Below are 67,054 nucleotides of genomic sequence, written 5' to 3'. Positions count from 1 at the left end.
TTACGCCTGAAGCATAGTATACATATTGGTTCCAAAGACAAAAATCCTCTTATACGAAAAGGAGCATAAATTAATAATGGTCAAGAGGAATAAGAGTTTTGGATGATCTCTAGAAGATACATTAACATGACTGAAAGAAAATTCAGGTACCTGAGACAATGAAAAGAGATCTCAATAAGTTATGTCATGTATGAAATAAAATGGAACCCATAAGCAAATCGACGTCGTAGATATTTATGCATGCAAAGTAGCAGTTGATATGATAAATGAGAAAGAGGATCATGAAATAAAGTCTATTGAAAAGTGTACAAACAGAAATTATTGGCTAAATCATAAAGAAGTAATAGACAAAGATACAAACTCTTGTGAAAGAGAGATGTATTTGGACCTGTAGTCCATACACTAGAAGGTGTAAAATAAATGGGATAGAAATGTGGTTGCACCAAAGTAAGATCAATATGAAATTGATTGTGAAGAGACATAGTCACATATGGTAGATGCAACTACTTTCAAGTTTCTTACTAGTCTCGCAATAAAGGAAGAACTTGAACTATACAACCCATTGGAAACTAATAATCCCTAAGAGATATAATCATTGAAGGATTGATGATATCAAAATCATGTTCCCAGGAACTCTAGCTATTCGATCGAAATATGTTTTACGGGATATGTGAAATATTAGAAGTTAATCAGTACATCCATTTGTATTTATCAAGAGATTATGAATCAATAGAATCATTGATTTGAATAAAATCCAAACTCTTGAAGAGTTATAACAAATTGTTTGTTTGGAAGAAAGATCTTGAAAAGACTACATTATTATGTGTTACAAACTAGACATCTAGAATAAGAGATGTTATCTTAAAAGATTCTTAAATATTTTAAGATGATCATATATATGACTGGTCCTGAAGTACCATATTTAAACAGGCTATATTTTACATATGATAAGACTGCAATGACTTGCAGCAGAGACCATAGCCGTGGACATGTGTATGACTGGGATCAGCACGCCCTAAGTGACATATAAGATGATCACAGAGAAAGACAAAGAGAACCATTAAGGCTAATGCCAAAGACCATACAATCAAAGGTTCCATTCCAGTCCAATCATCCATGAGAGATGAATAATATGCCAACCCAAAACATGATATGGTTTTGAGGTATCAACTATCATTATTCATAGTTTAAAGATATAGCAAATGGTAAAAGTGGTCATGAGACGCCATCAAAGAAAAGTTGGACTGCGATGTTTAAGTAATAAGATTACACTGTGTGGCTGCAATGTAAGCACGAGCCCTTATGATTATATCAGTGGATAAAAAGGAACCATAATGGTCCAAGAAAGTGATCAGAAGAATGTCTGGTCGAATCCAAATGGATATGGCATTGCTAAAGGCTTTACATAAGTACCATTAAGGCTTATGCACATCCGACCAAAAGTACACTGTATTGATATGATTGGCGCCTTGATATGGCAAGCCATACTAAGTCGGATAGTCTTATGGATATGTTTAGACCATAAGGTATTGGAACTAAAACCATACACGTCCCTTGCCATAAGTTATTTAAGCAAGTTAGTATTCTCTTTCATAACTGAAAGATGTAATTTCATATGACAAGAAAGAAAGTCATAATAATAATTTTTATAGTTATGAATGAATAACTCGTATGTACGAGGCGAATGTCCAGAAGACTGTATGTAAGATGTTTGGCTTAAAGTCTAAATACACCAAGAAATTATTAGCTATATCAAATGAGAATTGTGGACCAGAAGTCCATAGATCTTGAATACTCTAATAGAAAGAGATTATTATGATATTCTAATTTCAAAGAAAATTTATTTGATTGGAATGCATATCCTGAAGATATTGCTTTCAGTGGAAGAAATATGAAAATGTGTATGGTTGTACTCTTTTTCCTTATCATGGTTTTTATCCTATTAGGTTTTCCCATGAAAAAGTTTTAATGAGGCAACAAAGAACACACAAATGATACACACCAGAAAGGAGTATTTGAAACTCTAATGCTGATTTAAAGTTTTTGAAAGCAAGAGAATCAAAGAAAATGATCAAGTCATAGGAGCACTCAAGCACTGCAAAAGAACGGTGATATTCGTGTCCTACAAATTGGCTGATTTATTCATCAAGGCGGTACTCTCAGCAACTTTCGAGAAGTTAGTTCACCTGATCAGATTACATCATCTCAAAGATCTCGACGAATGTACACATGAGGGGAAGTCATTACGCGCTGCACTCTTTTTTCCTTAACCATGGTTTTTCCCATTGGGTTTTCCTGATGAGGTTTTTAACGAGGTAGCATCTACGGCATTTTGAAAGCACTTCGACATATTGGACATCAAAGGGAAGTGTTATAAATATTGTAGTGATGTCCATATGGAAAGTCCTAGATATACTTGTTTTCCACTCCAAGTTAAGCTTTGTCTCCAAGCTATTGTATCCTATATAAGGAGATCATTATTCATGGAATAAGACACACTAATTCATCTCTTCTCTTCTCTAATTCTCTTCTTACTTACAACATGTTGCACCTATTCATTTTTGATTCAACCTATTATATACAACCAAATATTAATAATTAACCCTACTATATTAATCAACATTTATGTCCGATTAGAATTGGTCAACATATCCATCTAAATATACGTGTTGATTATTATTTACTACATTACCTAAGACATTCCTCAATAAACTACACTCAATTATTAATCATGAGTCTGATAGTATATATTTTTAATGTTTTAATGAACCACCATGGAAGATGTATTCATGTTTCACATAAACTCACGAATGTTTATGTGAGTTTTGAAGATTATATTTGCAATACTATGGTAGTCGTCATCATCTTGCAGTTTCCGCTCCATGTTTTTACAAACACATAATAAGTGTCATGTGGTGGAACATAGCAATTATATCTGATTGTTAATGAGCGGTTACGAGTCAGTAGTCTGTTTCAAAAACAATTCTTATCAGTTCAATTGAAAACGGACCATATGCGGGACAGATGGAGCCGAAGAAGACAAAGAAGGAGAAATGGAAAAAGAAAATCAGAAGCAAATCCTCACTGTTTATTAATGAAATCTTTCAAAAAAAAAAAATTAATTTCAAAATTTAAGGAAATTTTAGATTTGAGATTACAATACAATCTAAAAAACATAACAAATAGCTATTTCTATGGAATGAATCTACATATTAAAAGAGAAGTAGTTTAAATAAATCTACCTATACAAGTCATTTTGGACCCTTTCCTTTTTTAAATTTTTGGTATAACCCTTTATATCTAATTAAACGTTACATGATTAATGAACCTGTATATAGTCCCGATTTTTACTCTAACAATATTATTACGATTGCAAATGAATCCTACCCCAACCAAATAAACTAAATCAGCCATCCACTATTTCTAAAAACAACCTATTATAAAAATATTGATACTTTATGTCACAATATCGACATAAACAAAAAAAAAGTTAATATTTCAATAAAGTTTGCTTTTCAAATATATAGCAATATAATATGTCACAATAGTTAAAAGTTTTGTACATATCTCTTTGTTTTTGTACCACAGTATGGTTTTAGAAGTATATACTTTTCGTAAATCATAATATCGATATTGTGACATAAAGTAGATGTTTCAATGACACAAACAATACTGAGATTTGGTTTTATCAAGAAGCATGCAAAAACGTGTTGCATATAATATCAAGAAGCATGCAACAGCTCGTGAAGTGCCTCAGCATTTTTCACATCATTTGAAGAACTTCATCTTTAAGACCATCTCGAAATAAACCTTTCCTTTTATCTTATAAACCACCTCGGACTTGGCCTTCCTCCACTTTCACATTCTATTCAAAGAGTGTTTCTTAAAAAACAAATAGAATCTCAAACTAAACCATCTCCAACTCGCCCTTCCTCTACTTTTACATTCTACTCAACAAAGACACACCATTAGAGATGGAATCAGATTCATCTGTGAACAATTACAACATGAACAACATGAACAACACCAGTGATACCTCAAACTACGACGATTACTCAAACGAGGATCCCGCCAGCTATTTTAGAAACATTAGCATGCGATATTTTGCTGCGGATCCACTCGAAATGCTCACTAAGCACGCTAAGTTCAAGGAACTGTGCTTGGAGAATGGCAATCCTGAGGCCACTATATCGCAGGCTTACTTCAATACTTCGTCCGCGAAGACAAACACAAAGGCCTCTATCATCTACGGCAATCGTCCATTGGGAACAATGAAAACGGTACGTATCTTTACGGTTCGTTAATGCTTGCTTTAGGTCACTATCCTAAGGGTAAAAAGTATTTGGATAAACTCCAATGGAAAGAAAAAATCTCAACCTCCGATCATTGTTGGGAAAGAATCAAAAACTCACTACGTGATATACGTATTGAAAGAATCAATCTTCAACCCTTTAAAAATTCCTTTTTTATAATTGTTATAAGCTACTTAAGATTAGAATTTTAAATTCCCAATTAACATTATATCCAATTTAAATTACTAATTTATAAAATTAGATAGAACATTATTAAAATAGTATATATACCTAAAAATAAAACATTTGTAACAGACTCCTTTTAAAAGATTTATAACATTTGTATCAGACTAATTTTAAAAAAGCAAAATTTAATTATGTACAACAAACACATTTTTAAAAGGTTAATAATATACTTACAAATAAAATTAAGAATTTTTCTTATTTTAAAAAACTGATGGTATTATTCTTCAAACGTACAAAACAATAAGTCTTATGCAATTGACATATATATTGGTTTATCAAAAAAATTATATACCAAAAATAAAAATTATATTTTTTCGAATTTGGTTAGTAACGGTCTGTTCGACTTTAACATAATTTACTGGATTCATTTCATTAGATCATTCTTTTACTAACTGGATTTCTCGATTCGTTTCATTCTAATTCGGATATGAAACATTTATGATTCGGATATGAAAACTCGATGAAAACATTTTACCAAACTGAAATGATTATAATAGAATGCTGATCAAAATTCTGATTTTGGCTTAACGATCAACCAAAAAAATACCAGCGATTCTTAAGCGCGGATCAAATTCTAGTCTATACTATTAAAGAAAACATTCTAAAAATCTAATATTAGGATAAAATATCAGACAAATTTAATATTTTACATAAAAGAATATTCGGCTAATTCAGTTTGTAATTAATATTTTAAGATAGTTGGTTGTTAAAAATTAAATACAATTAATATATGTAGGTTTATAATTTGTATTTTCAAAATTTGGGTCCCATTCAGTTTTCAGTTTGAATCCGGTTTTGGTTTTTTATTCCAAAGATAATTGATATGTTCGGCTATTTATGAAATTCGTTTCAATTTTGAATTTGGTATTTCGGTTTGGCATGGTTCAATTATTCGGTTCGGGATATAGATGTTATACACTATCTTATATATAAATTCATATAAATATTTATATAGTTTCGAAAATAAACCGGCATTTTCGAAACGTGGGTCAAAATCTAGTATACTATTAAAATAGAAGTAATGACTTCTTTTATATGAGATATTTTTAGACCATCTTTAAAAAAATTACTTAAGAATTTTTTTGTATTTACATAATAGTATCCTAACAATATATCTAATATCCTTATTTATTCCTACAAATACTCTTCATTTGTGTTTCATATGATTGAATGGCTCGATAAAATATCGGTCAAACACAAACATACAATTTTATCCTAAAAATAATGGATGTTAACCCCTTTATCAAGTAATGATATATTCTTGTGTAATTTTTTTTATTTTGACCACCTTTTAGAAAAAAAATAAATGAAAGTTTGTATAAATATTTAAAGTATTTAAATTTATTCTAAAAAATAATAAGTTAAATAAGTAATAGACAATATAAGAAACTTCAATAAAACAGAGATAATGAAAAATAAATCTTATATATTAAAATAGAAGCCACCATTTCATTTTATGTGTGATTTTTTTTTTAATTTGGATCAATTTTATAAAATTTATTAAGTTTTGCATATGTTATGATATCTTTTCATATCTTATTTTTATTAGAAATTTAAATAAATATTTGAAAGAAGATTCTAACAAAATCTTTTTGAAATTTTCTTAAAATATATTTCGAAAATTAGTTATTTGAAATTTTAATTATCATCAAATATGATTAAAAATCTAATTCATTTTTAAGCAATAAAAATTAAAAATCTGTAAAATACTTTTATCAGTATCCAAAAATTTGTTTTCTCTATTATGTAGGTCCAACTTAATTCAATTTTCACATATATTTCAAATTTATAAATAAAAAAATAAAAAATACTAATTTATAAATCACACAAACATTATTATAAAATTAGATATATATAACATCTAATTTCATTAAATTATTGATAAATTTTATTATAATCAACAACATTTATTTAAGAATATTATTATGCTAAAATATATGTTTATTTATTATTTAAATGAAAAATAAATTTATTTATTTTATAATCCAAATTTATTAAATTAGCATAATTATTATAAAACTAAATATTGGTTGACAAACAAAATAATAATATATAAATATTTAAATATATGATTAATATTAAAAATATATACCCATAATAATGTAAAAAAAATAAAAATAAAAATATATATATATAAATAGATAAAATTAAAATCCCGCTCGGTTGAGCGGGTCAAAATCTAGTACATATTTAAAAGGACGAAAACAAAGATAATACAATACAATTTTTGGTTTAATAATTTAAATGAAGTGGGATTTTTATAAATTCGACTTAGTATAAGTTACTGAGACAAAAAATTTAAATCATACAAACAATTAGACTAAAACATTTATGTATAGCCAAAAACTTAAAATACAAGTATATATTTAATAAAATATCTAAATTAATATTAAATTATGTGAGTTCCCATATATATCACACAAAGTTAAGGCTTTAATTAGTGTTAATAGTTTAATGAGATATACTACCGGTGATTTGAAACAATAAATCAAATAACTATGTACGAAGTGTAAAATTGTTGCGTTTAAAAATATTGTATGAAATAGTTAGTAATATGATAAATAGTAAAATAATATACCCTTAAACATGTTAAACAAATATTTATATGAATAAAAAGATAATAATCACCCGCACGATTGTGCGGATCAAGATCTAGTTTTATAATTAAACTAGAAAACAAAGGAATACTCCTAGATATAGAGAAAAATAGCAATTGATTCGATCAATTTCGGTAGGAATACACTAGTGCTACAGTGTATTTTTAAATTCGTTAAGATTTTTATACGGACTTTCCCGATCTCAAATTGTGTTAGTGCAATCTAGATGTTGTTGAATCATAGACTGGAAATCAATTTGAGATACTGTGTAGCCATAGATTAGAGCTTAACATGAATGGTTACATACAAATCAGGTTTCAGACATGTTAACATGAATGTTTACATACAAATCAGGTTTCACACATCAAATTTAACATTTGCCTAATACAATTTTAGTTGGTTCAGCTGTTTCCTTGGTGAAGTGAAACTAATACACATGTATATATAGAATTTATACACAAACATGTTAAATATGGATCTATACTATCTTGATAGGAAAAACGTTTACAATATACTAAAGAACACTAAACCAGGTGAAATGAGAAGGTGAATCTAACGTAACCTCCCTAGAAAAATAAAAGATAACACACCTTGCTCCAGACTACGATGTTTTTGATATATCATCAGAAAAATTATTTACACATCAAAAGAAAACAAGCAAATCAATCAAATAAACACACACACACTTCTATTAAATCCTAGACAAAGATCAACCACTACTGCTAAAACCACCACCTTTCATCATCTGAAGAAACTCTTTGTAATTAACTCTTCCATCACCATCAGAGTCCACTTGCATAATCATCTTCTTGCAGCCTTCTAGGGTTTTACCTTGTTTGAGTCCCAAGGAAGCCAAAACAGATTTCAACTCCTCCACAGTGATAAACCCATCTCCGTCCTGGTCAAACACGTTAAACGCTTCCTTCATGTCCTCTTCTTCGGTTTCTCCATCGTTGTGATGCTCATCAACAATGGATCTGTACAGAGACTCGAACTCGTCTATGTCAACGCATCCATCGTGGTTCTTATCGATGTTGTGGATCATTTGAGTGAGATCTTTGTCTGGTATGTAGATTCCTAGATTCTCTAGTGAGTTGTTGAGCTCTTGTTTAGTGATACGACCGTCTCCGTTCTTGTCGAACGTCTGGAAAACCCGTTTTAGCTCGGACGGGTCTATCTTTCTTGTTGATGCGGAGGACGGTGACGGTGACGGAGAGGGTAACATGGACGCTGACGGTGGTGAGTTCTTGTGGAGTGTTTTGTCGAACCAAGAGAGAGGGAAGAGAGTTCGCAGTTTCTTTGGTAATAAAGAGAGAAGAAAAGAGTTTAATAGACTGTAGAGAAGGAATATTCTCACCATAACTTTAGAACCAAACTCTTCTTTTCTCCATGATCTGATGAAAACAGATCTGAGAAACAAAGAGCTTTGGAGGTAGAGAAAGAAACTTGGAAACTGTTGTTTTATAGAGGAGGGAGAGAGTGTGTGTTCCATAAATTATGATTAAATGATTATATATTTCAGACAATTAAATATATACGCGTAGGAATTTTTTTTCTTATATATGACGGTTGAAGCTATTTTTAACCAACATAAACATTACCCTTTAGCTTTTAACTTTCTTTTTGGTAAAGCGAAGTAGGACGATTTGTGAATCAAACAACGCGACTGATAGATAGATTAGTCTAAACATGACTTCTCAAACATATTTAGAAAAATTGTTTGAAACGTTAAAGACTTGTACTGTCTAATTCAATTCAAACTTTTGCCACCCCGTTCAATCTAAGGTTACATGTATATATACATACCATTATACACCAAAATCATATCTAAATAACATTTTACAATACTTTGAGCATTACTATTACTTTGAACAGCTATAACGTTATTGCAAAAAAAAAAATACATATGCATATATAATATATAAATACATATATATACACATATATGTATATTAAGAACTTCAATTGGTAGAACTCTCCATTGAAGGTACTCTAAAATCGCTATTTACAGAATATTTTAGTGTATCAACTAGACTTAGTATCAATCGTTATAAACGAATGTTATTACTCTTTTATGAAAAACATATTGATCTAGTAAAATAATGAGGTTACCCATTCTTTAAATATTATTTTTCTGTATCATTTTAATTGGTTAAAGATTTCAATTTTGTTTCAAAATAAGTGATTTTCATTTTTAGACAAAAATTAATGTCAATTAAATTTTTTAACTAGTTACAATATAGTGTATCTTTTATATCATTCTTTTATTGGTTAAACTAGTTTTATTTAATGCTATTTTTATATAACCAAGATAAATTACATAAAATTTTGCATTTTTTATTTTTGTGATAAAACCTTAAAATCCAATTAAAATGATACGGAGAGAGGTGTAAATAAGTAAAGAGGTTGCATAAAACGCGTGAGGAAGGTAGGGTGTGTAGTTAAACACATATACCCATCGCTTTTCATAAATTAAGAAGGAAGTAATGTCAAAAACGCGTTGTTATAATTGTTGATGTTTGGTTTCTGTCCCCATTTGTTTGGTTATTCTAACTTATTTTATGTAGCAAAATGTGCCGGTCTTCATTGTATCGTAGTCTTTACATCATCCTTTTTATCTTACTAAGTAAAAGACCAGACTTGGAGACAACAATAAAATACTAACAAGACGATTCTTTTATTTGTTTAAATTATCTTTATGATTCTCTCATATTATGTAAATTATCAAAACAAACCAAGGTTTTAGTCGCTACATCACTTGATTTTGTTTCTCTCACTTACATCAAGAACTAACCCAAAAATTTTAGTCATAGACTCATAGTAATACAATTACAGTCTAGTATAAGAAATGTGAAAAGACTAACAGGAAATTTTGTTTTGGTCATCGATACTATATTGGATACGTTCACATACATAAAGGTTTAATTTTACCACTGGAAACAAAAAAAAAATCAGAATATACTAAGATAATAAAAAAAAGAAATATATATATATATACATACATAGGACTGGAGTGGTCTGCTGCAGTTTATAACGGCTGCAAACCAGCTGCAAATGCATAAATTTCTCAACAAGGTATGTGTTTCAGCTGGCAATACACAGCATATGGAAGGAAAGGAATGGAAGGCCACATGGCGAAGTACTAGAGAGCTCTTCAACTACTGTCAATATGTTAGACACTAGACAGGGTGGTGCAAAACATAATTTCTTCGATCTGACTGAGGGAGAATAGGAAATATGATGGGTGTTTCCAAGTGTTGTTAGAAACAAGATGAGTATCATAAGGCTATGTTTCTGAAAAAGTTGTAAAAACAGTATTTTCTTTTTGAATCAGTTTAACATTCTTTCAAAAAGAAATATCTATATATATATATAGATAACTTTAATGTTAAACACAGACTATCTTGGTGTCTTGTACCATATCCATATTACTGGATCTAATTTAAGAATATTTCATATTGTTGAGCCAGACATTTCTCTGGGACCATCAAAACAAGTGTGTTTGGGAACTTTTAACGGGTCTCGGAATCAAAAGAAGACACTGGGGACCAAAAAACGCGCCAAGAATGACGTCAGTTCGTTAATGATCGTTGGATCTCCTCAATCTGTAGAAAATGTCGTCATTCATTGGTTGAGCACCTTCCACGTGGCCCCACTTGCTCAACTACCGATTATTAGTGTTTTAGTCATTGAAAGTATTAATTTATTAGTTGTATTGCCCGCACATGCTGGCGTAATCATATTATGAATACTTATTATCACATCTATCTATATTATTAAAATTGAAGTACCTTTTGGTACTGTTTAGAAACATATATAGCAGCTCACATCAAAATTATTTAGAAACATGGACAGTAGTATTTTAGTACTTTTTTTTATCTACATATTTAGCCATTACAATAAATTAAATAATTTATTTTGATTTTTTTTCTAACTACAGATTCTACCACTGCATTTAAAATCAATTTTAATTAATTAATTAAAATTCCAAATTTTATTTAACCAATTCAATATTCATATATTTACCATTATTAATATTGTACGGATATTAACTAAATGGCATGTATTAATGGGAGATAACTTTTTCATGGGATTAATTAAATCGCAAAATATAAAATATATATACATGAATTTTTTTATAAAACCAGCGATTTATGAGTTTACATTGAACACAAATTAAATCAAATATCCACACGGGTTGCAGGTCAAATCTAGTGCTTTATTAATTCAAATACCATCATGAATTTTATAACTGAAAATTATCATATAATATTTTAGATAACAACACAATATGTGGTTTTATTTTCAAAAGTTAAAACATACATCAAGTTTCTGTTAATATGTAGCTATAGTCAAATCTATCATCACCAATATATGTAAAAAATATCATTTGATGTCTAATAAATTCATTATATAAGTAACATGTGGATATTAATTTGTGTAGGCAATTTTGCCGTGCACGCGGACATAAAAATTTATAGTTAATTATAATACATGTATTACTAATTAAAAGATTACAATGATAAAATTTTATTATGTTTTCATTTTAACATATTTACGTATTATATAAATTTTTGTGTGCACTATATTCATTATACTTAAATAAATCTTAAAAATCACTTAATGTCCTCTTTTCAATTATATAAAATTAAGTATTGACTTGATTAATATTCAATTATGTTTTTTCTGTTTTTATTTAAAGATTTTTTTCAGATAACAACACAATATATTTTATTGAATTATCTTTTTATTTTAAAATATATTTTAGATTTTAGATAATTATTATCATTATTAAAAGACTACAATTATAATTTTTTATTATATTTTCATTTGAACATATTTACGTATTATAAATTTTTTGTGTGCACTATATATTATATATAAATAAATCTTAAAATCACTTAATGTCTTCTTTTCAATTATATAAAATTAAGAATTGACTTGATTAATATTCATTATATATTTTCTGTTTTAATTTAAAGATTTTTTTCAGATAACAACACAATATACTAAAAATTATCTTTTTATTTTAAAATATAGTTTTAGATTTTAGATAATTATTATCATTATTAATGTTAATTTATTATATAATAAAAATAAAATTTGTATTTATTTTGTGGTTAATTTATATAATATAGTCATTAAAGATATAAATGATATTAACCACATTAACCTTTTTATTTTAAAATATATTTTGAGATTTTGGATAATTTTTATCATTATTAATTTTCATCAATCATCTTATCAGAAATTAAAATTCGTTTTTATTTTTTTGTTAATATATATATTTTATTCATTAAGAGTAATATCGATATTAACCGCTCTAACTTTTAACGTGAGAGCTCCGTTGCGAAAAATCACTTCGCAAATAATAATATAGATCTATAGGATCTAAATAACATTTTAGTAAAAAAAGAGCTACTAGAATTCGCATAAAGATCCACGCTTGAAGATACTCTTTGTGCCATACTGCAGATCTCTTGTGAGTATTTTCTCCATTAATTCGCATAATTCCGTCTTCTCTGGGAATCGAAACCCAAACTTTCTGGTGTAGAAACATTAATAAACCCTTAATCAAACATTGGACCAAGGAGGCTTCCACGCATCTCCAAACTGTTATACACGGTTTTACTTTTTAGCTTATACCATATTAAATTAATTCATACTCGCTCAAAAAGAAACAGTTACATTAGTGACAAATTGGAGAGAATATAGAATTGCGAAGAAGTATAACCGACTTTCATCCAAAATAAGTTACAATATGGTTAGCTTATATAGTGAATGATAAACCTAATTTCCTAATCTAATATGAAATAATATATTAACAAAAATTAATTTCATATTATCCTTAATCTTTCCAGATTAGTTTTGATCTTCATGTTTCCATAATCTTAATATGGTCGATCTTCTCGATTTTTTAATACCCTTATGCAAGCTCATATGTGATAACATGTGTGAGATTAGATAGAATCCTCAAAATATCAGCAATATACCCTTCTGTGAGGTAATGGAATCGACGTTTATACTCGATCATAGTCAAATCGGCTGCAACACCCAGTCGTTGGGTCATCGATGTTTATACTCGATAGTAGGGTTCTTGAAATAATGGAAATAAAACTCGTGACTGCGAGGTCCATGAATAACTCGAAATTGCGAAATCAAAAGAAAATCAACTCACGAAAGTGAGAAGTCAAATCACAAAGTTTAGTTTTCGTGAATGAAAACATAAACTTGTCGAAATAAAAAGAAACTTTAGCTTTCGTATATGAAATAGCAAAGTTTCATAATAACAATCGCGGCTTGTTGTCTTGAATGAAAAACAAGGCAGCCATAATAAAAGAAAAACACAACTTAATGAAGCATGTGTAAGGTATTGGACCCAACTTGGATTGTATTGAATAAATCATAAGTGGGTTTCTTTGACCAAAAATTGATTATGCTTCTCCTTGCCGAGAAGAAGGTAAGCAACATCAGAGTTGACATGAATTGATGCACAAATGTTAACAATAAGATCGAAAGGCGATCATGATAGCTTTGACGGTGTCGCCATAAACGGTAAATGAAGAAAACAATGACGGAACGAAGCAGCTGAGGCGAGTGATGGTTGAAGCCATCGATGGAGGCTGGAGCTTAAAGTACCTTGGCTCAAAAACAAAGAAGATGAAATCGTATGACTTTTGAGACTTGTTCTGTTTTATGTTTCTTTTTTGAATTAGGAAGAAAAATAAATTCTGATCCACATATTTGGATTTTGGCTCTGATACCATGATTGATTGATGAAAATTAGAATTGAGAAGAAGTATAATTGATTCACATCCAAAATAAGTTACAACATGATTAGCTTATATAGTGAAAGATAATCATAAAACCTAAACTTTTTAATCTAATATAGATTAATATCTAAACTATTAAAATTGAAGTACATTTTGTACTTAATCCAGACTTTTCCACAATAATTACCAACCAATGCCACTGACATTTTTATCATTTAACACATTTATTACATAACCAGCCTAATTCGATTGATATATCCAAAATAATTCTTGAAATCTCTCTAACCATAAATAATTCTTGGTTTAATGCATCACTGCCGCTGTATATTCCAATTTCTCCCTAATGTGATAGAACAATCCTCATTTAATGTCAAATCGTGTGCATAATATTATTATCAATGTTGAAAAATATTAAATCATCACTATCAAGAAATTTTTTTCATGTAATATACTAAATCCAAACCAAACCATAGAATATGTGTTTAAATATAGTAAATCTAATTATGAAACTGTATCCAGTTTTCTGATATTAATAGCATATACATTTTTCAGAGTCTAAACTTTTATATATTTCATGTCTCAACATTCGTTTTTGAGAATATTAATATGTGTTCTATTAATATATGTCAAAGCAAATGAAACTGGATCCCATCCATTGGTTTGTATATACTGTTCGATTTTGTATACACACAAACTAAGTTAACTCCACAAAATATACCTTAAATTATTCACATTCTATATCTGAGCCTGATTTTTAGCTAATCACCGTATCCAAAACGATATAAATCTTTAGAATACAATGAATATTCTTAAATGACCAACTAGGAGTCTAGGATATTCGTTTCCTATATACAATGAAAAATATATCAAATCTTTTGAATGAATTCAATTTCCTTGAAAAAAACATTGGGTGTGGTTTTTTTGGTTGTATTTCTGTACTTTAGTTTTATTTATTTTTAAATTACTAAATTTTATCAATCGTATTGTACCTTTATTTTTAAAAGTTAAAACCTACAACAACTTTATTATTAATTTTTACCAATCATGATTTATCTTTACTTTTAAAGCTATAGCGAAAAAAACTAAATCATTTTTTTTCTTATGTATTTTAGACAAAACTCTACATCTTTGTTTTATAGGTTGTAGAAACTATAAAACAAAAAATATATGTAATATAAAATAAATTAGATAATTATAGTAAAAACATCTGTAAATATTTTTACAGTCACAGCCAAACCAATCATCACCCTTATTTGACATACCGATTTATTTGGAACTAAATCGACTTATTCGACATAGGTTTAACAGAATAAACAATGTCCAATTAATCATGCTATGAACAATTAATTAAGTAAAAAGAATAATTAATTAAGTATGTTTAAAACAGAAGGTAAAGACTATATTACTCTATTCAAATCATAGACTATATGTAGGGATAAGAGTTCGGGTTCGATTCTGATTATTCAGATATTGATATTTAGACGAAAGATTAAAACCCTATTTGGATATTTACAAAATTTAGTTCAGACTCGGTTTGGATCATTATAGGTTCAGTTTGAATACGGATTTAAATTATATAAAAATATTAAAAATTCAAATATGCCATATATATTCTATTAAATTAGGAACATAACATATTGATATAAATTCAGTCTGATTATAAAAGCGAACAAACCGATAAGACCGGAAGGTATATGTTTTCCTAAAAATATACCATAAGTATTCTATTAAATCAGGAACATGACATATTGATATAAGTCATATTGATATAAGTCCAGTGTCTTATGGGGGTGTATTCAACTAAGAGTTCAAAGTGATTTGTATTAAAATTACAAATCCACTGTTATTCAAACGTGGATTTAAAAAAACACTTTAAAATCCAGTGTTATTGAACTTGACATTTTATAAAACACTCTGAAATCCACTGTTATTGAACAAAACTTAAGTTAGAGATTTTAGAGTGCTTTAAATGTTTCTAGAGTGTTTGAGGTGATTTCTTTAGTTATAAAAATAAAAATACAAATCCCACTGTTTTAGATGAGATTTCAAAGTGTTTTAACAAAAATCACACCAAATCCTCTAATTCTCCTACAATCATCTAAAAACTCATTAAAAATCAAATCACTTCAAATTTCAGATTCAATACATCCCCTTAATATATTCTATTAATTCTCCTGTATGACCAGTTGATATGAAGTTATGTCCAATTTAAAAAAAAAAATAAGGAAGCAATGTCTAACAGTATCTTTATATATAAAGAACTGTTTTCATCCCTCCCGTGATGTCCACATCAGCATCCACCTAAGAAATTAGAGATCTCACAGGCTGCCACGCGTCCAGTTACTTAGAACGCAGCGTTTCATTTAAACATTTCGTCTGTGGGCTTCTCTGTGTGTTGTGCTATGGGCCCGGTCACAAAGTCAGTTCATGACATCTCGCCATGTGTCCCATGATGATGAAACTCATCGTTTCATCCCTTTTGCTCATCTCCAGATCGAAAAAAATTGAAACGTCGTGAAGATAGACTGAAACGAATCGTCGTCTTCAACGCCTTCATTAACCATTGATTTACACTTTTCACACGATCTATTATTGATTGCATACTTCCATCATCAGAATCTTCGACTATAAAAAGGTAAGTCTTATTCTGTGAATTTCATCAGATCTATCCTCTCCATCATAAACTTTCTAAAAATCCCAGGAATTAAAACTCATAATTATTAAACTTTTTTCAAAAGCTTTTGTTTGTCCGAGAAGATTTCGATTTTGATTTTGTTTACATTTGTTTAGGTATTGATCATCACACTTTTTCAATATATTTCGTTTACGGGAGATGATTTGATTTCTAATTTGATTGTTGATTTTGTTTTAATCTGTTCATCTATTGATTATCAAGATTATTATTCAGAGCTTTTGTTTGTGAGAGATGATAGTGGGAGACTGGGAATGGATTTTTTTTTTATTAGATTCAGGTAAGGTAAACCTCTGTTATAAATTATTTGTCGTGTTTTCATATCTAGAGCACTAAAAGACATTAGAATAATTGTGTTAGGTACTTCACCCTCCTATAATCCTCGATGGCAGACTCAGAATAATCTTGAGAGCAAGTATTCATGGTTCGGTGATAACTACCGCTCCGTCGATGAGGTTTGAATCACAAAACTTATTTTGTCTTGGTTTGTGTGAGTTTATGGCTATTGGTGTTTTGTTTGATTTTCTTCCTCTTGACAGGTTGCTTCTGCTCTTTCACATGCTGGTTTGGAGTTCATCGAGTGGGCTGAAAGTAACAGTGTTCGTTTTCTGGGGATATTCTACGGGTTGCAGCTGGTTGTGCAGAAGCTCGGGGGTGTTGTGGTGGAAGGGGAGCGTAAGGAGTATGGGAAGATGTAGATTGAGGTGAAGGGTGATGAGAGTGAGATTTTTAGGGAGGGGAGGGTTGGTGAGCAGCAGGTTGTTTGGATGAGTCATGGGGATGAGGCTGTTGAGCTTCCTAATGGGTTTGAGGTTGTGGCGAGGAGTTCTCAGGGAGATGTTTCTGCTTTGGAGAACAGGGAGAGGAGGATTTATGGTTTGCAGTATCATCCTGAGGTATAAGATTCTTTGTTCATGATGAAAGTTTGAATCTTTAGATGCTCTATGTTAAATGAACCTCATGAGACTTGGGAAGTAATTGAAAAAGTCTTACATTGCTTAGAGTCTGGATAATGAAATGGCTCTTATTTGATTTTTTAGCGGATGTTAAAAGTTTGCATCTTTCACGTTTTAGTTGTTATTCATATCTTAAGCATCTCAAGAGACTTTTGTTGATGATTTGGTACTTCTTTTGATTGACAGGTTGCTTCTGCTCTTTCAATTTCAGTGATACACTCTGTAATAGGTTTGAAGAAGTTCTCATGTGTTAAAAGAGATATTGCGGGTTGACTGAGAATAAGATATTGTTTTCTGTTGTCTGTGTTCTTTCCCTTTCTCTACTTTACATGATTTTTGGCTGGTTTTGTAATAGATCCGACAAAAAGGGCATGACGTTTGTGGAAGAAAAGTTGAGGCCAGTACCATGTTATTGTTCATGCTTCACTTCATATTTTTATAGGCCATACTCTGCACTTTTTTCAATAAGTTGGGAATAAAGTGTATAAGTGTCTCCTTTAAAGATCGCTGATGTTAAAGAAAGGAGAAATATCAATGACAATGTCAGTTTAAAAAAGAAGATCAATGACAATGTAAAGCCAAAGCTAAAAAAAGATAGTGTTTAACAGTGTGCACATATACTTTGGTTTGAAGGAATTAACGGATATCCATTCAGTAATATTACACACAACAACAAACTGAAACTGTAATCAACTGTCAACAAATAAAAAGACTTCATCTAAACCATGTGTTCACCAAGGTTGAGACCTCCTAAGAAAAGTATTGAACGTTTATATGCTTTATAAATTAATCTTTGACCTTTTATTAATTAATAGTTTTTGAAGTTTAACAAAAAAAAAAATAAAAAGGAAAATAAAAATCAAGGATGCTATATCGAATTAGAAATTATTTAAATTTTTAATTCATGATATTAATACAAGATTTTTAAATGTTTTTATTGGAAACTAAAAATATGTAAGAAAATATTAGGTAAGAAAATATACAAATTTTATTTTTAATACAATGTAATAACCCGACTGGTCTTTTAAAAAGATAGTTATTGTAAAACAAAATAATGTTTAATAATAATAATTAGATAAATTGTGCATATCTATTGACAACATTTTGATTATCTTTTTACATTGAGGTTTAATCCATAATTATATTTAACTATTTTTAGGTTGTAATATAATGTTTTCTGTTTATAGTTAAACAAATAATATAGTAAATGGTAATATTTTCTAAAGAAGTTTTATTTTATTTAATTCTTACAACATTTTTAAAAGTTGCTTTATTTAATTTCTTGTGATTTTTTTGAATAAGAAATCATTTAGTTTTACTTAAAACAATGAATAATTATATTATCTTAACGTATTATAATTGTAATAAAAAATAAAATAGTAGAAAGAAAAAATATTATAAACATTACCGAACATTTAGACAAAGTAATAAACAACAACGTGTACTCCTAAGTTTCAGAACTCATCAATAATGAAAGTACCAATATGCATATCATTCTTTAGAATAATTTATCGTTATGATAAAAAAATTCAGTAATCTATATTATTTATCAGTAAAAAACAAATACCAAATGCAAATACAACCATATATTAAAAAACCAAAACCAGTAAAACAATAACAATGAACTTACTCGGATAATTATTTTTCAATAATCTAACATAAACACTAACGCCAAACAGTTTAGCAATTACTCCCAGCGTAGACCGGTGGAATATGGAGCACTTATGGATTATCAAAACTAAATAAACTCAGTAGGTGCCTTAGAAGAATTAAACAAACACTTGAAGATATGAACAGTATATATAATTTGTGACGCAACCAGGAAAATGTAACAATCAGTATGATATATTACGATTGTCTGCACCATAAATTATCAAACACCAAAAAAAAAATCTAAATCCCCCCGCATCCATGATGCTCAAATTATGATAACACAATATACATCAGAAAATAGGGCTGATGTAGCATTCATCGAAACCAATCTACAAAAAACGTCAAACCAACTCAATTCCAAACTGCTTCAAATTCGTATTGAGTTGTGTCAATACAAAACATGAAAAATCTATAAAGAACAGATAAACCAATCATTCAGAGCCCAAAACAAAATAAACAACAAGTTATTCCCCAATTATGATTTAATTTTCTTTTTAAGAAAAATAATTAACCGAACACTCAAATAGAACTACCATGACTCCATAAGTAAACTAAATAATTCAACCGGCATATAATCCCTCTCCAATCAAAACATTGACCTCAACCATACATAAAAACATATATCATTTTCATACATACCACTTTGACTTACCATCTTAAAACACAAACAACAAGATCAAATAACAATTATACAAACCAAAATAACAAAAAAAAAATCAAATCCCGCCCGTAGAACGGACCGACCCTAGTATTAGATAAATATTAACTTCCTATTCTCTTTGATCTTTCCAGATTAGTCTTGGTCTTCATGTTTCCATCATCTTGATATGGTCGATCTTCTCAATCTTTGAATAATTAGAGTAAGTAAACAATAAGTACTTATTAATTAGTTATTGGCCTATTACACATTAGGGTTGCACGACAATTCACATTCCGGAAGAGCAAAAGCATATCCATTAAGCCTGAGACTTCTTGGATTGGATCCGAGATTTGCTTCGGATCCGTTTGGAAAATAGGACATCCGGAGCACCCGGATTCGGATAATAAAATAAAGGATCCGTCAAAACCGAATCCGGATCCAGATATCTTAATTTTTAAGTCCAGATATCTAGATCCGTATTTTAAAATATATTAATTTTTTAATAATTATATTTGATATATTAACATTTATTCTTTAAATTAGTTATACAATATTGTATTTTAACTTTATTAATATTATACTCATATTTTTATTTATAAATCTTGTATAATTAATTATTTTATGTATTAGTTTAGAATTTTAAATTTTTAAAAATATATTTTTTATTTTTTTATTTTTTTTTTTACTATTTTTACGAATCTGGATTTAGATCTAGATATCCGTGGATAATATGATATTTAGACGGATATTCGGATTTCAGATATTTGGAAGCTCTGAATCCAGATCCGGACACTAAATCTACAGATCTAGATATTCCAAATTTCTCGGATATCCGGATCCGTCCCAACCCTAATTGACACACTCTTATTGTTAGTTGGTTTTAGGGGTGTCAAAATGAGTTATACCTCATGAGCTATCTCAGCTCAGTTTAATTTTTCATGTGTATGATCACTATATTTTAGGTTTATTTAATAAATGAGCTTATTGATCGAGCTTAAATTAGATCACGAGTTATATTAACGATCTTTAATGAACATGAGCTGGTTCATGAGCTTGTTCATTTTTATACTTACAATTATATATATATATATATATATATATATATATATATATATATATGATAACTTCTATTTTTCTTATGTAAGAAATTGATAATTTCTATATTTATCGTATTTATCTTCTAAAACTAAAATGTCAAACCAATTCCTTAAAAAATAATTTCTATATTAATCATATTTATCTTCTTGAAATTAAAAAGGATATCGAAGATAAAGATTATCACGAAGAATAGGGATTTAGATCACTGGTTTGCTTTAATTTAGTTTATTTTAGGTGTTATATTTTTTTTTCATGTGTTGGTTTTTATTTAGTATTTAATATTTATGTTTTGGATTTTTAATATTTAAATTTTGAATAATATTATAAAAGTTATTTATTATGAAAGATCCGAGCTCATTGTGAACTGAGCTGAGTTGAGTTAAGCGAGCTACCTCATTTTGAGATTCCTAGTTGGCTTCACCCCACTGATTTACCATAACTTTGTTCTAGTTGTGTTTTTATTTTCTTTATATTTTTGAAATTAATTTACATTTGATATTACTAACATCTTGATATAAAACTACTTTCACGTAAAACATTTTTAAGAAATTACAAAAAAACAGAAGAAGATAAAATGCTTCAGGCTCTACAGTCATGTTATCCACACATATAATGGTTTTGATTTTCTGGTTAGTTACAGTTAACTGATTTCGACAAAGAAAGTACTCTTTCTGAAATTCATCCAAAAAAAAGAAATTACTCTTTCTGTATCAACTACGGCTGGCCCGCCCTACGGGCGGAATGATAATTTGAAATAATTTAAATAGTTAGAATAAATATTTTTAATTTTTGTTTAATATTTTTTTAAAAATGTTATATTAATATAACTTCTTTTGTTATTAAATAAATTATGATTACTTTCTTTGATTTTATGGATAAAAATGACAAAGACATTTTTGTAATCAATTAAATTTATTCGTATATATATATATATATTTATTTATTTATAATACTTTACTTTTATTAATAAAATCAAGAGTTGACATAATCTTCTTGTTGAAGATTTGTTATACTCGGTGGAATGAAATTAATGTTTGGAATGTCAGGCTTTGCAGATATAAGTTGAACCAATTGTCGACCGGCCTAACATATGGTCAATTAGATACGCCCTGATTGTAATTGTTTAGTTTGAGTGATTGTTATCATCAGTGGCGGATCTAGGAATCCATTTAATAGGGGTCAAAAAAGTATTAGGTGTCATCAATGGGTTTTGAACTGTGATTTGGGGGTGTCAAGAGAAGGACTTTTCCATCAGAACTACAGATTTTTCAATGTTTTTGGGAACATTTTATTATTTATTGGAATTTAAGGGGTGTCATGTGACCCTCCATTGCATAAAGTAGATCCGCCTCTGGTTATCATATCAGCTATCATGATCAGATCGTAAATGTATGAATAGTATAGGTATCTCCAGAACACTGTAAAGAGGAGAGTGCGATATGTTTGATCTATTACTCAAACACGTATTCGTATAGTATTATTCATTTGTTTAAAAGTAGACATTTTTCAAGATGAATTTAAGTGCAGCGTATAGAAAATGAACCTTGGATTAAATGACACGAAAAAAACAGACATATTATTTGTTCGCATATACGTATATTATTATGTCATTCTATAGTTAACCATTTTCATTAACTTAGACAGATTGTTTGTTCACATATATGCGTATGTTATTATGTCATTCTATAGGTGACCATCTTTCATTAAAGTTTAAGAACATTAATTTACTTGAACTTGTAGTTCAAATTTATAAGTCTATTAGAAAGTATATATTTGTTTTAAACATATAAGTACAATTTAATTTATTAATTAAATTATTTTAAGTAAAATCATGGCGAATTTGCTGGTTTTGTAATAAAAAATACTAATGATCTTTTGTAATCATTTAATATAATCATATTAAATGATAATATTTCATATTCATTTCAAACCAAACTATCTATGTTGGAAAATAAAAATTTTACATTATTTATATAAATTATTAAAATGATGTGATATACGTTTTTTACATAAATTATCAACTATATTATTTACTATAAGTTTTGTTAAACAAATTATAGTAAAAATGCTATTTGAATTTAGTATATATGACTGATTATTATATTTTTGACTATTAGCTTTATTAGTACCAAAATTATTTTAAAAAAAAATTCTTATTATGAAATTACTTTGATTTTTTTCATTTAAACGGTTATAACTGATGTGTATTGAAAATGTCACTGATCATCAAAATGTTTGTGAACTTTTAATTAATTAATTATTTATGGTGCTTTACTTGATTATGTGGTCTAGTGAAAAGAAAGAAAACTCAATATACAATAAACGCAAAGACATGAAAAGAGAAAACAAAGAATCAGATGTATCTACTCTATTAAAATAGAGTCCTACTATATATATCTACTGTTGGAAGTTGTTTTTAATTTTTGAACCCTTACTAGAGAGTTACACGTAATATTACGCTGCTTAGTGAACTAACCAATATTATATTTGAATCATACCACTATCGTGTAATAAAACCAAACCAATGTTATGACTGTCAATTAAATTAACACTGGACCGGTTATCTATTTTTCCTAATAATCAGTGATCAGGTAAGATCTAAATTGTTCGGAAATCTTGAAAATCAACAGCTTCCAACTACATATATCGCTTCCACTATATACTATAAAAGAACCTCTACATATATCGCTTCCACTATATACTATAAAAGAACCTGAGAAAACAAATTATAAAAAAACTTAGGCATATGAAACACTAGCTATACTGCTCATTATATCTAATCTATTAGTTTAGATTTAGAGTTATATTTTAATCTATTCATAAAAAAATTATTTAAATTTGGACTTATACAGTTTTCATTAATAATATATTGGATATTAAATATATGAATCTGAAAATTCGGTTGCACTAATTCATACATGACCAATATTTTTACCAAATGACATTTAGTTTCAAAATACCAAATTTTATATCTCTAAATACGAAATACACAATACAATATAATATACCTGAATTCAATTCACTATATCTCTTTACATTTCCCACTATCTACGTTAGACTATTCAATTTTATTATCAAGATTTTAATGTATGTGATGGTAATTAATAACCGTTTCTATAAAGAATTGGTTTAACCAGCGTTTTGAAAACTAGATAGGATATTGATTTGATATTGTAGCTAGGTCAATGTTTGATATTAAAACAATAAGAACTTTTTGTCGAAACCTTTTTAAATTTTGCAAATTTTTTATTTCTTAACTCAAATTTTAAAATACCTATTTTTAATATTAAATAGGATCATCGGTTTTAAGAAATTTGACCGTTTTTAATTGGATTTGCAGGTTTAACTCAAATCTGGTTTTTATACAATACAAAACTGGTTAGAAGAATGAATCACCGTTCGACTGGCCGGTCCAGTCCAGTTTTTAAAATACGGTATATTGTAATGAATAATATTATAATCTATCATGTACAAAATTAATAGATGACTATCACATCACATGTTATTTCTAACCCAACATATAATCCGTATATTGTTACTAAAAATTATAATAGCCGCAAATTATGGCTAATATTTAATAACTAATCAAAAATAAAACTAATTGAAAAGAAATCCTAACAAATCAAGGAAATGCTTAAATTATGGTTTCGACACAGATTTACTAAAACAAATTTATCATAATATTTATATAAGAAAAAATAAGATTTACTAACAAACAAATAAGTAACTCAACTATAAGCCACACATTCTACATTGTTATCAAACTTAAGTTTAATAAAATTGTAAAAACATTTTAACATCATTTCACAGAAAATAGTCCCGCGTTTTAACGCGGGTTAGAATCTAGTTAAGTTTAAAAGAAACCAAAGTTTAAAATTGGTAGATAAGTTTTTACAATTGAGAAATTATACCTTTCTAACAAATATATGAGAAATATGTAGAATTTTCCTAAAATGGTGGTAGGAGCTTCCTCGGTCACCACGGCTCCTATTTCTCCTTCCTCTAACTATGGTTCATTATATTTATTGGAACTTTTGAGTTGGTTTTTACTGCTCTTCCTACTACCAAAAGATTACTTTTAACTTCATTAACCAATGAACGGCTTCTTTAACCAATGAACCAGAGAGATAAATAGAGATGGCAGCCAAATTAGTATTAGGTTCAAACATGTGAGTTGTGTTTGCGCTTTGAACAAATAAGGACTTACAACCACACCAATCCAAGCTAAACCCTTTTGTATTCACCATATGTGTATGTACATATAGACGATGGTCTCAGAGAATACTGCAGCTTACTCGATCACTGATAAAACAAAGAACCATCAATATCATAAAGAAAGAACAATTGTTGCAGTTATCAACGTTGATTACTTAGTTGTTTGTGTCAGTTTGCTTCAATCCTCTCCTGTTTTGATTTATTGTCAACATGAAATATATTGTCTAAGACCGAATAAAAAATCAACAACAATTATTAAGATCCTGATCTTGTTTAACCAAATAGTAAAACAAATCATAGTAATAAGAAAACTGAGACATCTACTATGAATCATGCATCATTCAAATAACAATATTTAATTGCTACCACTCAAATGTTTATAACTATAAGAAACTCATAAAAATCAGTGCCTGTAAGAGGCTAGAGATGCAGAGTAGTAAATAAGATATACCTTTCAAAGCCTTCTATTTTAGATTTGGAAGTGTATCATTAGATGATCCATCAAGGGCATGGAAAAAATTGCTCATACCTACAAAGCCAGCGACAGTAAGCTGTTTAGTGAACTACGAACCAGAACAATTATAATACAATTACAGATGTTCGAAAATTATAATACCTACAAAGTCAGGTGACAAATCTTTTGGTTTTTCATCTTCTGACTCATCACCTCTCTCCAGCCTAGGAATAAGCACATGCCTTAACCCAACAGGATCCTCTGCAGCATCAATCGCCACCGAGAGACACAACGTCACTATGATCTGCGCATTGGGAAGAGATCGCTGATGCAGCCGCAGTGGAGACTGGGCGGATAAGAGTCGGGACCAGAGAGACGAAACGTTGGTATCACGACTTGTCTTCACTTCTTTCTTTCTATTTACAAAGATTTACAACCCCCATTGTCAGCAGAAGAATCGAAGCTTCGGTATTGGAAGATCATTCATTTAGTCTTCAGCACAAAAATCTCAGCATATATGAATCAATCCCTGGACGCAAGGTTCAATCTTTCAAACAGCAAACAAAAGACCTAAAAACTGAGCTTTTCATGGGAAGAAACACTTACGAAGTTGTTGAGGTATGTAGCCAATTAGAGAATCTTATCATGAGGATTCAGTACTCATCATCCTAGCTTTTCTTTTTTTTTTTTTTTTTTATATCATCCTAGCTTCTTATAACCGCCTTTCTCCACATTCGAGCTTCCCAAAAAGGAGCAGCCGTGTGACTATGTCGCCATCACAAAGATTCAATGCAGAGAGCCATAATTGGGAGGCGGTCATGGTTTGGATAGTTTTTTGGCCGTTTATGGAGAGGAGAGGCGCAAAGCTTCTTTGAGATTCATGGCGACAGAGAATATTTATAGGAGAATGAGTGAGAAGAAGCTGAAAGAGAGGGTGATGGGGAATAAATGTGGTGGAAACGCGTTTAGAATGAATGTGAACGATAATGGCGAACCTTTAGTATTGCATGCGTTACAATGATTTTTTCCTTGGAGAGAAATCACAGAACATGGAAGCCGAGAGGACGATGTGTAGAGAAAGGGTTTTGGGGATTGGGCCTAAATGAACTTCTCGCAGGCCCATGTTATGCGTCAACCCTAGCGTCATAAAATAATAGATTAAGCCCAAAACAAATAGAGTCGACAGTTAATGAAACGGTGCGGATGAGGGAAGCGGACACGTGTCGGCATACAAACGAATGAATTAATGACGTGTCCGCCTACGTGGATGCCGCAGGAGAGATTAAAAGACTCTTTTATATATAAAGACTAGGACCGGCCCGCCCTACGGGCGGAATAATAATTTAAAAAGTTAGAGTAAATATTTTTAATTTTTTTTTATTTTATTTTAAAATGTTTTTTCTATATTTGATTTTTATTCTTTATCCAGATTCATTCTCTTTACAATTAACTAAATTTTTACTTACAATTAATAAGATTGTTTATTTGGAATTTTATTCTGTTATTATTTTGATAGTATATAATTGCCGATATATTTGTTTAATTTGAAGTTATCTGGTTTTACTCATGCTCTTACATTATTTTATATTATATGTCTCTTATCGACTATATAACTATATATTTATTTTTTCACAGTTATGAATCTTTTTATAGTTTATTTAGAATTCTTTACATAAATAACTTAACTTATCTATTTTATATAAAAATTATTCATTTTTGTTTTTATATTTTATATTTCTGTATTTTATTATATTTCCGTAACAATTATTTTTAATTTTTTATTTTTTATTATCTATTAATTTTTTTACTGTGATCTTATTTTCGTAGAAACTTTTTTTAATCTATTAACTTTTCCTCAATCATTCCACTAATCTCTGAGATCACTTCGATCTGAATCAACCAGAGCAAAATTAAAGTTTAGAACTTTTAATATCTCATGTCTTTATAGGTCTTTAGCATGTCCCTAAAGTTCATATAAATCATTTTAGAGAGCATTTTAAATACTAATTTTACTCTTTTTAAAAATATCTATATTATTAAACTGTGAAAAGTGCCAATCTGTAGAAAAAGTGCCAATCTGCACGGTTGTTCCAAAAAAAAAGTGCATACATTTGTACATTTGCATGTAACAGGGTTTTATTGCACATTTAAGAAGTTTTGGCCGAAAATCGAGGGCCAATCTGCACATTTAATGACTTTGGGGTCAAACTAAAAATAAGCAAAAGCCAACGCACCACTATGCAAATACACGGAGGGCCAGATTGCAACATTAAAAGTATGAAGTTTAATTTAAGAAGATATTTCTCAATTTCAATAAAGCTGGGGTCAAAGAGTAAATAACTGAAACTTCAATGGCTAGATGTGCAAATTATCTAAAATCCACCATTGGAGAGAGCGAGCTTTCCCTTCCCCAAAATTGAGGCTGATTCCGATAATGGCGATGGCTGAGAGCACGACGGAGAGCTGATACGGCCTGGATGATAATCCCGTGGTGGATCAAAGCCGCGAAGATGGAGACTTGACGCCATGGAAGAATCTTGGTCGCGGTTAAGCTCCGAGACGGTGAGGTTGAAGACGATTCGACAGGGACAAATCTGGCACTGGGAAGAGACCGCGGGCGACCGCTTCGGAGTAAGAGAGCCGCGTTTTCTTGGCAGAGATTCGAAGATTGGAGACCACTCGAGACGGACCACAACCGCGAGTAGAAGAAGCTGCTCGGTAAGTCGGACAAAGTTGAAAGCTTCAGAGCAGCTTGGCAAAACGGGTTGGTGAAGTCGCCGTCATGAGTGTGAGCTGGAGATTAAACGATACGGTAGGTTATATCTGGATCGTCATCGTCTCCGCTAAACGAAAGGATACGAAGAACACAAACGCGTTCAACGGATTGACCTAGGGTTTGCGCGTACTTGCTATTCGATGGGCCGCAATAAACAAATGATAATAAGCCTAAAAATGCAAGCCGAGACAAAACATAAAACCAAGACGCATCGTTTCATTAAAGATGACATGTGTCGAATGCTCAGCGACCGAATTTCTTACGTGGCATCTGACGTGTCAGCAGGAGAGAACTAACTTTTTTTTATAGTAATAGATTTGATTGTACTATTTGCTACTTACTCTCCAGTCTGAAAAAGTTAAAGAAAAAAATAATTTACAAAAAGTGCCCACACGCAGGATCGAACTACGGACCTTCAGTTTACAAGACTGACGCTCTACCACTGAGCTATACGGGCTTTTGATTATACGTTTCTGCTTACAAATAAGTTCATAAAATGAGATAAGAAAGAAGTCAGATACCATAACTCAGAACTAAGCTAAACTAAAAAGATATTTTACCAAAAGAAATAAAAAAAGAACATTTGCAGCAATGTTCATTTCTATATACAAATGAAATTGAGTTAGTTCACAAATAGAACAGTCAAGTAAAATTACTAGCCAACTTTGATCTAATATTTGACTCCACAATAAAAAAAGGTCAAATAACATGATATATTGCATTACATTATCCAATAAGAAAAAAGTTTTCTTGTATTTGGTGAATTCTTTTCAACTGATGCAGCTGCGGAGTATCTGGTCATGACTCATGAGTGAGTTCTTCTACACTTACTTGAGGAAGAACTTCCACACATCTCTGTCTGTAGTTTCCTTAATCAAATGAGCTCCTAAGATAGTTTCCTCATCCACCAAGTTCCTCAGATGTCTCGCTCCACTGTTGAATCCCACATACTGCTTCTTTGCCGCCAAATACACCACACCATAAGGTGGTCTCAGGCACTGTTTCCACACACAAAAAGACAAGAAAACCATCACTATAACAAGGAGACAACCACCTATACAAGAACTAGAGAGAGAATGATCAGAAACCATCACTATAACAAGGAGAGAACTATTACAGAACTAGAGAGAGAATGATCAGACACCATCAGTATAACAAGGATACAGCAACCACATATTCAAGAACTAGAGAGAAAAGGATCAAGAACCAACCTTCTTAATGAGAGAATATAGTTTCTTCAGAGAAGTAACCGAGTAAGGGATCTCAGTCATTAGTATAACATCATACCCACATTCTCCACCTTGCTCAGTCTCATTTGCTCGTTCCCACGCCCTGCTTCCAGAGAGCTTCCTTGATCTCCTCGAGGAGAAATCTGGCTGTCCTGTAATGCTCCCATCTTGGCTGCTACATCCGTCCATGAAGTCTTCCTCTGAGAAACTCAGGTTCATTCCCGGGTTAGCTGGTTCAAGGACATCGGTTCTTATGATGGATAAAACGGTCGGGAGCTCTTCCCATTCTCCAGCAAAGAAGCGGACAGATGCAGAGACGGCTTGTCTTGATGGTGTGAGAAGGACTTCTGGCTGACGGCTTTGCCTGTCCCGAGCTTGGTCAAGGTTTGCAAGAACGTTTGGGATGGTTGTGCATCTTAATGTTTCAGCATTGAGGTCTTGAAAGTGGACTGAGGAAGCACCCTTTAAAACAAGCAAAAGAGATTAGATTATGAGAAATGGGACAGTACCAGCCATCTTCTAATGTAGTTTTACTTACCTTCAAGCAGGCAAATATCCCAGGAACTCCATAGTTGCAACCTAGCTGCTCATGTCGTCATACAAAATAAATAAAAAGAGGTGTGTGGCGTTAGAATACAAGGAACTGGTGAAGTTTTTGCGGCTAAGACGGTCTTAGCCACCTAATGGAACTAAAAGGTTTTGTTGTTCATTGCAGGATATTGAAGTATTTAAGGAAACGTTTAGTGTGTCATTAGCATTGGTTGTTACCTCGAGGACCCTTTTGCCCCTGAAGCTAAGCTGTCCATCACGGATCTCGTTTTTAAGTACATCAACAAGAACAATAGCACTTTCCCAACTTTTCATAGAACCTAGACAATATAAGAAAAAAAAAAAAAATGATTCAGTTTAACATAATGAGAACGATCAGATGCAAGTGAATCTGAAGCGCATACCTTCATATTTTGGGGGAGCAGTTTCTGAGCTAGAGAGGCCGATCATATCAGCAACACTTACTTTTCCCTGCAAGAAATTGATGATTGTTTTCAATGCAAAGATTTTGGATTCACTCTATACGTTGCAGAGAAGTGTGACATGGTCTTTCTGAGTAATGAAGCAAACACACAAGTTCCACGGTCAAAGCAACAAAATAAAGCTTACGAACATGAATTAATAGTTTTATACTTTTTGATGATAATATTTAAATGGACTCTTCTTGACATACTAAGTTCTAACATATATCACACATAATAAAGCTTAGAACTAGCTGTTAACTGTCTTTATCAATAGTTACCTTGAAAATTTGTAAACCGAGCACATCTAGATTCTCCCCTGAATACCTGTGATGAGTTGCTGTCTACAAAAACAAATAAAGAGATTCAGAACTGCAAGGTATAAACAATTCTACTCCATACATAAAATGGAACATCTTATAATGGTAATGATGATAGAACAACAAAGAGCAAACAACCTTAGAAGGTATGATCTCAACAGCTGGTGATGGAAGCTGCAAATCCTTCTCAGATAGTGCAGACACACCACTACAATCCTGAGGCATCAAACCGGGCCAGCATTGCGCAAGCAAAGATGGTGCGCGCATACTTTATAGCCTTCTGAGCTCTCTCCAATGGTAGCAAAAATCTAAAATGATCAAAAAGATCTAACCTTTAGAGATGGAAATGCCACTCTGAACCTCTTTCAACTATAAAACCTTAAAACCCCAAAACCATAGACTGCAACTTTGAATATATATATGCGAAGAACAGACACAAGTCAAAAACTTTACAGATTCAATACTGCAAGATCTACGGTGACTCTTCAATTCCACATCCTTACTACTAAACTAACCAACAAGGATCATAATCGAAACAAGAAACCATCAATGTAAAAAAAACAATGGACATGACTTCTTATAGCCAGGATTTTCCAAATAAAGTAAGAATTTCGATTCAATTTCATTTCTAAGCGAATTACTTACTACATGATCTATGTGAGTTACTTACAAGAAACAAGGCGACCGGTGGAGGAGTTGTTGACAAGAAGAAAGATGAGATTCTTCTCTAACAAGGCGAAGATTTAAGGATCAATCAGAGACGAGGTTGAAATTTCAGAGAAAAGATCTCCCTCTTACACGTTTAAAGTAATAAAATAAAAATCTTTATTACAAATAAAAAAATCTAAGAAAGTAAAGAGGGAGTTTTGGCCAACTAATCATCGAAGCTTCTGTTCCCACCAAGCTGGTCCGCTTTTGTAATATCTGTCCTGACCACATTCTTTTGGTTGTTCATACAGTTCATGGTCTGGTTTGTGATATCTCTCTTTGATTAAAGGGCCATGAATATGGGTCATAAAAGGCCCTCATTTACATGGGCTAAATAAACTCTCGATTTACAAAGTTGAAAAAAGATTAACAGAAATGTTGAAAATACAAAATTTTCAATTTGGTTTATGTTTTGCTGACTTATTCATATACTTTATATATGTTTAATCTACTTTTATAGGTGTTCTAAAAAGCGGTCTAGGCGGCCGCCTAAGCGGCGCTTATGCGCTAGGCGTTTACAGGACCATGGCGATTACTCTTTAAACCGCCTAGATAATTATAATATTGTAATAATAAATAATATATAATTTATTATTCATAAATTATAATAATTAATATATTGTGATATATATTTTTATGAAAATAATTTTTATCATATATAAATAATAGTTTTATTATTATTAAGTATAAAACATTACATGTATTTAATATATTGCTATAATTTATAAACGCCTAGACCGCTTAACTAATAATCTAGGTGTTCGTTTAGTCGTTCTAGGCGCTAGGCGTTATATCGCCGTCCGCTTAGCGTCTACCGCTTTCTTGAACACTGACTTTTATAACTCAAGAATTCATCAGTCGACATGTAATTATCAGTGAATATCTCTGTTCACTGATAAGTAAGTATTAATTATTAAATCTTACTAAAAATCCTAAACAAAGTTATTAAATCTTACTAAAAATCTTAAACAAAGTAATACGCAAGACTGATATGTAATGCGAAGCTGGAATAGTACGATGTGTTAAGGAACCGTGTTTTAAAAAAAAATCCACGTTAGATTCCAGTCTTTTCAATGTCTTTATGATCTAGAGATTTCTTTTGTCTATAAATCTGTGTATGATGTATGTGTCTGTCTGTCTGATCAAAACGTTGCGCATAGAAAGGTCTAAGGCTCTAAGCATAGAAAACTCGACAAGACCATTAAATAGATGAATGTTGATTCACAAACATTAAGACTTGGTCATAGGAACTGTATTCCAATTATCTGATGTTCTGTTAAACTACAGTAACAGACATGTCTTTTGTTTTTTAGTGACAACATTAATTGATTTGAGGAAAACAAAGGGAGATGAAACAGATACATTTATTGTATTTTGGACATGGCAATACAAATTAGGGACATCAAAGGGCCACCAAGATGTATGATTTGATCTTGTATGATGTATCCTTTGTGTTGTGTTGTCTTATGTGTCCACTATGCAATGTAGGTTTGTGATTTGGTTATTCAATTCTGTTTTATTGACTACATATATACAGTTCACATCTCCTTGAAGAAATATAATGGTATATTTTAGTCAAAAAAAATATATAATGGTATATCATATATTCATTAATTCATATATACCAAGTCATGTTATATGTGGTAAAAGCTGGACCACTATCAATTTATTTCATCATGACAAACGTCATCATATATTAACATGACACGTTTGGCTCTATTTGATGCCGGCGCACCATATATATCAAAGTCATGTTAATTTGTCAATAAAACCAATTAAGCTCATTAAAAGCTGGACCACGATCATTTTCTTTCATATAATTAATATTTCTCCATTAGAAATTTCGAGAAGCAATCTTGTTTTAGCTTCTACAGTTTTTCTCTTCTCGATGATTTTATATTTTAGCTGTTCACAGCAAGGAGCTTTCAAAAAAGAAGAGAAACCACATGAAGATTGGTTAACAGTTAAATAGGATTCGTACCCTAATAGCCTTTCCACTAATTTGCGTCACTTCACTAACATTTGTCGATTAGGCTAAAGAAGATTAAAGAATCACATTTGCTAATTAATTAAAATTTTATTTAGCAAAAAAAAAAAGATTAAAGAACCACACTTTTAATTTGTTTGCCAATAGCTACAAAATAAGATTAGAAAACTAAAATGTTTTCGTGGAATCTAAAGTTACTTGTCGTATTTAATAATTGTTTTTCTGATGTGGCACATCTCGAGGGCAACGACTTTTATTAGAGCATCTCCAACCCCACTCTATTTTTTACTTTAAAATAGAGTTTAGAGTAAAAAATGCTCCAATGGTACTTTATTCTTCACTCTATAATAGAGTGAAAAATAGGTTTACTCCAAATATAGAGTAAGTTGTTTTTTTTTTGTTCATCACTCTATTTTCTATTCTAAAATAGAGTACCATTGGAGCAAACTCCATCTCTATTATAGAGTCACTCTATTTTAGTGTAGAAAATAGAGTGAACCCTTGGAGATGCTCTTAGCAGGCCGAAGGTGAATTGTTTTATGATTAGATTTGCAATAATTAAAATGATTTTATAGCTTAGTCTTTCACCTACATAGGTATCAGCTAAACTTGTACATAGTTGTATATCCTATAGGTGTTGAGTACAAATGTATTTCAATAGAATAATTGAAGCCAACGACTTCTTGTTGCCGGCCGCGAGAAGTTAGATATGAAATTGTATGCATATTTAATACTGTGACTAATGCATCTAATCTAACATATACACAGAGCATCATCAAGCAGTTTGATTCTGCATGTATGCGTATGGACCCAGTAATAACTCAATCTACATTCTATACCTGATTTTGCATGGACCCATACTATACATGTATATTTCATTTTGTTTCTTGATAAAAGGACATCCACATATGTTTCATTTACAATGAAAATAAATTGTGGTTTGATTCCTTCGTGACTCAGCCCAATTGCTCAAGACATTCGACATTATCTTTTAGTTATTTAATTTATTTCGTGGTAATTATTGCGTGAGATTCATTATTCGTTGCGTATTATATGTGTGTGTAAGGTGAGAAGCGCCTTACATTTTAATCAGAAAATGGGATAAATATGTATCATGTACAATCTTGTGTTTAATCATTTATGTTATTTCAGTTATACATGCTAAAAAGATGACTAAATTTCGAATGATGTGTATGCATGGTGGTATGTAGTTTAAACACGCAAGTTATATCTAGCTTCAAACTACAATTTGATTGATTAAGTATGATATTAGAACACGAAAAACACATTATGTCCGATTCGTTTTTGTCCCTTTTTAGACATATATCAGATTCTGTCAATGTTTATTCAGTGTTTACGTAATGATATGAGAAACAAATACTTATCTGGTGATTTTTAAAGCGCTATCGAATTTTTATTTTTGGGTTGAAAATCAAAACATAGATTTTTTTTTTTTGGTTTAAGAATCAAAACATAGTTCTAAACTAATGCAGTAAACCATAGCAATTAATTACTAGCAAATATAAAGACCAAATTACATTCTTACATCACATATTTATAAAGCTTAATTAATCAAGTACTATTGGTAGTCTACTGGTGGTAAGATTGTGAGACATAGTAGTTTCGTTTGTGCTGGATTCGATTTGTTAAAAACAAAATTGTCGTTATTTAATCAGTCGGGACTTGAGATTTGGCATATGTAGTACGTTTTTACATGATATTTTCGTGACAGATGATATGGTTAATTCTTCGTAATATTATTCAGAAGATATTTCTAATTTGGAGTAAACGGTGTAATATGATAATATCAAATCCACTATGTATCACTGATTACGTTTCCGTTTCCGTTTCCTAACAGAATCAGCCTATAAAACATATATAGAAGATGCTCAATCAGTGGGAATAATTGGCCAAAAGGTGCTCTTTGAGAAGAAATATTCGGTGATCTAGATTCTATGCTCGCACATGGTGGACCCAATTTTCCTGGCCCATTTTGGACTTACACGTTCATGGCAATCATCATCAGCATTATAAAAATAATCACATGACATAACATAACATACATTTTACTAGTAACCACAACATGATTAAAGAAAGAGACAAGAAATAGGTGCCGCCCGCTGAGAGCTTTATAAGCACCTCTTCACCTTCTTTCTCTCTTCACTTTCTCCTCTCTTTTCTTCTTTAACATTTCTCACTTTTCTCTCTGCAAAGAAAAGCAGAAACCAAGAATGTGCGACTCAGACTTTCTCTCTCGATGTTCCTCTTACGAGGCAGACTTTGATTCTGACTCCGACATCTCCACCTCAAGCTCCTGCTCCACGTACAGTGAATCTGAGGAAGAGATCAACAATGACTTCGGTTATGAGCTATCAACAAAGAAGTTGGAGAAGAAGGATAAGAAGAAGAGCAATGTGTTGCTTGAAGGGTACGTTGAAGATTCGCTGGTGAATGATGACTTGAAGAGGACCAAGAGTTTAACGGACGATGATCTCGAGGAGCTAAAAGGTTGTGTAGATCTTGGTTTCGGGTTCAACTACGAGGAGATTCCTGAGCTTTGTAATACTCTACCAGCTCTTGAGCTTTGTTACTCGATGAGTCAGAAGTTTATGGACCAAGATCATCCTCACCATATTTCTTCGCCTGTGAAGAAGTCTAAGACGATGGTTGAGTCACACGTTAGTCCAATAGCTAGCTGGAAGATCTCTAGTCCTGGTAAGCTCCAGCTTTCACAGTCTTTTATATATTTTTTCTTCTTATTTTTCATATTTTCTGATCATATGAAATGTGTGAGAACAGGGGACAATCCTGATGATGTCAAAGCAAGGTTGAAGTTCTGGGCACAAGCAGTCGCATGCACTGTGAGACTATGCACTTGAGGATAAGAAGATGGACAACAAACATAACTCTCATGAGCTGCTCAGATATGTACAAAAAGATTTTGGTAATGAAATTTGTTGTAATGCATTCTTGTAAAAGAGAACATAAATAAAGTTCTATTCTTTTGATGAAGAACATTCATTGACACAAAACAAGCATACATCTAAAGAGAATCAGTATATAAAAGTAACTCTCCAGTCTCAAACGCGGACATGCTCCATGCTTCTGATCTCCTGTCCTGCACCAAACCGGTCCACATTATAAGTCTAGAGAAAGAAAGAAACTATTGCTGTGTTCTTGTCCTTGACTAAAAACGTACAACTTTCACAAGATTATGATGCTTTCTATGTTTCTACACAAGAGTTTGTACTTATTACAACCTAACTGTTCCTAAGAGTTTGGCAAAAGTTTCATTCCAAGTTTCTAACTAACAGATATATATTGCCACATTCAACCCTATGAAAAATTAGTTTCTTGTCCTAACTCCAGAGTGGGAAAGTGAGATTATCTAGCAAAACAAATCACCTTGAATTTTTTATGTTCACGTAGATGCCAATAGCTTCTCTATGTCCTTCTGTGAAAAGAAGTAGGACAAAACTAAAAGGTCAGACAGATCCTAAAGAAAAACGAACATCAATGTGCGCGGGTGTGAAATGTCTACTAACCTCAATCTCAAGAGGTGATGTTGTAGGAGCAAATCGATCCACAACATTTCCTTGTTTGTCTACCAGAAATTTTGCGAAGTTCCACTTGATAGAATCCCCAAACAATCCACCTTTCTGTTCTTTCAAGAACTTGTATAGAGGTGAAGCATTCTCACCATTCACTTCAATCTTAACATCAGAGAGAAAAAAAAAGCAAGTATCAAAACTACGCAAGTAACATGAGTGTGTGATAGAAACAGAGAAACCAGTTCAAGAGAACCAACCTTGTCAAAGATGGGAAACTCTCCTTTGAAGGTTGTGCAAATGTTATCCTTAATCTCCTTGTTGCTACCTGGCTCTTGACTTCCAAATTGGTTGCAGGGAAACGCTAAGATCTCAAGCCCTGCCGTGTGACACGATGCTTCTCTTAATACATGTTCCATTAGTTACAAGCCAAAGAAAACCAGAGAGCGTACCCTTAGTTTTGTACTTGGCATACAAAATGTTCAACTCTTTGTAGTTTCCCTGTGTTAGACCACTGCACAAAGAAAAAGATTATAAGGAAAACACACAAAAGCTTATATTGGTCACTGTATCATAATCACTGAACACTGTAGAGTTAGCATCACTGATTGGTTCTTAGAGGCTACAGCTGGTGTGAATAGCTTACCACTTAGAGGCTACATTGACAATAAGAAGCACCTTTCCTGTGAACTTGCTTAAACTCACATCATTCCCATCAATGTCCTGCAATTTAGAGAATTTGATTCTGTGTTATGAATGAACTTATGCTATGAATAAATTTTGAGAGCTCGTTAACTATAAAGATTAACATAAACCAGATAGATTCTTGAAACATTCACTTTAAACACACACATAAAAATACCCATTCTTCTCATCTAACAGTAAACATAATAGTAATCAAGAACATTCGTCTAGTTCTACGAAGTTAACATCATATCCCATATGATCTCCCCTTAAAGGTCAAGTCTTTGTACTGAATTAGTAATGAACACAGCACAATTAGAAAAAAACGAAAGCAATGTCCGATCATAGAGTTGTTAATCATGTCCTAAAGGGCACCCATATAAACTGAATCAACTAGAACTTAACATGATCTCGGAATAACACAAGAAGGGAGATCAATTAGTTAATGAATTGTCTTAGTTTAAAGCTAATTATATATACCTTAACGGAGATGTGGTAGATGGAGCTGTATGATGATTGGTCGACAATAGCTGGAGAAGGCAGGTACCTGTACAGGTAGAACACAAAGGCTAGAGGCAATAAGAGAATCAGGACGCGACTTCTTGATCTAGGCATCGAGACAGATTCTCTATGAATGACGATGAGGACGAACAAACAAATGTGTTCAAGTTCTAACACAACACAACACAACACAACACAACAAGCTAGTTGACTTAGACAATAGAACAACTGTTGCCCAGATTTGAAAGTTAAAAACTTTAATGGGCTTTTACATGGGTTTTGATCACAATGCATTAGGACCACTGCATTCACAACAAAAATGCAGATAATCCAATGCCACATTTCTAACACTTTAGTAGTTTCAATGTGTCAAGACCACTGCACATTCTCAGCACAACGAGAATATAAAAACACATTTTGTGACAAGTTTAATCTTGGTCATTATTAGCGTCGCTGAGACTGATACTGTAATGCTACATAGTAAAAAGGTGGCTACTTCAAAGAGTGTCCAGACATTAGTGAGAAGCAGAAGCAACTTTCTCGCAATTTTCTGATTCAGAATCATCTTCAGAGAAGCTTGGGGGTTTAGGAGTGAGTCCTAAAGTCTTGAACATGAGCTGGTCGGCGTCAAAGTCATTGTTTGGTGTTGTTAACAGCTTCTCTCCAGTGAAGATGGAGTTTGCACCAGCAAGGAAACACAAGGCTTGCTCTGGCATGGTGAAACGGACTCTGCCAGCAGATAGCCTCACCATTGCTTTTGGCATCACAATTCTTGCTGTTCCAATCATCCTGATCATCTCCCATATCTCAACCGGCTGCACAACACACACACACACACACACACAAGATTTTTCAAAGCTCTTTACCACATTGTAGCGTCTGTGACTTGCATTATGTGTTTCTACTACCTTCTGGTCTTCAAGAGGAGTGCCTTTCACTGCAAGCAGAGCATTGATAGGAACACTCTCTGGGTGAGAAGGAAGTGTTGCTAGTGTGTGTAATAAACCGACTCTGTCTTCCTCTGCCTCTCCAAGCCCTATGATTCCTCCTGTTTATGGGTTAAAAAGAAAAACACTTGAGAACATGTTTGTTCTTCTTAATCTATGTATTCTATCAAATCAGTGAAAAACTAAGGATTTTCGTTGTTTCATATCGAAGTTACCTGAACAGACATTGATTCCAGCTTCACGAACATGGTCAAGAGTCTCAAGTCGTTCGTCGTAACTTCTAGTAGTGATGACGTTTGGGTAATACTCTCTTGAAGTATCGAGATTGTGGTTATAAGCAGTGAGGCCGGCCTTCTTTAGCTCTAACGCTTGTTGCTTCTCAATCATTCCTAATGTGCAGCAAACCTCCATCCCCATGCCTCTGTTGTGAAGTGAGAGCCATAAATAATATAGTTATAAAACATATTCAACATCATGTTCATTCTTCTCACGGGAAAACGAAGTTCACTTTGAATGGATCTCAGTTCAGATATCTCAAACTGGTGTTTGACATGCACACAAACATAGATATTGCCAACACTATGGAGTACCTTATTTCTTTGATGTAGTCAAGTATCTGGTTGAAATTGGTTTTCCGCCCTATGGTATCTCTCCACGCAGCACCCATGCAAAAACGAGTGCTACCAGCTTCTTTTGCCTAACAGGCACACAAACGTTGTTAGATTCACATCACAAGAGCTCGATACATTCTCAAAATGCTTCATTAAAACAAATCCCAAACTCATAGATTGTCAATTTTCATCATCATCCTTCCTCACGCTTAAACAATAAGAAACTCCCTCTTTTCATGTTTTTTTATCGACGCATATACACTGTGCTAAAGAATCAACAAGGAAACAGCTAAACCTTCTTTGCAGCTTCAATGACGGCGTCCTTGGACATGAGTCTTTGGGCCTTGACTCCAGTGCTATATCTGGAGGACTGAGGACAATACGAACAGTCTTCACTGCACCCACCAGTCTTTATGGAGAGGAGAGTACATTGCTGCACTTCCCTGAAGTTTTGAACATGTCTATGAACCTGAGCCTGAAACCCCCCCCCCCCCAAAAGAGACCACACAGTTTAATCAGTCATCACCAAGTAACACAGATACATTTTAAATGAGATTCAAAAACTAAAGATCGATTGTTTCCTACGGTTATACTCTCTACTTTTACAGAAACCCCAACTCCACATTCATGAAACAGAGCAGAGGTACAACAACAAAGAGAGAGAAAGGAGGGAAGTTTACGCCATGGAAGAGGAGGTCAAGAAGAGGAGAATCATAAACAGCCTTGATTTCATCTCTACTCCAGTCATTCCTCGGACCTTCCCGAATCGTCCTTTCTGCTTCAGCTGAAGCTGCTGATGATGATGAAGACGAGTAAGAAGCAGACTGGCGAACCGAGAGAGAAGCTCTCAGTTGAGATCGGAATACAAATCGAGCAAGCATCATTTTATCTCGATCTACTGATCTGCGCTAATCTTCCACTTCAGTCATCCATTATGAGTGAGTGAAGTTGCTCACCGTTGGAGTTTCCGCCTTCGTTGACACAAATGGGCCTCTTATTGGGCCATAAACAGTGATCTACTAAACGAAAACCTTTTCTCCTTAACGTTTTATTTTCAAAACGACTGCGTTTTAACACCATCGTTTACCGTTAACGACGAAAGCGTTTACCAATAACTAGATGTTCCTCTTTCAAAGTTTTTAATCGCTTTGTTTCTGAATCTACAAAGCTCATTGATTTGTATGTTGTTTCTGAATCTACAAAGCTCATTTGGTCTGTAAAGCTGTTTGAAATCCATGTATGGTTTTATAGGTTGCTCATCACTCGTTCATTGATGGTAGAGAGATTATTGTTGATTATAATAGGCAGCAACTGATGCCTGGATGGATACCAAGAAGATTAGGTTTCCCTATTCTTATGCTCTTTTGTCTAAACGATAGATTTTCTATAAGAGTTAGATCTTCATCTCTTTAGCTTAATCCTTGGAAACAGGAGGTGGACTTGGTGGTAGGAAAGAATCTGGACAACTCCCTTGTACGGTTTTACTTTTAGTCAGTGTTTTGAAAACCGGATCGGACCGGCAGGTCGAACCGGTCCGACCGTGACTCTCTAAAGAAGCCGAGTCCGGTTCACTTTAAAACCCGGATTTGATAAAAACCAGTAAAATCGGCTGAAACCCGGTAAAACCGGTGACCCGGTTTAATTTTAAAACCCGGTTCTTAAAAATTAACATATAATTAAGTGTTTAAAATTATTACTAGCTAAAATTTAATATTTTATAATTAGTGTTCAACTATCACTATTTAATTGATTTTTCATTTTTCTAAGAAAAAATGTGAAAATATATGTTTGACTCTTATATACTATTTTTATTTTACTATATTCTTAAAATTTGAAATGTTAGTTGTAAAAATAAATAAATATGATTGTTTTAGCTGTAAATCAGTTGTTGTTTTTTTAATTTTTAGTTTACATAGTAAACAGATTTATGTTTGTTGTTTATTTTGAGTTAATAAAAAAGAATAGAGAAAGTATTATATGTAGAAGTAAAGTTTATATAGTTTAAATATATAATTATATATATTTTTATATAAATAAAAAACCCGGTTCGACCAGTTGAACCGGTCTAACCAGTCAACCAGTAGTTTCACCGAGTCGGTGTCCGGTCCGGTTTTCAAAACATTGCTTTTAGTCTGTTATATTACCAGCAGAAGATAGGTGTCATGAACCTTCTGACTATTAGATTCTTTCAAAATCTCATATATAACTGTGCATTCTGTTTTGTTATAGGCGGCCAATCCCTCATGAAGATTTGAAGAAGCTTGGGAAGATACATGTCACGTACGCAGGTCTTCACCACTACTCTTTGTTTTCTTCTGATGCTATTTCTCTTCGGTCTTATTATTCGTGTTTCTTGTGCCAAAAGTGGCATATATTGATGTGTTGTTCATTGTGTCTAGATAACTAAAGTCTTTAGCACATGATAAACTTGCTTGTTGGATGTAGATCCCATCACCACCTACAAGCAAAAGGAAGTGTGTCCGATAAAGAGCAAGGATATTATCGGGAAGAAGAGTTTAAAGAGCAGAGGAGCCATGTCAAGAGAGAAGGGTCTTATCACAGTCACATGGGGGGCTCACAGAAGACTCAGCAAAGACAGAGAGGAGCGTTCCAGAGTAGAGTCTCGGTCTAGGTCACGATGGATAGAAGATAGATATGGTGATAAGGAAGATGTTTCTGGCAGCAAAAGATCAAACCATGGAGAGGAACGTCCTCGTAAACCACAGGCGTTCCCATCATCATTAGGAGGTCTTCTACACGGAATCATCATTCTTTTGACTGAATATCTGTTGAGGTTCTGTGAGATATATACATATATATCATCTAGTTTTCAAACCGCATGATAGTTTATAGATTTTGACAATGTAGTAACTTGTTGTTTGTGAGGCTAGTTGTTGTATAAATAAACCATCAAAACACAAGAGACCGATCACTTTTTGGGACATTATGAAGTTGTCAGTCTTCTCTCATACGAGAAACAGAATTGTTGGTAGTTTTTTCTTTTCTTTTCTTTTCACTGAACCTGTCTTCGAAATCTCATAAAGGAAGAAATCAGACTTTTTTCTCAAGCAGAAAACGATGCTAAGCAATACTCAGAAGCTCGAGTTTCAATGTTAACCAAAACAAAATGTTGGACATGGGTTTTACCCCCAACAAAGCCTATAAGATAATGGGCTCAGCCCATTAAAAGGGAGGTCAATAGGAAACCCTAGACCTTATCCTTCTATAAATAAGGATGCACCTCCTCTCTAGAAATGATCTTCTTTTGACCTCTCAACCATTTCATCTCTACATCTAGAAAGAAACATCACATTACATGATTTATTCTAAGCACTTGTAACCCTTTGTTGTAGAACTACGATTGGCTTGATCCCCTTTTGGGGTACGTAGGCATCTTTCACCGGGTTCAGCCACAATCATTTAACCCATTTTTATGATGATTTCTCATAAACCTCCATACAAATTCATTGTCTGATTCCAACAAACACTTCCAGCAAATTGACCGTTTTTGGATCAAACACAAAACAACCGGAATAAAAGAGTTAGTGAGCTCTTAGGCTGAGTAGAGACAGTCTTCGAAACAAAATCATTTGTTTTCCTTTTTCCTGGTCAGAACTTTGCTTTCATTAGGTTTACAAAAAAAAAAAACTTTGCTTTCATTTACTTAAATGGAAGAAGAAACAGAGTGTTCGATAGAGACACAGCTCTTTGTGCAATTAAGTTAAACCAACGGATTGACAAGACGTTGAATACAGTGAACAATTGTGAAAATGATAAAGTTCACAATTTTTCACTGTATTTGTAAATGGAGATTCATTGTAAGCAATTTGTAGACGACTTTCTAACAACTAGACAGAACAAGAATAGAAAAACCCGATTCAACTACCAATAAGTTCCGTTACCAGGATTTGGACAGATTCCTTGATGAAGAATCAGAGAGATATAAACCAATCTGAGAAACGGATTGCTTGTGGAAGAAGCAATTAGAGGTTTTGCTGACCGAACTGTCCCAACTCATTGACCGTGGTGTGGCTTCGAAGGTCTTTGCCTGCTTCGTATCAAATAGTTTCTTTTCAGCCAAGTTATATATAGAGTTGATTATCATATAGGACACATTTTGAGTTTCTATTACATAAAAAGACACATTCTACTTGGAAGGCACTTTGTGGTGGGTCCAAAGAAAATGTTGACAGATATACCCTTATTGAGACGAAAGACAAGTTGACTGTAGTTCCGATATCACGTAAACTTTTTGTTTTTCTTTGTTTCAAAATAATTTTTCTTTTTTAACATCGCTTCGAAGTAGTTAAAATTATTGTTTTATTCTTTGACAAAAATCTGGGTTGTATTGTGGATGTGGAAGCCAACATGACCATGAATAAAAAAGAGATCTCTTAAATTTGTGGATAGAGAATGAAAGCTTTGCTGTGGTGGACAAACAACATAGATAAAAAACAGTGACACTAAAAGGTTTGGATACAAATGTTAATGTGTCCACAATCAATGATGAACAAATTAATAAATTCAAACCAAAACAGTCACGTACATGTCTATTGAGAAAAAACAAAGGTTAGGTGATGAAAAACAAAGCTAAACAGACCAAAAATTTAATATTTCAGACATGTCAGAATGAGAAAAAAAACAATGTTTAACTTCAAACATGTCCAGCGACCATGAGTCTCATTAACCAAGGTAGTGTTACCCTCCTGAAACCATGAGAAACCCACAACACTTTGAATCTATCTTAAGACAAAGAACACAACATCATTGTTACTTTACATAAAAGGTAAAAGGTTACCTGAACTGGACTGCAGTTCCCTAGAAAATGTATTTTTTAGAAGTGAAAGATGGTCGTTAATCCAACGGTTGATGTTTAATTAAAGATGGGTAGTACATGACGGCATAGACGTTAGAGTTGTGGATGGATGAGATGTGGATGTGAATCACGAGAGAGTTGTGGATGGGTGAGATGTGGACGGGCGAGTTGTTGACGGGTGGGTTGTGGAGGGGAGAGTTATGGATGGGAGAGATGTGGACGGACGAGTTGTGGATGGGTGAACATACCATATTGAAGCCCTTCATCAACAGCTCTCAACTTGTCAGGATTCACATGAGTTTTGTATCTGTCTCTTCTAAATTCTTAGATGTTGACGCCAATACTGAACTCTCAGATTCCGGTATATCCCATCTGCAAACAAAACCGAATCAAGATCAAATCTTTCTAGATACTACCAAATCCTAAGTTGGATAAAGTTCGAACCTTCTGCGGCCAAAAGTTATATGAGGAAGAGAAAACCTCTGAGGGGAAATAGAAACAAAGACCCATATAAAAAAAACTTGAAACTTTCTTCTGAATGAGCTTACACTAGTAATGAATCTGAATCGCAGCATTGAGAGGCTCTACAACCAAGGCGGTGACAGGGGCGACTCTGTTTCGTTTCGTCGCACACTGTCATTCTCGTCTCTACCCTTTGATTACAACATCTCTTGAAGTCATCTATGGACAAGACAACATAAGAGAAAACAGCTTCGTCACTTTAAGGTTACCAGAAATTTGTGGACAAGGTTACCAGAAATTTCAGTGGTTCCGGTGACGAGGAAGGCGATATGATGATGATTATGGTGAAGCTTCTCATGGCCATTACGGGTGCGTATGGGCTTTGTTTGATGCATGGTCGGTGGCTGTGGCTTCGTTTTGTCGAGAGGAACACGGTGATGGTCTCAGATTTTTGATACGATCAACGAATTAAGAGATCGAGTCAAAAATTCAATTCGGACGGCGAAGCTTCTCACCGCGATTACAGATACGTCCGAGCTCTGTTTGAGGCGTGGTTGGGAGCTACAGCTTCGTTTCGTCGAGAGGAACATGGTGGTGGTCTCGGATTTTTGATACAATGAGCGAGCTGAGAGATCAAGTCGAAAGAAATATATCTGGGAAAAGTGAATTTGAACTAGAAGAGAGATGAAACCTTAGATTTGTCGGTAGTAACTTTTTAAAAATAAATATATATTAAATATGTAGTTATTAAAAATTAATTTGATAGATAAATGAAAGGAAGGGTAGAAGTGACCAACAACACTACAAGTGTGCCTCAAGCACAATGTGCCTTTGCATGTAATTGAAAAGTGGAAATGTGTCTTTGAATGTAAAAAAATCTTATATATACCCACGTTTTGTCTAGACCAAAGACCTAGTCAACAAATATTCTATTTCACCATGTTTAGTATTAAGAATAATCAAGTTTCGCTCAAATACCATCCACAAGAAAAATCCATACAAATTGTCTTAAATTAGTAATTTACTATATTCAAAAACTTGGCTAAACATATAAATACACTAATAGTTAACCCCATAATCAACCACCAACCAGGAAATTCAAAAAAATAAATAAAACAAAAAAAAAATCTAAGAAAAAATGGCATTGGAAAGGAAAACAATGATTGTGTCAATCGCTATACTTTTAATGATTATAGCAGTGACCCCGGCAACCGAAGCTAATGGCCAATTCAATATCCGACGGAGCTTAAATGACTTTGGTGGAGCTTGCTGCAATGTGTTCATTCATACATGTTGTTTTCCTCATCATTAACTTAACTAAATTTAATTACTCTCTCTCCAATAATTTCTTCTGATCTTTTCCTTTTCGACTAGGAGAATTGATAAGCTACTAAATGTTTAAATTAGTGGACCATTGGACATAATGTTTGATTAGCAATGTATTTAAATGACATATATGTATTGTTTTAGGGACTTTTGGATGTAATAAAACATATAATCATTAACTATTTAAAAATAAATAAATACTAAAAATTATGTGTTAGAAATTGTAGATTTATGCGGTAACGTTTGTGATTTACATCCTCCCAATCATCAGGGCAAGCTCAATACATTGTGAGCCCCTTGGACGTAATTTTTTTATAAAACTACAATTATTTTAAAAATAAAACTTTGAAAAAAGAAAAATTAAATTATTATAACACTCTTGTTAAGCTAGATGGGCTTCACACTTAAAACCAATTGGTGATAAGAAGAGTGACCCACCTATCTTATATATTGCTAAGGATCCCTTCCAATACCCGATGTGGGACAACTATGTGTCTAATACGCTCCCTCGAGATGATGGCTCTCTGAGCGTCAATCTCGGAATGCTCGGGCAAAAATCGATGGGCCAACTTTGGGCCAGATCGATGTGGATCGGGTTGGACTGCGTGGATCGAGCTCTGATACCATGTTAAGCTAGATGGGCTTCACACTTAAAATCAATTGGTGATAAGAGGAGTGACCCACCTATCTTATATATTGCTAAGGATCCCTTCCAATACCCGATGTGGGACAACTATGTGTCTAATAACTCTAAATTTATAGATAATATTATAACTAATTTATGTATGTTACTAAAGAAAACAAAAAAAAAATTGAAATGGGCCCAAAGCCGTTGCAGTGACCGCCCCTATGATAAGCTGGTACGGTGAATCATGATAACAAAAAGAAGATAAGCAAAAAAAAAATTCAGGAAAGATTGGGTGAACCTTTTTCAAGTTCTAAGGCGAGATTTTTCTGTGAAATTGCTATATCAAAAATGCTAAAATGTAACTTATAAAGAAACTTTGAGATGAAATACATATAAAATTTGTCTTAATTGCATGTACAATCATATGTCATTTGACTTGTTGACATTTCATTATAGGTACATATAACATCATTTATAATTCGTTGACATTTCATTATAAGTACATATAACATCATTTATAAATCGGCTATACAAATATATCCCGTTCAAGTATTATCTAATGTATTAATTAGAATCCTGTTTTGGATCTGTGTTATAATTTGATTTTGGACTGCTACTGATTTCTCAAATATAAAAAAACAACTTTGTTCACCTATGTATGGTCAACTAAGCATATCTTTTTTTTCATGATGGAACTAAACCTATACTAATCAAAATCCTCTTATTAATCATTTTAAACGTAGTTTTAATTGTTCTCAAGTTCGGAACAAACTTTTAGTAACCATTATGTATAAACTACAATCGTGCCTAAGTTTTCATTATTAGGTATTGTTGCTCTTTATCTTTTATTATTTGATTCTTAACAGTGTTTATAATGCTTTCTATTGGATTTTGGAATAATATTTTTGTTAGTTTTATTATATTTTTTTCATAGTTCTATTTTTCAGTTGATGTGCATTTCTGGTACTTAATAAAAGTGTTTACATATTGTTTGCTAGGTTCATGCGTCTTGCAAGAAAATGATTGTATGAATGTGGTGATGCTGGTGTATCTCCCTGTGAATATATTCCCCAAACATTAAATTTATAGCTGAAAATTGTATTTGATTTAATCATTTCCTTGTTACTCAAAGATTTTCACTATGATTCTTGCTTTTAAAATTGAGGTTGAGACATTAAACCTCTTATTACAAAGTTGCATTTGATTTGATCATTTCATTGTTACTCACTCCTTTTTATCATGATCTTTGCTTTTAAAATGGTGGTTGAACTACTCTTGATGTCTAAATTATAAAAAAGATAGGACAATGTACAGTGAAGTACTTTGAATTTCTCATTCAACTATTGAATTCATTGCAAGATGAATTGAATTTTTTTTTAAACATATGTGAATTAAATGGAGTTAAATACAATCATTTTGACTACAAAAAATAGGAATACCGACGATTGTCTAAATATTTTTGATATTTTTATATCTTTCCTAATTATTTAAAATAAATAATTTCATTATAAATTAAATAATTTTATTTTATACGGAAATTTATAATTTTAAATTCTTTTTATTTATTTAATTTGGAAATAAAAGTTATTATTAATTAATAAAATAAAGTGCTGAATACGTTGTTGAATGATGGGACAAAAATAAATAAAAAGTAATATGAAATGTTAAAAGATAAAAAGTGTTGAATGTTTACCATCACACGGATAATCCTACATTTCTTTTGAACACCGTACGGATAACCCTACATATTCGTGCTAAAATTAGGGGCAGATAATACTGCCAATTGCAATGGACAAAAACATGTGCTGACATATTGGGAGCTGTGCATATAAGTTTTGGCATATCTGTTAAACTATTTATGATGTAACTTGCCTTGACTGTTTCGTACTTGTTAACTTAAAAGACAGTGTTCAGGAGAATATAGATTACATAGTTAGCAATGACGGAATAAAAAACATAACTCTAGGAGATAAATAAAGATAAGAGACAGTTTGTTAGCAGTAATCTATATTTTAGAGTTATGTTTAGCAGTAATCTATATTCTAGAGTTACAAAAAACATAACTCTAAAATATAGATTACTACTAACAAATCATACCACAAGTTAATGCAACGCTGCTACTGCCACAAGGATCAGAACTGAAAGCACAAGCCATCACTGTTTATCAAACTATAGGATGATGTCACTAACAAGATAAACATTAACTTATCATGATAGCATTTGAACTAATAATGATGTTTAGTATGTGTAAAACTGTGCTTGTGCGCGGGCGAAAACAACTATTGGATGTATCGCACTTGAAAATTCATAATTTAGCAACTGAGCCCAACTAAATTTTATATAACTTTTTTTTTTGTTTTGAATACATCAAATTTAATTGATTACTGGAAAAGAAACACAAACCATATAATATATGGATCTTTGCAGATGATGATGACTTCCAAGTATATACAATAAGGAAGATAACCCCCAAAGCTTCTTTAGAAACGATCTCTGGCTCTGTGTATACAACGCAATGCTTCGGCTTCATTTGCTGAGTCTGGAATACTTAAAGATCTGCGGATTTCTTTGCTAAATGTTCTGAGAAACGGGTTACACGCTTTCTCGACCTTAACAGTCGTTGGAATCTACAGACAACAAACCCAGAAATGAAATCCAGAGAGAGAGGCTAACAGATAGAGAGAGGGGAAGAGAAGATAGTTTACCGATGGGAGTCCCTGGCTGCGAAGATGGGCAACTCGAGTTGCATACGAGTTAAGAGTTTCATTCTTTGGTTCTATAGATAGTGCAAACTTGATATTGCCCTGTAACATGTAAACTTGAGAGTTGATTGATGCGAGATAAGAGTGGAGTGTTTTTTATTTTTTTTGGTCAAAGAGTTCAGTATTTATGTGTGAAAACTTACTGCTGTGTTTTCACGACCGCAGTATATATTTGTATCATCTGGTAAAGACACGATCTTTTGGAGTGATGAAAGCATCTGAGACAGACAAAAAAAAAGGGGATAATATCGTTAAAAGAGAACAGAGCACAGTAAATTTGCTTCAGTGAGAAACGAAGAAGTTAGGTTATTAGAGGTACTCCAATGGTTATTTGAGTAAATGTTACCTGTTCGGGGGTACCTTCCGAGAGGGTACCACAGGATAAGCTATGTATCAGGTCTCCTGTGAATATTGTGGCTGACCCGGGAAAGTAGAAGCTAATATGGCCTGCTTGAGAATAAGAACAGTTATGACTCATGAGGGTAAAACATGAGTATTGAAGAAGTTACTAGTTTTTTTCTAAACTTGAAGAAGGATGAGCAGTTACACAGTGTAATATGTGACTGTGGAGGTAAATGGGCAGCTACAAACCTTGTGTGTGGCCAGGAGTGTCAATTACTTGAACCTCATGGCCAGCAAACATCCACTTGTCACTATCCTTGAGAAGTATGTCAATTCCAGGAATCCCATCCTTATCCACAGCTGAGCCAATCACCTGACGGAAACATAAGCCACATATATCACCAAATCAACAAAGAAAATAGCTAGAATACAGCTGACTAGGAAACTAGAAGTCAAAGTCACGTGAGAGCATTTAAGGCCAGAAAGCCATTATTTATGGTTAGACTAACACCTTACAACATCTTAGAAACCAAACCATTACATTGTAGAGCTCTATGTTTCAATCAGAGGAACGAGATAGTCCAATAGAAAAAGTGATGATACTTGCGCAGAGAGCATAACGAAACCATAATAAAACAAAGTACATAAATTTTAGATAGTATCCCCTCCTCACCTTTGCGCCATACCTTGCTTTCAGCTCAGCATTCCCCCCTATGTGGTCGTCATGATGATGAGTATTCAATATGTAAGTCAAATTCCAATTTTTCCTGCTCAATGCCTCTATAACAGGTTTGGCCTCGGAAGGATCAACGACTCCAACCGTGCCGGTGTCTTCGTCGTGCAAAAGATAAGCATAGTTGTCCTTATTACATGGTACCTGAAACATCACCAACGAATTAGAAAGAACAAGTAGAGAGTTGCTTCAACCCGAACCTTGAGGATGAAAAAGAAAGCATAAGAGACTATACCAGTTCGATATTTAAGGAAGAGGGCGTGTTGGAGATGCTGCAAAAGTGAGTGACTTTAAGAGTTTTTCGAGCTCCACGCAGCGTTTTGAGGGGCATGGAGAATAACCACATAACTCCGTATAATAAGCTTTTCCTGAGGCAGAGATGTCTAAAACCAGGAGGCCACACACAGAGCTCACCTCCTATCTGTTTCATTAATTACACAACACATTTGTTTCAAAACATAATTCAATCGCTAACTGAGATCTTAGGTATGTTGTTATGTGGATCGGAATTATCAAAGATAACAGTGAGGAGAGAGATAAACCCTAGAAGAAGAAGAAGGAATCGACGAATTGGTGGAAGATGGAGAAGCTTTGGAGATCATTGGTATCCTCTATCTCTCTCTACCTCAGATAGAAACGAGAGAGAGAGAGAGAGATGAATCGGTTATTACCCTTCGAAGCCTTCCTTGTAGATTTTGCGCGTAGAAAGAAGAGTACCGCAGGAGCTGTGAAGAAGACGAGTCTGCGACTTAGAGAGAAGAGACGTCTGAACAAGAGACAGCTTTTTCTAAATTTTTTTTTTTTAGTTCATCGCTTTTAAGTCAAACTTATATAGCTCACCTACCATTTCCTTCCTTTTAATGAATTGTTCCGTCTTATCGTAATTCATTTATTTTCTTTTTCCACATTTTTCACTAAGGTTACTGGTGAAATAGTTTTATTAATATTTAATATCTAATCTGTTAATTTATAATCATATATTTATAATCATAGTTTTATTAATATTTAATATCTAATATTTGATTATTTTTCATTAGATCTTAATAATCAATAAATATGATGATAATAAATCAATTAAAGTTGGAAATTTGAATTTTATTTTTAGTCATAACAAAATATGTTGAAAAAAATAAAAAAATACTATCAAAAGTTTTTATATTTTTATAAAATAATTAAAAATTAATGTAATATATTTGATTATTTACATTATATCTTAATAATCAATAAAAATATTAATAATAAATCATTTTAATGAGAAATCTGAACTTTATTTTTAATTATAATAAAATCTGTGAAAACAAAAATCTAACAGAATCCAAAAAAGTTTTAATATTTTTACACAATAATTCATTATATTTTTATAATTAGTAATGTAAATTTATTCTAAATTAATAATAATTAAATAATATCATAAACAAAGAAAAAACTATATGCTATTCTATAAATTTTATAATTGTAGTCTATTAGTTTAGAAATCCTATATTTTTATGTACTGTCGACAAGTCATAGTATAAGATATATTTGATTATTTATTTTAAATCTTTAATAATCAAGAAAAAATATTAATAATAAATCAATTATAATTAGAAATTTGAATTTGTTTTTATCCATAACAAAATCTGCTGAGAAAAATTTAACAAAATACTACCAAAGTTTTAATATATTTTATAAAATGCATGTAGTTAGTAATGTAATCTTATTATTTTAATTTTTTGTCATTAGTAATGTAATCTTATTATAAAATAATAATTAAAATTTATCATGAAAAAAAGTTCTATGCTATTTTAATTTTTTTAATCATATCTGTATTTTATTATCATTTTATTGATATTGAAACACACAAAATATATTATCTGTAAATATTTATATACAATATATAATAGTATATAACTAAATTTTAGTACGTGTATTATTTACAAAACTTGTTACTAGAAAATTTTGTAATTTTAATAATTAATTAAAATATTAATGACAAATCAATTTTTATTTATAATTTTTTTTTCATTTTTAACAAAATATGTTGATAAAAATACTAAAATTTTACCAAAAATCTAATATATTTTTATAAAATACTGAATTAATTTAGTAACTAAAATTTAAAATCATATAATTTTCCTAACTAAAAAATAATTGTGTAATTTTCTAAATTTCAGTTGATTAATTACACAGTTTTAAAATAAATATTAAGAACTGAAACTGAAAATAAATCCAACCAAAGTTTTGATATTTTATAGAATAATTCATGTAGTTAGTAATGTAGTCTTATTATAAATATAATTAAAGTTTTAACCTGAAAAAAAAAAAAATGAAAATTCTATGCTATTTTTAATTTTTTATTATAGTCTATATTATATTAAAATAAATGTGCTGTATAAATTAAATATGAGATATTAAATTGTAGATTAACATAATTTATTAAGAAACAGTTTCATTTAAATAAATTGTTATTTATAGTATATATTATCATTTCAATTCTTTTGAAACTCACAATATATATGATCTATCAATATTAATATATAATATTTAATACTAGATAACTGATATTTATTTCATGTATTATTTTACAAATTTGTTACTAGAAAATTTTGAACTTTTTATAATTAATTAAAATATTAATAACAATTTAATTTACGTATAAATTTAAATTTTTTTTTTGTTTTAACAAAATCTGTTGATAAAAATATTATAAATTTGACCAAAAATCAAAGATATTTTTATAGAATACTAGTAACAAAAATTCAAAAATCATATAATCTTCCTAGCAAAATATAATTGTGTAATTTTTCTAAATTTTTATTGACTACGTAAACAATTTTAAAAGAAATATTAAAAAACTCAAACTGAAAATAAATGTTAACAAAACGTTTTAATATTTTCTATAAAATAATGTAAAAATAGTAATGTAATCTTATTATAAATAATATTCTATTTTATAAATTTTATCATTATAGCCTATATTATATTAAAATAAAATTTATGTATAAATTAAATATGAGAAAATTATATTAAATGGTTGATTAAATATTTTTTTTAAAAAATGACTTTATTTAAATAAATTATCATTCAACGTTAAAAACAGGTTTAAGATTCATCAAAATGTAATATTTTGTACAAAAACTAAAATTATTAATTACACTTTGTATTTACAACTATATATAATCATTTTATTTATTTTAAAACTCAGAAAATATACTATCTATAAATTGTTATATACAATATATAATAATTTATAACTAACCTTTAGTTCATGTGTTATTTTACAAAAACTGTTAATAAAAATTGAAGTTTTAATAACTAAAATATTAATAAAAATATTAATTTTACTTAAAATTAATTTTCATTTTAACAAAATCTGTTGATAAAAATATTAAAATGTTACCAAAAATTCAAATACTTATAAAAATACTGATTAATTTAGTAACAAAAATTCAAAAGTCATATAATCTTCCTAACTAAAAAAACTTATTGTGTAATTTTCTTAATTTCTATTAATATACAATTTTAAAAATACTAAAAATAAAACTGATACTATTACCAAATTTTATAATTATAAAATCATAGATGGTAAAATATATTTTTAAAAAATGTAACACAAAAACAAATCATCCTGTAAAAAATAAAAAGTAACATTTGAAATTTAATTTAATAATAAAGAATCAGAAAAATACCATTATATAGAGAAAATATCATATATTGATAAAATTTACTAAAATAATATGATAGATACTACTATGTATATAATTTACTAAAATAATATAGCTATATTATTTAAACATAACAATGTTTTACTTACAATATCACTCAAAATAACAAAGTGATAGATGTGAAAGTATTATTTTTTAAGCATAACATGGAAACATAGACTATCATAAACAAATATCCATCTAATTTATAACTAAATAAATTTTAAAATAAATTGTATGAAAATTGTAAAAAAAAAATGAAAGTTATATTAAAGGAGATTATATATTTGATTATTTCAGATTATCATTTATGTATCAAACTCAAAAAATATAAACAACAATAGTCAATAAAAATATGTAATGTATAAAACAAATAAGTAGACAAAAAATACAAATCATTAAATATTAATAATGACGAATACGAATAAACAATAAAATTCTATAACATGAGAAATTGCCAGTCTCTCTCCATGATATATAACACTAAATATAAATTATATATTTAAAAGTTATATGATAATAGTAAAAATATATATATTTATAAAATAAAAAATTTCCGCATGAATGTGCTACCAAACTCTAGTCGTAATTAAAACTAGGATACAACCCGCGCGCTTTAAAAAGCGCGGAATTAAATTTTGTTGATAAATTTATTTATATTTTTTTTTGTTTGCTAATCTATTCAAATATGTGCGTCTGATTTTCAATTTACTTCCACATTGTATTATTTTGGTTTGATTCCGATTCGATAATAAATTTAAATTTTCAGTTCAAGATATATAACAACCGTTCGGTTAGTTATTAGTCTGAATTTGGTTTGGGTTTAATTGTTTTTTTGTTTGGTTAAGTCACAATATTCAATAGAACCAAAAGCACCAAGGTAAATTAAAAAAAAAACTCTAAATGAATAGGATATAATTATTTATTTATTTATTTTAGATAGATCTAACAACTTTTAAAAATAAAATTGTAAAATTATTTCATTTTAAAAGTATAGATTTTAAATAAATTAGTTAAGAAGATATACACAGTTTTAATTAGTAGTTTTAACTATTTACTAAAATCGTGGTACAAATAATATTCTGTGTAACAATAAACACAGTATCTGCATTCAAATCTTTTTAAAATTATAATTTATTATGTAATGGTAAATTACTGAAAATTAAAAATCTAATGGTATTAGAAAATTACTTAAACGTGTTGGACTATGTTATAAATGACTAAATCTATAAAAACTGCCCATTACAAAACTTATTATAAAATTATTATGGTATACGATTGTCTAGTATGTATTTTATGTAAAGTCATATATATAATATATGATAATTTATTTATTATAATATTAGTATATATAAGTGGAGTTTTTTAAGTATATGTGCTTTTACGTCTATGTTTAAATGTATTTTTGGAAATATATTATTAAGTTAGATATCATTGATAATTATAAATCATAAGTGCCATAGACTATGTTACGTGAATACGCGTTCCTTATGTAACAATATTAAATAGTAAAAAAAGGATAATAACATATGTATCTAGGTTCATATTAAGTCAGTCACAACATGTCCAATAGGTTCAAAGAAAAAGATGCCACAGTAGATTTAAATAGGACTCTAAATTAATAGATTAGATTTCACATAGTTAGTATGTTATACTATAAGGTTTCGCATCCCATTTAATCTGTTGTTGTTTTGTGGTGTTCAAAAAATAAATAAAAAATCTGTTGTTGTTTTTACTATTTTGGTAGATTAGATTATCCTTTTGGAAGGTAGGAACAAACATTTCCTTTCGGACTGAAAAATGAAACAAAACAAAGTTTCCCTTTGGTCAATATTCAATCATTTGCTGGTTTTGTTTTGAATCGGTACTCGTTTAATTTGGTATACAGATACAAGAAGTTGTTGTGACAAAAAAAAAGATACAAGAAGTTGAAAAGAGAACTTAAGCTAAACATGAAGTTCAGACTTGTCCAGTGTAATTATTTCTGAGTAATGATATTATTTTCTGACTATTACCCAAAGAAAATGAACACGATGGTAAGTTCAGAGAGATGTTGAGATCAAGGACACCCACATCTAAGGATTGTAATTAACCGTAGAGGCATTGAATCGATACGTAATAGAAAAAAACAGAATCAATAGAGAGAAAAATTTAGAAAACATAGTCATACTCGAAAAAGTTTGAACATAGCTGAAGTAAACAAAAACATATTCTCATATGGATTCATCATCTTCAAAGGTCTTGCACACTCAAACCTGAAATATATTTTACAACAACAAAATACCGTGTCAACATGCCAGCCATACAGAGAATTGTACCAAAACAAGGCAAGAGCTGAGTTGTAACGATTTCAAAAACAAACCTGGAGGAAGAGACTGCTTAAGCTTGTCGGCTTTCTCTTGGTCAAAGACGCAGAGCGTGTAGAGGTACTTTGAGCATCTGACCTTGAACTTGACAATGTCTTTGCTTCTCTTGATCTTCACAGACCGAGCATCCTTCCTTCTAGCTGTCAGAAGAAAGTCCTTGATCTCGTGGATTTGCTTAGGCTGCACCACATCAAAATATCAAATAAATGTTTCTCAATACAAAATTCAGAAAACAAAACTGAGTTCTCAAGCTAGTCCGCAGAATGCTGATGAACAATACGAAACAAGGCGAATACATCAAAACAACAGTTAGAAGATCAAGCTCTTTGTAACCTAGAGGTTTTGCTAGATCCTAATCAAAAGCAACAGGAGCCAATTAAGCTAAAATGGAACAATAATCGGACATTTTAAGCTACGGGAACAACGATGCTACACTAAGACTGAAGAGAAAACTAGACGCCTTCCGAAACAGACAGAGATACGACGTACCATTGTCGGATCTGTTGTTTGAACCTAGCCGCCGTCCACGTAGAGAGCAAGAACCAAAAGGTTTAAAACACCGTCCGCAAAATATAAGGAGTCGCTTCTAAAAACCCTAAGACTCCTATATATCATAATACCAGATTTGCCCTCTAGCCCATCTATAAAACAATTTTCATATTGGGCTTTAGTTTCTCACATAACCAACTTTTACCCAATTTTATGGTATTTCGTCTCTTTATTTTCGGTTTTACATTTTACATACCCAAAGTCTAATTGTATACATACAATAATCTAGTTCAGTTTGGGAGAGAAACATGATTAACCACAAAAAAAAATCCTTTTGGATCATTACTTAGCATGGTGTGAGTGTATTAAATGTTATTTGATTGATGTATATGAATATATGATGCATTGTATATGTTTTGATCCACCACTTTTTATATTTGGAATATCGGTGCTCTTGGCTCAACTAATCTTGGCATTTAACAGAGGAAAAGCTTTTGCATCAAATGTTATTTGATTGATACACTTCAACTAGTTACAAAGACTGCTCTAAGCTAGGGCTTCTACTGGGAGAAAACCTAATAACTGAAAAAGTCCAATTGAAAACAAAACAAAAGAATGTCCTAAGGAATTGAATTGCAAAGAAAGAAAAATAAAAAGAGTAGTTCATTGTAGATGTGAGGGAGGAAGGATTGAATCAAGTAGCTGATCTTGATCATCTCTCAGTTTCTCCGGCCATGGTGGCATATGCTTCATCTGCTCCGGGGCATTTTCACTCAAACTGCAAGATAAAATAGAACACTTTACACCGAATACAACAACATAGACAAGACATTTTGCAGAACTGAGATTTTACGTACTTTATGAGAAGTTTCCTGATGTTTTTCCTGCTCTCGTTGAAGAGTGTCAAGTTTTCAGTTAACTGTAAAAGAAGAAAAAAAAAATGAAGTAAAATAACTTTTTTTCCCTCAGTTTAAGTTGGTAAGAGATCAATACTTCACCTTCAAGGATGTGAGATTTGTGAGATTTGCTGAAATCCGACTGAGGAGTTGTTCATTCTGTTTAAGAAGCTCACTTGTGATCCCTGCATATCATTAAACGAATCTTTATTGATATTTCCATATCTATTTCTTTAAGATAAAATCTTTTTTTTTTAGATAATCATTGGATCAAATATAATATACTTACCATCTACTTCTCTAAGAAGATGTGATGATGCAAACAGATGTGCAGCTGAGTTTCTAGCCACCACCATATCAATAACCTCCTGAAGTTATCAAACATGAAACATAGATTACATCAACATATGCAGATTAAACACGAATATTTTAGATAACAACAAAAATACCAGCAGATAAAAACCGAACAGAGTTAAATCGTATGTTGAAAAACCTGATTGTCAACCCTGGCTCTTCCCGACACCGTGTGGTCTTCTTTTCTTCTCTTGTTATTTTCTTTCGTCTGCGACATAAACAAGAACCCGAAGGAAACGAATAAGAAACAGAGAAACAAAACAATATAACTTGTAAAAGGTATAAGAAGACTTTTACATGCATCCATCTGCAACGCATAGCTATGTCTCTAATGGTCTTGTTGTTCTGAAGCTCTAACGCTATTTTCGCGTAACGTGAAATACTTGGTTCCGCCGAATATCTTTGCGAAAAAATAATAATAATCATCACAACAACAAATCATGAAAGTGGGAAACCTAATATTGATCGAGAGAAGTCACTAACCTAACAAGACCATGTTCGAGAATTGCTTGTTCTTCGGAGCTCCAATACATGGTAGATCCCAAGTGGTGTCTCATCTCTGAGCTTTCCGGCGACGTCATGGAGTTGCTGAAGTACGCATTTCGGAAATTCCAGTCACCGCTTGACCATGAATGATTCGCCATTAAACACACCAACCAAGAGATTTCTAAAGAATTCAGAGATTTTAAGATACAAATAAAACCCTAGCTCCGAATAATAAGCAAAAAAAAAAGAGTAATATATGTGAGGCGCAAAATTAAATAGAAATGTATAATAGTGTAGAGTTTCTTTGGTTCTCATTTTCTTTATTCATTAGTTAGCGATAATAAAATATATTTAAAAGCTGTCTTTGTACGTCTAAACACAGCTTGATATTTTGCTTTGTTTGTCAAATAGTCAATTTTTCATGATTGGAAAGACAACCACAAATGTCTGCTTGATTAGAAAAAAGTTTTTAAAAGGTACAAAATCATCGTGCACTAGTATCATAGACCATTAACACATCAATATATTTCACTTAACGTGCACTAGTATCATGGCCGGTCTTTGACAAACCGAATGAAACATTGGTCTTTAACTACAAAATTTTATTTATTATATATATATACTAGGATAAATTCATCCTAGGGACAGGCGATTAAATAAAATAATAATACAAATTTATTTAAACTTTTTATTTACTTTAACTAAAATTATCATTAAGATTCATAATTGTTTATCTATTTTAAAATTCATTTTAGATATTACAAACTTGTATAACTATAATAAAATTTGAAAATATAATTATTTAATTTTTCTTAATGTTTATTTTAGTTTAAATATACCAATAAGATAAATAGACTTTTTAAAAATTTACAGAGCACTATGAAACATTAGATTTTTTTTTAAAATTATATTTATTAATAATAAACTGATTATATTATTCAAATAAATATATCTAAAAGTAGTTTTGTTTTTTTCTAGAAAAAAAGATATTTTCATTTTTGATGGAAATTACGATTTTCTGGTTTTGGTTTTAGGCGGGAAAATGCGATTTCCGATTATGGAAGGAAAAACGTGATTTCCAGTTTTAGCGGGAAAACATATTTTTTATTCTAATGAAAAAACACAATTTTCCTGTTTTGGCGGAAATTTCATGTTGATACAAATATTTTATCTTTTTATATCATAAAATCTAGTGTGTCGATTTATTGTAGTATTAGAGGGTGTTGCATCTATTTGCTAATCATATACTTATTTTACTATATTAAAGGTTTCATTAAAATATAATAATTTCATGTTGATTTTTATATTCCTCACATTTTTAATATGCGGTGTTTTATATGATTTTTTCCTAAATTATTTTATGTAAGTGTGTAAATTTTACTGTAAGTGATTTGATTTTTAATAAGAAGCTAATATAAGTATTAATTTACGTGATGAGATTATATGTGCTTAAAATCATTAAAACATATTAGTAAATACTATATAGTTTATCACTAAAACACACAGATTGAAGATCCTTATTCTTTGAAAAATATCCGTGATATATGCCTTATATATAAAATATTTCAATTAATAAACCTGAATAAGAATCTAAGTAGAACTGGTGTCCAAAAAAGCTCCAAATTCTTATTATAATTTGTTTCTCATTTTTTATTTGTTTTAAGCTGTTGTTTTATGGCCGCTAACAACTTTAGCAGTCAGCCAACATATTTGTCTTATAGGATTACAACTCTGGGCGATTTTGTTTAGCTAGTGCTTTCATGCATGGATCTAAGGTTTGATGAATCTCGAAGTAACTTTGTGAATCAGTTGGCAATTAGGAGAAGAAATTAAGTTGACTATTTTTTTTTCTTAAATGCAATTAAGTTTTTTTTTAAAATGCAATTAAGTTGAGTTACCAACAACAGAATAACAAACAACAAACACATGGGAACGGCTTCCTCTGGGTTTGATGTTTCATCAAATAAAGGAAGTACTGAGAAGGGCCTTTGTGGTGGTCGCCCTAGGTGGCATGAACATCCTAACCCATCATTACTAACAATGTGACGCCACTTTCCTTTGCTGCTTAGAGTTATAAGGTCGCAGTTTCTTCTAATATTACTCTGTCATCTGCAGATACTTAATACTAGCTGGCCGGCCCGCACCCTGTGCGGGCATTGTACAGATTCAAATTATGGATTGAATAGTACAAAGTTTTAGAAGTAACGGATTTTATATCATAAGATAACCGTCTTTGGGATAAAGCATCAGACACAGGAAAAAAATAAATAACAATTAAGTATCCTGTCTACGGAATATTTTGAAAAACTTGTTTGTAGACAACATTCAATGTTTTTGTCTCCGGCTTCCTTTCTTTACCAGTTATTAGAATTTTTAATTCAGATCTCGATTTAACTCTTGAAAGTGCAACGTAGAACTGACCATGAGAGAACACTGGCTTAGGCAGAAACATTATTAATATCTAATCAAATGTTTTATGTATTATTAAAACTAAATTTGTTCTTCATATGTTTTATGTATTATTCATAAAAATATGTATTATTCAAATACAATTCATATGTTTAATGTATTATTAAAACTAAATTTGTTCTTCATTCAGTCTTTGTGGTTCAAAACTATAAGTCTTTTAAACATTACTTAATTCAATCTACTTTGATGTTTAAATTATTATCATATACTTTGAAATATGAAATAAATAAATCACGCATGTGCGGGCATAGAAATGATTTATATATTGCATGTATAACTATTATTATTAGTACATAAGTAGATCGTAATTATATTTTACTCTCGTTGTATCTTCGTATTTTACTAATTTAGGTTTCTCCACATATAAGTCTCTCTCCCTCTCTCTCTCTCATCATAAATCTTTTAATTTTTTCAAAAAGATAAAAAGGTAATTACGATCATATCGTGTGTGCGGGCATTCATATGATTCATATATTACCCGTCTAGCTATTAGTATAAATATATAAGTAGATTATAATTCTTTCTCAATCTCTATGTATCATTATGTCTAATTCATATACTACATGTTACATTATTATTATAAGTGCATAAGTGGATTGTAGTTATCTCTCTCTCTCTCTCTCTCTCTCTCTCTCTCTCTCTCTCTCTCTCTCTCTCTCTCTCTCTCTCTCTCTCTCTCTCTCTCTCTCTCTCTCTCTCTCTCTCTCTCTCTCTCTCTCTCTCTCCCCCTCATCGTAAACCTTTTTTTTGAAAAGTATAAAAATGTAAACATTCTTTTAATTCACCGATTATATTTTAACTACCACAATTTTGATTTATATGGGAATGTTTCCTAGTTTAATATTTTATCATGAATTTTTCTTGGGTGAATTAATAACTAATCATAGTTTGCCTAATGTACAACTTTTTTAAAGATAATAAAAAATAATAATAATTTGTGTTAAGTTTTAAAATAAATGAAAAATATTAGCAGCTACCAAAAAAATGATTTTTTTAACAATTTTAAAAGTGTCACAAAAGAGTAAATCATAAACACTATACCCTAAACCCTTGGACAAATCTTAAACCCTTGGATAAAAATCCAAACACTAAACCCTAAATTCTTGGATATACCCTAAACCCTTGGGTAAATCCTAAACACTAAACTATAAATTTTTGGATATATCCAAAACACTAAATCTCTCTCTCTCTCCCCCTCATCGTAAACCTTTTTTTTTTGAAAAATATAAAAATGTAAACATTCTTTTAATTCACTGATTATCTTTTAACCCTTGGGTAAAAATCCAAACACTAAACCCTAAATTCTTGGATATACCCTAAACCATTGGGTAAATCCTAAACACTAAACTGTAAATCTTTGGGTATACCCAAAACACTAAATCTCTCTCACTCTCATCGTAAACCTTTTTTTGAAAAATATAAAAATGTAAACATTCTTTTAATTCACCGATTATCTGTAATCTAGGTAATCTTTGATACACGTATCTTGGATGAATTACCAATTATTCATAGTTTGCCAATTAATGTACAACTTTTTTTAAAGATAATAAATAAAATAATAATAATTTGTGTTAAGTTTTTTAAAATAAATGAAAAATATTAGTAGCTCCCAAAAGATGAATTTTTTTTAACAATTTTAAAACCGTCATAAAAGAGTAAATCATAAACACTAAACACTATACCCTAAACCCTTGGACAAAGCTTAAACCATTGGGTAAAAATCCAAAAACTAAACTCTAAATTCTTGGATATACCCTAAACCCTTGGATAAATCATAAGCACTAAACTGTAAACCCTTGGGTATATCCAATACACAAAATATCTCTCTCTCTCTCTCTCTCTCTCTCTCTCTCTCTCTCTCTCTCTCTCTCTCTCCTCTCTCTCTCTCTCCTTCTTTCTCTTCCCCTCATCGTAAACCTTTTTTTTTTTGAAAAATATAAAAATGTAATTCTTTTAATTCACTGATTATCTCCTACTACCATAATTTTGATCTATATGGGAATGTTTTCTAGTTTAATATTTTATCATGAATTTTTTTGGGTGAATTACGAACTAATCATATTTTTCCAATTAATGTACAACTTTTTTTAAGATAATAAATAAAATAATAATAATTTGTGTTGAGTTTTTAAAATAAATGAAAATATTAGTAGCTGCTAAAAGATGAATTTTTTAAAAAAAATTTAAACCGTCACAAAAGATAAATCATAAACACTAAACACTATACCCTAAACCCTTGGACAAAGCTTAAACCCTTGGGTAAAAATCCAAACACTAAATTCTAAATTCTTGGATATACCCTAAACCCTTTGATAAATCTTAAACACTAAACTGTAAATCCTTGGGTATACTCAAAACACTAAATCTCTCTCTCTCTCTCTCTCTCTCTCTCTCTCCCTCATCGTAAACCTTTTTTTTTGAAAAAAAAATAAAATGTAAATATTCTTTTAATTCACCGATTATCTTTTAACTACCACAAATTTGATTTATATGGGAATGTTTCCTAGTTTAATATTTTATTATGAATTTTTCTTGGGTGAATTACCAACTAATCATAGTTTGTCAATTAATGTACAGCTTTTTTAAAGATAATAAATAAAATAATAATAATTTGTGTTAAGTTTTTAAAATAAATGAAAAATATTAGTATCTGCCTAAAGATGAATTTTTTTTAACAATTTTAAAACCGTTACAAAAGAGTAAATCATAAACATTAAACTATACCCTAAACCCTTGGACAAAGCTTAAACCCTTGGGTAAAAATCCAAACACTAAACCCTAAATTCTTGCATATACCCTAAACTCTTGGGTAAATCCGAAACACTAAACTGTAAATCCTTGAGTATACCCAAAACACTAAATCTCTCTCTCTCTCCCCCCTCATCGTAAACCTTTTTTTTAAAATATAAAAATATAAACATTCTTTTAATTTACCGATTATCTTTTAACTACCACAATTTTGATTTATATATGAATGTTTTCTAGTTTAATATTTTATCATGAATATTTCTTGGGTGAATTACCAACTAATCATAGTTTGCCAAATAATGTACAACTTTTTTAAAGATAATAAATAAAATAATAATAATTTGTGATGAGTTTTTAAAATAAATGAAAAATATTAGTAGGTGCCACAAGATGAATTTTTTTTAACAATTTTAAAACCGTCACAAAAGAGTAAATCATAAACACTAAACACTATACCCTAAACCTTGGACAAAGCTTAAACCCTTGGGTAAAAATCTAACACTAAACTCTAAATTCTTGGATATACCATAAACCATTGGATAAATCCTAAACACTAAACTGTAAACCTTGGGTATACCCAAAATCCCGAATCAGCTCAGACCAAGTCGATATCAGCCCATTATTAGAAGCACACTTGACCCAACTCTTTAAGTAATAAAAAATCTAATCTCTCTCTCTCTCTCTCTCTCTCTCTCTCTCTCAATAAAATAACACAAAATCGTTAAATAATATTTTTTTATTGTGAACATATACATAAACTACATTCATTAATTTTTAAATTCACTCAAACCAAATATATAAAACCAAATTTGTTCTTCAATATCTAATTTCTCTCCCACTCTCCCTCTCCCCCTCCCCCCCCCCCCCAAGTCAAAAATGTTGACATATTTTAGAAAAAACAAATTTAGAGAAAAATTTATAAATATGATGCTTTAAAAATGCCACAAAATCATCAGAGAAATATTTTTTCCTTTATCATTAATATACTCAAAACTATGCTCAATTAGTTTAAGAGATCTGAAAACTAAATTTGTTTTTTCAATGTCTCTCTCGCATGAGGGATGGTTGCATCATGTTTGCAGTTTTTTTTATAAGAGTCCATTGAGCCTCGGATCATAAACATCTTTTCATAATTATATCACTATTTTCTCCTATCAAATTTTAAGCTTTCAATTTTCTTATATAAAGATCATTTTCTCCGTCACCCATATCAAAATCTGAGATCATTCAAGGAGCTGTAAAAATTAATTTTGTAAAAAAATATGATATTAAATTAAAATTAATTTTCACACTCAGCCTCATCTATTTCTACTAAGAGTTCATCGAGTCTAGGATCATCAATGTCTCTTAACATTGATATCACTATTTTCTATGATCAAATTTAAAAACTTTAAATTTTATATATAAATATCAGTTTTCTCTGTTGATCCAGTTTAAATTCCAAAATAATTCAAAGAGCTATAAACATTTATTTTCTCTATAAAAATTGAAGTTAAATTAAAATTAATTTCCACACTCAGCCTCATCTATTTTTACTAAATGTTTGAAGGGCCATAGATACAAAGTGAATGTTATCATATTAATGACGCCAAGATAATATTCATATAATAAATATTGATATCTTTTAAGGAAAGATTTTATATTTTTATTGTCATAAATTGATATACATATAAGATGATTTTAACTTGCGCAAGTAATTAATATTAGGAAGGTAAGTTAATAAAAACAAACTACCTAATATGTTCTCATATTAACTTGTGCAATAAGCAATATAATCTCTACCCTTATTAAGAGTGTATGATTTACCGTATTTGTAATAAGGAAACTTATCACGTTTCTTTGATTCAGGCAATAAATTAATATTCATGCGCAAGTAATACATAATAAGGTAATTATTATATTTGTATTCTCATAAAAACTTTGATACCTATTTTTAATAAGGAAACTAATTAATACATTTGTTACTTTCCTTTTTATACTAAGTCGATGATTTAAAAAATCAACTAATAAGATTAAGAGAATTATGCTTAAAATATAAAATATAATAATTTCTAAAAGTAATAACACATATATGATATCACATTTTCATTGGAAAATGATTGGTATTTTTATAATTATATATTTGATTGTTTTGCCTTCATTTGACTCATTTTATACTATATATATATATATATAGTGAATGACTGAATTTAATTAATATTATCAAGTTTTTATTAATAATATAAACATAATAAAAACGTTTTTGGGAGAAAGTTATAATATTACACGTATTATGCCATTAATACATTTAATAAATGGTCGACATTTATTAATATTTTTGCGCAAGTTATGATTAATGAGATTAGAAATTAATTTAAATGGTCGACATTTATTAAGATTCTTACGCAAGTTATGATTAATAAGATTAACACTTAATGTAACTTTCCGATTAGTAGCTTGATTAGAAAAATAAATCAAAAAAGAAATTACAAAAAATAAGTCCATAGAATCGCTTGGTTGATGAGGTTATTACATTCATGAAATTGGTTGACGAGGTTATTACAAAAAATCAACCAAA

The 67,054-nt window shown here is 30.9% G+C and overlaps 8 protein-coding genes and 1 non-coding gene across 10 annotated transcripts; 1 reads left to right on the top strand and 8 right to left on the bottom strand.

The window, feature by feature from the left end:
- Positions 1 to 7,599: 7,599 nt before the first annotated feature.
- Positions 7,600 to 8,630, bottom strand: LOC108844201 (calmodulin-like protein 5). The gene has a single exon (XM_018617423.2). The coding sequence runs from the start codon at positions 8,625 to 8,627 to the stop codon at positions 7,845 to 7,847; it is 783 nt and encodes a 260-aa protein (XP_018472925.2). The 5' UTR covers positions 8,628 to 8,630; the 3' UTR covers positions 7,600 to 7,844.
- A 20,147-nt stretch (positions 8,631 to 28,777) lies between these two features.
- On the bottom strand, positions 28,778 to 28,849 carry TRNAT-UGU (transfer RNA threonine (anticodon UGU)). The gene has a single exon. It is a non-coding gene; the product is annotated as a tRNA-Thr (tRNA).
- Positions 28,850 to 28,961: 112 nt separating this feature from the next.
- Positions 28,962 to 31,880, bottom strand: LOC130509061 (uncharacterized). Its single transcript, XM_057004618.1, has 8 exons — positions 31,622 to 31,880; positions 31,090 to 31,259; positions 30,913 to 30,975; positions 30,575 to 30,641; positions 30,390 to 30,490; positions 30,160 to 30,204; positions 29,604 to 30,083; positions 28,962 to 29,390 (listed from the first exon to the last, which is right to left on the bottom strand). Exons 2-8 carry the CDS (start codon positions 31,216 to 31,218, stop codon positions 29,220 to 29,222), a joined length of 1,056 nt encoding a protein of 351 aa, XP_056860598.1. The 5' UTR covers positions 31,219 to 31,259; positions 31,622 to 31,880; the 3' UTR covers positions 28,962 to 29,219.
- Positions 31,881 to 35,747: 3,867 nt separating this feature from the next.
- Positions 35,748 to 36,663, top strand: LOC130509011 (uncharacterized). Its single transcript, XM_057004537.1, has 2 exons — positions 35,748 to 36,361; positions 36,446 to 36,663. The coding sequence occupies exons 1-2, from the start codon at positions 35,878 to 35,880 to the stop codon at positions 36,523 to 36,525; spliced, it is 564 nt and encodes a 187-aa protein (XP_056860517.1). The 5' UTR covers positions 35,748 to 35,877; the 3' UTR covers positions 36,526 to 36,663.
- Positions 36,572 to 38,588, bottom strand: LOC130509010 (probable glutathione peroxidase 3, mitochondrial). Of its 2 annotated transcripts, none has more exons than XM_057004535.1 (7): positions 38,359 to 38,588; positions 37,841 to 37,917; positions 37,647 to 37,708; positions 37,455 to 37,573; positions 37,192 to 37,359; positions 37,052 to 37,100; positions 36,572 to 36,764 (listed from the first exon to the last, which is right to left on the bottom strand). In XM_057004535.1, exons 1-6 carry the CDS (start codon positions 38,491 to 38,493, stop codon positions 37,068 to 37,070), a joined length of 594 nt encoding a protein of 197 aa, XP_056860515.1. In that variant the 5' UTR covers positions 38,494 to 38,588; the 3' UTR covers positions 36,572 to 36,764; positions 37,052 to 37,067. The 2 variants fall into 2 exon arrangements, with proteins under 2 accessions (XP_056860515.1, XP_056860516.1); XM_057004536.1 differs by having other exon boundaries at positions 36,572 to 36,759.
- Positions 38,589 to 38,617: 29 nt separating this feature from the next.
- LOC130509009 (biotin synthase, mitochondrial) lies at positions 38,618 to 40,889 on the bottom strand. The gene is made up of 6 exons (XM_057004534.1): positions 40,618 to 40,889; positions 40,233 to 40,412; positions 39,917 to 40,023; positions 39,542 to 39,747; positions 39,288 to 39,427; positions 38,618 to 39,194 (listed from the first exon to the last, which is right to left on the bottom strand). Exons 1-6 carry the CDS (start codon positions 40,819 to 40,821, stop codon positions 38,895 to 38,897), a joined length of 1,137 nt encoding a protein of 378 aa, XP_056860514.1. The 5' UTR covers positions 40,822 to 40,889; the 3' UTR covers positions 38,618 to 38,894.
- Positions 40,890 to 49,489: 8,600 nt separating this feature from the next.
- On the bottom strand, positions 49,490 to 51,811 carry LOC108844275 (hydroxyacylglutathione hydrolase 1, mitochondrial). Its single transcript, XM_018617497.2, has 8 exons — positions 51,549 to 51,811; positions 51,242 to 51,427; positions 50,947 to 51,150; positions 50,523 to 50,646; positions 50,278 to 50,378; positions 50,075 to 50,149; positions 49,875 to 49,973; positions 49,490 to 49,796 (listed from the first exon to the last, which is right to left on the bottom strand). The coding sequence occupies exons 1-8, from the start codon at positions 51,606 to 51,608 to the stop codon at positions 49,650 to 49,652; spliced, it is 996 nt and encodes a 331-aa protein (XP_018472999.1). The 5' UTR covers positions 51,609 to 51,811; the 3' UTR covers positions 49,490 to 49,649.
- Positions 51,812 to 56,805: 4,994 nt separating this feature from the next.
- On the bottom strand, positions 56,806 to 57,661 carry LOC108846825 (60S ribosomal protein L38). Its single transcript, XM_018620028.2, has 3 exons — positions 57,545 to 57,661; positions 57,052 to 57,235; positions 56,806 to 56,944 (listed from the first exon to the last, which is right to left on the bottom strand). Exons 1-3 carry the CDS (start codon positions 57,545 to 57,547, stop codon positions 56,922 to 56,924), a joined length of 210 nt encoding a protein of 69 aa, XP_018475530.1. The 5' UTR covers positions 57,548 to 57,661; the 3' UTR covers positions 56,806 to 56,921.
- A 375-nt stretch (positions 57,662 to 58,036) lies between these two features.
- On the bottom strand, positions 58,037 to 59,523 carry LOC108846834 (uncharacterized). Its single transcript, XM_018620033.2, has 7 exons — positions 59,278 to 59,523; positions 59,092 to 59,194; positions 58,934 to 59,002; positions 58,730 to 58,808; positions 58,543 to 58,625; positions 58,402 to 58,463; positions 58,037 to 58,322 (listed from the first exon to the last, which is right to left on the bottom strand). The coding sequence occupies exons 1-7, from the start codon at positions 59,436 to 59,438 to the stop codon at positions 58,208 to 58,210; spliced, it is 672 nt and encodes a 223-aa protein (XP_018475535.1). The 5' UTR covers positions 59,439 to 59,523; the 3' UTR covers positions 58,037 to 58,207.
- Between the last annotated feature and the right edge of the window lie 7,531 nt (positions 59,524 to 67,054).

Source organism: Raphanus sativus, chromosome 3, assembly GCF_000801105.2.
Source record: "Raphanus sativus cultivar WK10039 chromosome 3, ASM80110v3, whole genome shotgun sequence".
Lineage (NCBI taxonomy): Eukaryota > Viridiplantae > Streptophyta > Magnoliopsida > Brassicales > Brassicaceae > Raphanus > Raphanus sativus.
This window is presented reverse-complemented; position numbering and strand designations above follow the sequence as displayed.

Excerpts from the sequence above, each read along its gene's own strand:
- LOC130509011 (XM_057004537.1), top strand. The coding sequence starts at position 35,878 with ATGTGCGACTCAGACTTTCTCTCTCGATGTTCCTCTTACGAGGCAGAC. Across the intron at positions 36,362-36,445 it reads CTGGAAGATCTCTAGTCCTG|GGGACAATCCTGATGATGTC; the intron begins GTAAGCTCCAGC and ends GTGTGAGAACAG.
- LOC108846834 (XM_018620033.2), bottom strand. The coding sequence starts at position 59,438 with ATGGCGAATCATTCATGGTCAAGCGGTGACTGGAATTTCCGAAATGCG. Across the intron at positions 59,003-59,091 it reads TGCGTTGCAGATGGATGCAT|ACGAAAGAAAATAACAAGAG; the intron begins GTAAAAGTCTTC and ends TTTATGTCGCAG. Across the intron at positions 58,464-58,542 it reads CAAATCTCACATCCTTGAAG|TTAACTGAAAACTTGACACT; the intron begins GTGAAGTATTGA and ends CTTCTTTTACAG.
- LOC130509010 (XM_057004535.1), bottom strand. The coding sequence starts at position 38,493 with ATGCCTAGATCAAGAAGTCGCGTCCTGATTCTCTTATTGCCTCTAGCC. Across the intron at positions 37,709-37,840 it reads GTCAATGTAGCCTCTAAGTG|TGGTCTAACACAGGGAAACT; the intron begins GTAAGCTATTCA and ends TTCTTTGTGCAG. Across the intron at positions 37,574-37,646 it reads TGCCAAGTACAAAACTAAGG|GGCTTGAGATCTTAGCGTTT; the intron begins GTACGCTCTCTG and ends GTCACACGGCAG.
- LOC108846825 (XM_018620028.2), bottom strand. Across the intron at positions 56,945-57,051 it reads TAAGCAGTCTCTTCCTCCAG|GTTTGAGTGTGCAAGACCTT; the intron begins GTTTGTTTTTGA and ends AATATATTTCAG.
- LOC108844275 (XM_018617497.2), bottom strand. The coding sequence starts at position 51,608 with ATGATCTCCAAAGCTTCTCCATCTTCCACCAATTCGTCGATTCCTTCT. Across the intron at positions 50,150-50,277 it reads CGGAAGGTACCCCCGAACAG|ATGCTTTCATCACTCCAAAA; the intron begins GTAACATTTACT and ends TGTCTGTCTCAG. Across the intron at positions 49,974-50,074 it reads GCGGTCGTGAAAACACAGCA|GGCAATATCAAGTTTGCACT; the intron begins GTAAGTTTTCAC and ends TACATGTTACAG.
- LOC130509009 (XM_057004534.1), bottom strand. The coding sequence starts at position 40,821 with ATGATGCTTGCTCGATTTGTATTCCGATCTCAACTGAGAGCTTCTCTC. Across the intron at positions 40,024-40,232 it reads TCATTGAAGCTGCAAAGAAG|GCAAAAGAAGCTGGTAGCAC; the intron begins GTTTAGCTGTTT and ends TGTGCCTGTTAG. Across the intron at positions 39,428-39,541 it reads TGGAATCAATGTCTGTTCAG|GAGGAATCATAGGGCTTGGA; the intron begins GTAACTTCGATA and ends ACCCATAAACAG.
- LOC108844201 (XM_018617423.2), bottom strand. The coding sequence starts at position 8,627 with ATGGAACACACACTCTCTCCCTCCTCTATAAAACAACAGTTTCCAAGT.
- LOC130509061 (XM_057004618.1), bottom strand. The coding sequence starts at position 31,218 with ATGCGCGCACCATCTTTGCTTGCGCAATGCTGGCCCGGTTTGATGCCT. Across the intron at positions 30,642-30,912 it reads TCGGTTTACAAATTTTCAAG|GGAAAAGTAAGTGTTGCTGA; the intron begins GTAACTATTGAT and ends AATTTCTTGCAG. Across the intron at positions 30,491-30,574 it reads TGCTCCCCCAAAATATGAAG|GTTCTATGAAAAGTTGGGAA; the intron begins GTATGCGCTTCA and ends TATATTGTCTAG.